This window comes from Nicotiana tabacum, chromosome 9 (assembly GCF_000715075.1).
Source record: "Nicotiana tabacum cultivar K326 chromosome 9, ASM71507v2, whole genome shotgun sequence".
NCBI classification, from domain to species: Eukaryota; Viridiplantae; Streptophyta; class Magnoliopsida; order Solanales; family Solanaceae; genus Nicotiana; species Nicotiana tabacum.
In genome coordinates, this window is record NC_134088.1 from 100,541,362 (window position 1) to 100,613,450 (window position 72,089).

Below are 72,089 nucleotides of genomic sequence, written 5' to 3' on the forward strand. Positions count from 1 at the left end.
GGCAGCTAGGTCTTGGCCTTCGCGAACGCGAGGCAGAGGTCGCGAACGCGGAGGGTTGCCTAAGGAAGCTTACGCAAATGCGACACAGGGGTCGCGAATGCAAAGAAGAAAAGCGGAGTGGGAGCCTGGAGTAGTTTGGCCTTCGCGAACACGGAGCTTCAACTGTTGTAACGACCCAACCGTTCGTTTTGACTTTTAGAACCTCGTTCCCCTAAATAAAACTCCCTGAATGTACTTTTAATGATTTATGACTTGCGAGGATGGTTGGTTCAGGATTTGGAAGTGTTCGGGTTAGAATCGGAACACTTAGTTCCTTAAGTTGGCTTTAAAAGGCCAAGTTTGAATTCGGTCAACATTTTGAGAAAACAACCCCGAAATTGGGATTTGACGGTTCTAATAGGTTTGTATGATGATTTCGGACTTGGGCGTATGTTCGTAACGTGTTTTGGATAACCCGGGAGCGCTTTAGCGCTTAATAGTGAAAATCAATTATTTAAAGGTCTAAAGTTCTTTAAAATTTGGTTTGGAGAAGGTTTTGGAGTAATTGAAGTCCGTTTGGAATTTCGAGTCTGAGAATAGTTCCGCATAGTGATTTAAGACTTGCACGCAAAATTTTGTCTCTTTTCGAATAGTTTAAGTACGTTTCGGCGCATTGGAAGTAAATTGAAGAACTTGAAGTTCTTAAGTTTGATTCAATTTGGTTTGGGGTATGATTCTTCGATTTGATGTTATTTTACACGTTCTGTGAGTTCTCGTTTATGATTTCAAACCTGTTGGTATATTCGGGCAGGCCCCCGGGGACCCCGAGTGCTAACCGGACGAGGCCCGGATCAATTTTGGAATTTTGAAGAAGAACTAAAGTTTTCAGCTTCTGTCAGAATAGCACCTGCGCATGGGCCAGCCGCAGGTGCGAGCCATACGTCGCAGGTGCGAAGGAGAGGAGCTGCCAGCAACCGCAGATGTGAAGGAATGTGCGCACCTGCGCTTACACAGAAGCGAGCAATTTGTCCGCAGGTGCGGTGCCAGACCAAAGGGGGAAATGCGCACCTGCGAGGAATTTCCGCAGGTGCGAAAAACTTGTTTGGCCAGAACCTTAAAACAGACGAAGCTCAGTCCATTTTTGTTCGTTTTTCTTCCATGTATTGGCGATTTCAGAGCTTCTTGAGAAGAGATTTCAACTAGCAATTTGGAGGTAAGTTAATTCTACACACCTTGAGTTAAATACATAGATTATGGGTAGATTATAATTAGTAAATCTTAGATATCAAATGTTTAGATGAAAAACCTAGATTTTTATAAAAATGAGATTTTAACCACGAAAATGGTTATGGAATTGGATAAAAATTATAAATTTGAGTTCTTGAGGCTATGGGTAACGTTTTTATCCAAAAATTTCTAGAATTCGGGCACGTGGGCCCGGGGTGAATTTTAGGAATTTTACTGTTTTGGTTAGGGTAATTTATTTAATAGCCTAAATTCGAATTATTGAACATGTATTAATTATTTTATATAACATTTTGGTAGTTTAGGATTTTTCGGCATCAAATTGAAGTTTTTACACGACATTTCAATCGAAAAGTGGACTTGGAGACAAGGTAAGTCTCTTGTCTAATCTTATGAGGGAGAAATTGCCTCATAGGTAATTAAATTAATAATTTTTGATAATTGTGGTGGGGGAGGGGGGAGGGGGGAGCTACGTACGCACGAGGTGACGAGAGTCCGTGCATAGCTACTATTAATGCTAAAGTTCGGCTAGTTTAGGACACGAAGCATGAATTACTTATGCAGATTGTATTCTTTGTTTAATTAATATTATTTGATATATATATTATGAATTGTTAGGTAAAAATATTAAAAGATAAAAATCCCATATGCTTAAATTTTCTGTTTAAATTAATTAATTATTAAAAGAAATTGTGCATCCTCTCGAATTGATCTTTTAATGAATATACTCTCCTTGCGGAGGTACATAAGAAAATGTCTTCCTTTTTTGTGGAGCGGGCCGAATGCCTCGGCATGATAGATGCATCTATGGATTGTGTCGCACGTCCATCGGCAGTGTACACGACACTCTGGATCGGGTCGTACGACCTCGGCAGAAATTGTGCCTGATAATAATAATTACACGATACTTGATACTTTGCTATTTTAATTACAGCTTATGAATTTAATTAATAGATTGAGAATTGTTGAATTTGAAGGAATTTAATTTTTAAATTGGAAATTATTGGAATTTTAAAGAATTAATTATATCTGCTTGTTAAGGAAATTATTGCTATTCTTGTAAATGAGGCTAATTGATAAATTAAAAATTTATTGGAATTGAAGAAGTTTAATTATTTCTGTCGGTTAAAGAAAATCATTGTAAATTCGATAAATCATGTCGATCTAGATATTGCTATTTTTCTTTTATCCATTATTATTGACTCTTAGTGAGTGTCAAAGTCGGCCATCTCGTCTCTACCTCTTCGAGATTAGGCTTGATACTTACTGGGTACACATTATTTTTCGTACGCATGCTACACTTGCTGCACATTTTATTATGCAGGTACATATATGTCTAGCGGCCTCGTGGGCACAGAGGTGTGGTTAAAATTGTGGGGACATAGGTGAGCTGCATTTTGTATTACGATCCGCAGCCAACAGAGTCTCTTTCAGAGTTATTATATTTTTCCTGTCTAATTTGTATTTCGGACAGATGTTGTATTTTATTTTAACTCCCTAGTAAATGCTCATACACTTGTGACACCAGGTTTGGGGAATGGTTATGAATTATTTAGAAATTTAGTTGCTAAAAATATTTATCATGTACTCTATGAGTTTTATCTTTATTATTATATTGAAGAAATATTTAATTTTAAAAATACTAAAATGGGTAATTAAGCTAAGTGTGTATTGTTGGCTTGCCTGAGAGTGGTGTCCGACGCCATCACGATCTTAAAGGATTTTGGGTCGTGACAACATTGTATTAGAGCACTAGGTTCACTTAGGTCTCACAAGTCATGAGCAAGTCTAGTTGAGTCTTGCGGATCGATACAGAGACGTATGTACTTATATTCGAGAGGCTAGAGGGCTGTTAGGAATACTTCCCTTTTTTGATTCCTCACCGTGTGATTCGATTCCTTTGAGGCTTATACCTTCATTTCTTTCATATTCAATCTTATGCGACGTGAAGCACTTGTTATAAATTGGGGATCGAGAAAACATTTAATGGTACTACATATGTAGTGCACGATGCTTCTCCCTGTGTAATTAATTGGGCTATTGTCGTCACCTTGCAGAAGGTCGCTCTGTCATTTCAACTTAAGTATTAGTACTACTTAATTTGGCATTGATCGTTATGACAATTTATGCGTTGTTATCGCACAGTATTTATGTAATGGTAAAATGCCCGTCTATATGTCAGGGCAGTAAACGACTTGAAAGAAGTTTTTTCTCAGTACATGATTCAAAGGTTCCATGTTTTAATTCTAGCGAAGAAAAGGCAATCGAACTATGAATTTTTAGGTTTGGGGTTGATGGAGTAACGAAGCTTAATATTTTCAAGCGTGGTAGAGTTCTCAATTATGATGTGATGTCATCGCCTTGTTAAATGCGTTAAGGTTCGCCGGTGTTATGGTCTTCTTCAACTCGCCTTCACGGCGGGGTGTTAGGAATTGGTGTAGGGGAAGCATTTGTTAGAGATCGCAGTGTGTAGTGGTTCAGGATCGAGGCAGTGTTCCTAGTATTGATAGCTCGAGAAGGATGATCCTCGAGAAGGATGATCCTCGAAAAGGTTTAAATTTGGTAATGATCTATTGGTTCAAGTGCTACAGAGGCGGGTTTTCAGTTAAGGCAACAACTGGGCAGCGAAGGATGAGGAAGGACATGTTGATGGTGTCTTGTGGTGGTTAGGTTCCGAGAAGGCCAAATGTAAGAAAACAAAAGTCGAGTAGTTGCTTAAAGGAGAGGGTTTGACCAAAGTGGGAGAGTGTCAAGGTAGCATATGGGTTGTGTGGTAGGATAACTACACGGCTTGAGAAAAGTTTGAAATTATTTGGGATTCATGGTGAACAGTGACTAGGTCTACGGGCTTAATTTGAAATATTGGTTCCTATATTGAGAAAGATTGGGTGTGACAGGAGGGAGTTGCTTGATATGAAAAAGGATACAACATAACTTTGGATTGGAATGTATTGTCGCACCTTTAGTTGACGTCGAACAGGAAGTGAACGAACTAGTACAGATGGTGAATGAGCACGAGCTCAGGTTGGTTTATTGGTTTCATGGTAATAATACTCGGTGCAGCATTGTTGGAGGATGTCAGTATGGAATCTTAACAGGTGGGATATATCCTGTGAGCAGGTTAGAAGTTGCGTGGTGTTGATGGAGCTTCTACGAAGAATTTTACTTGTTACCCGGTAAGAGGTCGAATAGGTGATTGTGGCTAATGGTTTGGAATGTTCGGGGAAATCTTAACAAAAGGATTTTTGAGAATTTGGTGGTTAACGGCGCAGGATCATGGTAAATGAGAAAGAGGAATATTTGTGGGCTCGATATTATGTGATGGTATCTTAAAGCTAAGTGGGAGAGCCCCACCGTCTACAATTAGATTACATGGTTGTCTATTTGTGAGGTTTCTGGTTATCGGTGTATTGGTGGGTCATTTCAACTAAGGAAAGAAAACATCAGTGGTAATTTGAGCAAAGGATTTGGGGGGATGTGTGTCGTATTTGGCCTTATCGATTCATGTTCAGGCTTTGGGAAGACTCCGAGTTTATGCTTCGTGTAGATGTAATGCACATGGAAAGTGAGATAGTCGAGTGTTTCCTTAAGAAAGTGTCCATGTGCTAGCAGGGCCTTGGAGTTGATCCTGTTTGGGAACAAGTCAGAGCAAGTGACTCTCAATAACGGTCTTAGTGGGTTCAAAAATTTAAAGTACGGTGCCCAGAGATCTCGAGTCTGTAGTATGGTTGAGTATCGAGCTTTTGCAGCAGATTATGAAATGGGGCTCGGAGTACTCTGCGTATTCTACGTTATCTTTAGGTTGTGATGTAGCATTAGAGAAATGGAAGAAAATAACTTCGGATTTATAAAAAAAGTATAAGAATGGGTGTACCAGTTGAAGATGTAAAAATGCGCACAAGGAAGGATATGAGATAATTCGTGGGTTTTGAAACAGTGTGGTCTTGTGAAATAAGGTCACTCGGGATGAGTGCGGATTTGAGTTCGTGATGTAATGAATGTAGCTATTATTATTTCTTAAGGCAAATGGAGAATAAATTGAGAAAAGATGGGATGACTAACAATGGTTGAATTGGCATGATGGTGGCAATGATCAGTTCCTTCAGCGCATTGAGTTATGCATGTGATTTTTGGCGGTACGTTCGAGGCTTGACGGCCGCCGTAATTGATTTTATTTGAAGGAATTCAAGTATTATGGCATGTTATGTGTAGAGGGATCTCGGAAGAGTTATGGTGGTTTAGACGACTACTTGAGGCCGGTATTTCTGCGGATATGGGAATTCAGTCATGTATTGTAATGATTCTCTTGAAATGAGTTAAGTAAAAGGTTTCTATATGATGAAGTGTTTACCCTATTAGTGGTTCGGGAGTTATGATGGAGTTCTTTTACTCCTGCGCATTTGCGTGATTTAGTGCATTAAGAAGCATGGGATTCGAAAGTTGAGGATTCAAGATTTCGGTTAGGTGTTGACAATGACGTCATGAGCTCGGATGAGCAGGAAAAGGATTTAGATGTTTAAAGTAATATGGTATTGTTTTCAACGTCACCTAAGGTCGATGTCAGGTGTAAGAGACCTTGTGTATCGATTTGTGGATTCTTGATATACTTTATAGCATTAGTGTAATCGGTAGTATGGATGTGCAGACTTGTTACCTGGTGCGGAAGGTCGTGGCAGCGTGTCCCACGGAAAGATTGTGTAAGAGTGGCATGTAGTCACTTGATTGAGTGAAGATTGTGGTAATATCGCTGATTCGAGAATTTATGCTTGGAGGGTGCTCGGTTCATTTAGTTGTGGACTATAGAAGTTTGTTCCAGTTATGATGGATGTTCTTGTGTGTTATGGGAAAAGGGGTTATTAGGGATCCTTGAAAGGTTATCAGCCTAGTACGGTGCGATCATAATCGGCTTGAGGTTTGTGGATGGATTTAAATATGAATATGGGCTCTATATCAGGCCGGGTGTGTTCATTTCAGCATAGCACTCCTTATGGAGGAGTATTCGGACGTTGGAAGTCGTTTCGTTGTTGGCTATTTTCTGTAATACTATATTATGTCGTGTGAGTTATGAAACAACTTGATAAATTTTTTATGTGTTGAGGTTTTCGCGTAGCGATGGTGTTATGAGAGCAGGATGGCTCTCGAGATTCAGATCATATATTGCATCTTAGTTGTGCTTGAGTTTTGTAGTGTATGGCGATGTCGGTCCTTCCAGTAATGGTATTATTCACTTAGCGTGCTTGTGTCCGATATTCGGATATTTTGTAAGTAATGAGCATTCTAGCTCGATAAGTATTTCCTTATAGATTCTTTTTGTGCGGATCGGGTGGCACGCCGCCACGGGTATGTTATTTGGATCGGGTTGCACGCCGCAACAATGTGATGTTGAGTACAGTCCCCTATATTCTATTTTGTGTGTTTTCTATCCCATTTTCTGAGGAAGGTTCATGACACATTTTCAGTTGTCTAATTAGTCACGTGGGTTGAGTAATCCTTTCCAGAGTTCGTTTTCCTTATTAGCTCATTGTGGCGTCATATTAGGTTTTTTGCCGTGTCTGAGGTGGCTTATTGCCTAAGTAGCTCATGCTGGGGGAGGCGAGATTATTAGATTCGGGATTAGCGTGATCGAAGTATAATAAAGAGAAAATACCATTATTTGGTCCATAACGATGCAATGGTTCTTGTCAAAAGGAGAAACTCAAATAGTTTGTTGACTCGACAGTTGGTTATGAATTTCTACATATTTCTTCCATCGTGGAAGCATTTCAATGGTTGGAACAAGACTTATATGTATCATGAGGTGTGTTGTGAACATCAGATTCATGGAATTTCGGCTATTGTTATCGGAGGATGTTATTTATGTCATGTGAATGGTGCGGTGCATGGTCTAAATTCAACAAAAGTATGCAATTCAGTATTGGGGCATCGTGTAGTGAATGATACAGTGTTCGTAGGTTGGAAACATGTATGGTGGAGAATTATGGATGTTAGAATTGGGCTCTAAGGCTTAATTGCATAAATAAGGGAGAGAATCGTTAAATTTGCTCGAACTAATGTGCTCAATTGGGTGTGGTAGCATGGGTAGGTGCTCGAAGTGTTAAACTGTGATTTTGGACAACTCCGGAACAGTCCTTAGCACGTTCGAGGACGAACGTATATTTAATTGGGAGAGAATGTAACGAGCCAACCGGTCGTTTTGACTTTTAGAACCCCGTTTTCCTAAATAAAACTCCCCGGATGTGCTTTTAATGATTTGTGACTTGCAGGGATGGTTGATTCGGGATTTGAAAGTGTTCGGGTTAGAATCGGAACACTTAGTTCCTTAAGTTGGCTTTAAAAGACCAAGTTTGACTTCAGTCAATATTTTGAGAAAACGACCCCGGAATCGGGATTTGATGGTCCAATAGGTTCGTATGATGATATCACACTTGGGCGTATGTTCGAATCGGGTTTTGGATAATCCTTGAATGTTTTGGCACTTAATAGTGAAAATCAACTATTTGAAGGTTTAAAGTTCTTTAAAATTTGGTTTGGAGTAGGTTTTGGAGTAATTGAAGTCCGTTTGGAATTCTGAGTCTGAGGATAGTTCCGCATAGTGATTTAAGACTTGCACGTAAAATTCCGTGTCTTTCCGGATAGTTTAAGTACGTTTCGGTGCATTGGAAGTAAATTGAAGAACTTGAAGTTCTTAAGTTTGATTCAATTTGGTTTGGGGGTATGATTCTTAGATTTGATGTTGTTTTACATGTTCTGTGAGTTCGAGCGAGTCTGTTTTATAATTTCAAACTTGTTGGTATGTTCGGGCGGGGCCCCGGGTCCCCGAATGTTAACCGGACGAGGCTCTGATCAATTTTGGAATTTTGAAGAAGAACTGAAGCTTCCAGCTTCTGTCAGAATCACACATGCGCATGGGCCAGCCGTAGGTGCGAGCTCGCAGGTGCGAGCCATACGCCGCATGTGCGAAGGAGAGGAGTTGCCAGCAACCGCAGATGCGAAGGAATGGGCGCACCTGCACTTGCGCAGAAGCGAGTAATTTGTCCGCAGGTGCAGTGCCAGACCAAAGGGCGAAATGCACACCTGCGAGGAATTTCCGCAGGTGCGAAAGACGCATGTGCGGTACTTCTCCGCATGTGCGAAAAAAATGTTTGGGCAGAACCTTAAAATGGATGAAGCTCAGTCCATTTTTGTTCGTTTTTCTTCCATGTATGGGCAATTTCAGAGCTTCTTGAGAGGAGATTTCAACTAGAAATTTGGAGGTAAGTTAATTCTACACACCTTGAGTTAAATACATAAATTATGGGTAGATTATAACTAGTAAATCTTAGAAATCAAAGGTTTAGATGAAAAACCTAGATTTTTATAAAAATGAGATTTTAACCACGAAAATGGTTATGGAATTGGATAAAAATTATATATTTGAGTTCTTGAGATTATGAGTAACGTTTTCATCCGAAAATTTTCAAAATCCGGGCACGTGGACCCGGGTTGAATTTTATGAATTTTACTGTTTTGGTTAGGGTAATTTATTTAATAGCCTAAATTTAAATTATTGAGCATGTATTAATTATTTTGTATAATATTTGGATAGTTTCAGATTTTTTGGCATTGAATTGATGTTTTTACACGATATTTTGATCGGAAAGTGGATTTTGAGACAAGGTAAGTCTCTTGTCTAATCTTGTGAGGGAAAATTACCCCATAGGTAATTAAATTAATATCTGCTACTAATTGTGGGGGCTACGTACGCACGAGGTGACGAGAGTCCTTGCGTAGCTACTATTAATGCTAAAGTCCGGGTAGTTTAGGACACAAAGCATGAATTACTTGTGCAAATTGTATTCTTTGTTTAATTAATATTATTTGATATATATATATATATATATATATATATATATATATATATATATTATGAATTGTTAGGTAAAAATATTAAAAGATAAAAATCCCATATGCTTAAATTTTCTGTTTAAATTAATTAATTGTTAAAAGAAATTGTTCATCCTCTCGAATTGATCTTTTAATGAATATACTTTCCTTCCGGAGGTAAATAAGAAAATGTCTTCCTTTCTTGTGGAGCGGACCGAATGCCTCGGCAGGATAGATGCATCTATGGATCGTGCCGCATATCTCTCGGCAGTGTACACGACACTCTGAATAGGGTCGTACGACCTCGGAAGAAATCGTGCCTAATAATAATAATAATTACTCGATACTTTGATATTTTAATTGTAGCTTGTGAATTTAATTAATATATTGAGAATTGCTGCATTTGAAGGAATTTAATTGATAAATTAGAAATTATTGGAATTTCAAAGAATTAATTATTTCTGCTTGTTAAGGAAATTATTGTTATTCCTTTAAATGAGGCTAATTGATAAATTGAAAATTTATTGGAATTGAAGAAGTTTAATTATTTATGCTGGTTAAATAAAATCATTGTAAATTCGACAAATCATGTCGATCTAGATATTGCTATTTTTATTTTATCCATTATTATTGACTCTTAGTGAGTGTCAAAGTCGGTCATCTCGTCTCTACCTCTTCGAGATGAGGCTTGATACTTACTGGGTACACGTAGTTTTTTGTACTCATGCTGCACATTTTATTGTGCAGGTATATATATGTCTAGCGGCCTCATGGGCGCAGAGGTGTGGTTAAAATTATGGGGACATAGGTGAGCTGCATTTTGTATTACGATCCGCAACAAATAGAGTCTCTTTCAGAGTTATTATATTTTTTCTGTCTAATTTGTATTCCGGACAAATGTTGTATTTTATTTTAACTCCCTAGTAAATGTTCATACACTTATGATACCGGTTTTGGGAATGGTTGTGAATTGTTTAGAAATTTAGTTACTAAAAATATTTATCATTTACTCTATGAGTTTTATCTTTATTATTTTATTGAAGAAATTTTTGATTTCAAAAATACTAAAATGGGTAATTAAGCTAAGTGTGTATTATTCGTTTGCGTGATAGTGGTGTCCGGCGCCATCACGACCTTAAAGGATTTTGGGTCGTGACAGCCGCGAACGCGAAGCAGTGGTTTCTGCAGCCTTCACGAACGCGAGGCTTTGATCGCGAACGCGAAGAGGGTCTGGCTTGGGCAAATTGTTTTAAAGACGAGATTTGGCCATTTTCCTCCATCTTTCATTTTGGTTAGGAGATTTTTGGAGAGGGGATTTCATCATCTATTATGAGGTAAGTAACTCCCACTTATTCTGAGTTAAATACATGGTTTATATTTGGATTTAAACATGAAAATTAGTAAAAATTTGGGATTTTGAAGAAAAACCTAGAAATTGGTATTCTTGGATTTTGATCACGAATTTGGGCATGAAATTGAGAATAAGTTATATATTTGAGTTCGTAGTGCTATGTGTAGTGTTTGTCTTCAAAAAATTTCGAAATCCGGACACGTGGGCCCGAAGGTGATTTTATCGACTTTTCAAGCGGAGTTGGAAATTGTGGTAAATAGGATTATAATAAGTATTTGAGTATATATTAATGGGTTTGCATAATTATTGACTAGTTTTGGAGCGTTGGGCATCGGTTTGAGTCGTCGGAAGGGCTTGGGAGCCGGTTATGGAATTTCGGAGCGAGGTAAGTCTCCTTTCTAACCTTGTAAGAGGGAATTAACCCCATAGGTGAATTAAATAAATGCTTGTACCTAATTGTGGGGGATACGTACGTACGAGGTGACGAGAGTCCGTACGTAGCTACTATTATACTATTGTCCGGGTAGTTTAGGACCTGTATCATGTTATATTTGGAATGTTTGTGCCCTTACTTGCTAATATAATCACTTAGTCATGATAGAAATTGACAACAGAATTATATAAGGTTAAATTCACTTACTTGAAGGTTTGTATGAGATACTTGACTGTAAATGAGAAACTTGTATTTTCTTGAAAATAATTATTATTTGTGGATCGGGCTGAACGCCTCAGTAGTAAATAGATGCATCTATGGTTCGCGCCATTCGACCCTCTGACAGTGCACAGTTTAAATATTTATTGGATCGGGTCGTACTACCTCGGCATGATTTGCGCATGACTTAATTGATCGTTTTGAAATTATTGATAATTGATATGGCCTCATTGGCCGGGGATTTAAATTGTTAAAAGATGAAAATAAATTTAAAAATCCCCTATTAACAAGAAAATTATTTACATGTCTCATGTTATTGTGTTTACCGTTGCCTCATAAAATTCATAATTAATCACATCATTGGTATATTAATTATAGCCCATAGTAAGTATCCGAGTCGACCCCTCATCACTACTTCTTCGAGGTTAGGCATGATACTTACTGGGTACGCGTTGATTTACGTACTTATGCTACACTTGATGTATATTTTTGTGCAGGTACATATATGTTTAGCAGCCTTGTGGGTGCAGAGGAGTGGTTATGGTGGGGACTTAGGTGAGCTGCATTCTATACGACGCTCCGTAGCCAACAGAGTCTCCTTCAGAGTATTTGTATTTTCTTTTCTGTCCAAATTTGTATTCCGCACAATTATTATATTTTATTTCATTCCCTAGTATAAGCTCATGCACTTGTGACATCGGATTTTGGGATGGTTATGGGATTATTCAGTATTGAAATTTGCAAAAAACATTATTATTTACTCTATGAAATTCATCATTTATTATTTAATTGAAGGAAATTTGCGATATCAGAAATATTAAAATGAGAGTTTACTAGTTATTGGTGTTGGCTTGCCTGATATTGGTGTCCGGCGCCATCACGACCTTATAAGGATTTTGGGTCGTGACAAAAATAGTAAAAGGACAGTGGCCCCAGGGTTTTTTCCTAAATTTTCAACCACTTCTATATTGAGTATTAGGGGCAAATTTGAAATAAAATAAAATTTTGTGATTTTTCTGTAAACTCACATTGACCAGAAGCTCCTCTCGATTCTCCTTTCTATAAAGTAGTAACTAGACGAAGGGATGGCCTAAAAAGGGATGGTACATGCTTAGCATGGGCCAACACTTAATTACAAAAATAATTTTCTTAATTGTATTACTCCAATAGTTTAGTAAAGTTTATTCATATAAATTTAAATAATATATTTAAAGATGAAAATTTCATATGCGCCTTTATTCAATAAAACTATTGCGTTTTCGAGTTAGCTATCAGATTTTAAATTATTTTATAGGAGTTAAACGTCAACGAAAAAGCAATAAAAATGTTATTAATATTTCATCAACTTATTTTTTCTTTGTGTGTTGTTTTTTTTCTCATATTCTAATTTGAAATTTACAATAGATTTTTTTTTAAAAAAAAACAATAAGCAAGCCATTGGTAGCACAAAAATTCAAAGGCAAACACATTTTGGTAATTTCTTAGAGCGTTAAATTTAAGAAAAAAAATCGCTAATTTATTTAAACCTCATCAACTTGTGAATAACCAAAGAGATTGAATTTTTCTTCGTTGAAAATATATTTGTTAATAGTATTAATAAGATGAGATGTCTTATTTTAATATAAGAAAAACCATATGTTATGTTGGAAGTGGACCTGAAAATATAGAAACAAATATTTCTAAAAGAGTACCAATTTTACTTTTTTTATGTAAATTTTTCTCATTAAGTACTTGAATTAAAGATAGTTGTTTGAGCAATTACACTTTAAAATTTACTTAACACACAAAATAATCATAAAGATTCAAATGGTAAAGTTGTTACAGTTTTAATAGTAATACTGTAAGTTCTAATTTGAGTCCACGTCATTTTTTAATCATATCATTCTTTTCTTTTTATATATACCAAAAATATAAATTTACTATTAATATTTTAAATTAAACCGGAGCAAGTTATTTTCTAAATGACAATAGCTTAATTAATAACTAATTAGATAGACTCTATTAAGACAAAAAAGTTACTCACTTTTAAGTATTAAAGTATAAGGAGAAAAATGGTTGCATACGTTAAACATTATATAATTAATATAATATTTAATTAGTGTAGGAATAACAAATGATAGTGCAAGGAACGTAAATATGTGCATAGGAATAACAAATTTAAGTGGGCCCCATGACATGATAGCCTTCATCCTTGCTGGTACGTGTAAATGGCAAATTAATGAGAGCCCACTGTTTCAGGACATTAAAATACCAAATATGCCCCAGGTGGACAAAGAGGACAGCAGAAGATAAAGTTTGAAAATTGAAATGAATTGGGTTTTTTTTGTCAATTCACTTTGACCAAGCTGCTCTCTTTCCCCCTTATTAATAGTAGTAAAATAATAATATAATAAATAGGTCTCTTTTGAACAAAAAATTGTAATCTTTAAGTTAACTTTAAAATAGAGACAATAATCATTGATTGATATATGTGACCTTTTGTTCCAGCGTACCTATAATATTTAAGCTTGCCTTTCGAAGCTAAGTTTTTTCGTAGCAGAAGTGTAAGAAGTCAGAACATAAGTAATGTTGTATATATTTGAATACAATTGTTCGAGTTTCTAAAGCAATTACAAAATTCATATATAGATTATAATAACTGTATACGGTAAAAACCGGTTAGTCTTTCGTACGAACTGGTTTAAATGGTAATGCATTCGATCGGAGAAGCGTCTTCATAGTATCAGGTTGAGATCCGAAGTCGGGTCACCAAGCTTCGAGCCCGAGAGACCGATCAATGTCAAGCTCGATAATGACGAATTCAAATCGAACTATGACGCAAAGTGAAGTTATCGAGTTTATGAGGCAGAGACCGACCAACACTGACCCCGAATCAATACAAGGATCCGAGTCAGAATCGAGCTCGAGTCAAGATCGAGAGCTCGAGTCAAGACCGAGAGCTCGAGTCAATATCGAGCTCATAGACAAGAGCCGTTGCAATCCCACTAGAGGAGAGAATCCTAGCAGGAATTATGAAAAAGCTAGTTTATCATGGGTCTCCCGCTATGTATTTTTAATTATATCTAAAGTAAGATCCCTCCACTATAAAGGGGATGGTTATTATTTCTGTAAAAGGGAGAGTTTGGGCACGCATTGTAATTGAGATATCATACACCCATATATTGAAGAGTTATCCTTTTTTAGCTTGATAAATTGATTCGTCTTGCCTAATCTGTAAATTATCTTCTTCCCAACTTTGCTTATTTTTCATTCTCTATAGTCAACACTTGATATTTTAATTCATTCTTACGATTTGTGTCAAGTTATACTACATACCCTTAGAACTATGTACAAATTTAACTCAATCCGTTTTTCGGGTAAACAGTTTAGCACCCACCGTGGAGCTAAGAATAACAGTGGCCATTTGATACGAATCTCTGAAATACTGGCCATTTCACGCTTATTTTGAGGCATCTCTGATTTTATACTAGCAACATCGAACTCCCGATCGATGGCCTTGCCTATCGACAACGAAGTTAGCCTTCAAGATGAGAACAATAACTTGGCGCCCGATGGTGAAAGGCCGTTCGTCAACACCGTTGGAGCTCGAGTCGAAGTACCATTGGACGTTAACTCACATGTGACCATCGAGGTAGGCCAACGTTCTGAACCTAAAAATAACATTCATGGTGGTACTCGATCTGCAGCTCGAGATACCCATAACGTTGAAGAAAACAGAGTCAGCCTGCGTATGATTTTTGAAATGTTGCAAGCTCAATAGGTAGCAATAGCTCAGTTGCAGAGTCAAACTCAGATACCGAGCAGGCCGGAGTCCAATCCGCCTCAGGAAGTCACTCACAAAAATAAAACCAGTTGTGGTAAGGTCAAATGAGCAAGAATCGGGGACTAATCCCGAAATTGTTAAGATGTTCGAGGAACTGACAAAACGAATAGGATAAGGAGAAAAGAGGATCGAAGAAAACAACAAAAACGTGGAAACATACAACTCCAGGGTTGATGAGATCCCCGAGGCACCCCCGATATTGAAAGGCTTAGATTCCAAATAATTCGTACAAAAGCCTTTCCCCCCGAGCGCGGCCCCTAAACCAATCCCAAAGAAGTTTCGCATGCCCGAAATTCCTAAGTATAATGGGACGACCGGCCCCAACGAATATGTCACCTCTTACACATCTACCATTAAAGGAAACAATCTAGAAGATGATGAGATCGAATCTGTATTATTGAAAAAGTTCGGTGAAACCCTATCGAAGGGGGCAATGATATGGTATCATAATTTACCATCTAACTCTATTGATTCTTTTGCTATGGTTGCAAATTGTTTCGTAAAAGCACATGCCGGAGCCATAAAAGTTGAGACCCGGAAGTTGGACCTATTCAAGGTAAGACAAAAGGATAACGAGATGCTAAGAGAATTTGTATCTCGTTTCCAAATGGAACGAATGGATCTACCACCAGTCACAGACGATTGGGTTGTTCAAGCTTTTACTCAAGGCCTGAACGAACTAAGCTCGATGGCTTCACATCGGCTGAAACATAACCTGATTGAATACCCAGCTATTACTTGGGCCGATGTGCACAATCGGTATAAATCTAAAATAAGGGTCGAAGACGACCAGTTGGGTTCCGGGTCCGGTTTTAAAAGAGATACCGATCGATAGCCTAGGTCAAGCAAGGATCGATACCGGCCGTACAACAGAGATTGTTGGGGTAGCGAATTTACACGTAACCCCGTATGAGGTGAAAAGAGAAATGATCGAAACCAAGGGTCTCGGGGATTGATGAACAAAAATGGGTTTGATAGGCATACCGGACCTAAAACAGCACTGCCGCTATCGGAGTATAACTTCAGCATCGATGCATCCGTCATCGTGTCGGCTATCGGACGCATCAAGGACACTAAATGGCCTCGACCCATGCAGATCAATCCTGCCCAGAGGAACCCCAATCAAATGTGTGAGTATCATGTCACTCATGGGCACAGAACGGAAGATTGCAGGAAACTAAGATAGGAAGTAGCCCGGTTATTCAATAAAGGGCACCTTTGAGAATGTTTAAGCGACAGAGCCAAAAACCATTTCAAAAACAGGGATTTCGGTAAACAAAACGAACAGGAAGAACCACAGCACGTCATCCACATGATCATAGGCGGAGTCGATACCCCTCATGAGCCGGTACTTAAACACACTAAGACATCAGTTATAAGAGAAAAGCGATCTCGAACTTGGGATTACACACCCATAGGAACCTTGTCCTTTAACGATGAAGATGCAGAAGTAGTCATGCAACCTCACAACGATGCACTGGTAATATCCGTACTTATGAATAAAACTAAAGTTAAGTGTGTATTAATTGATCCAGGTAGCTCGGCCAACATTATTAGATCGAAGGTTGTAGAACAGCTCGGTCTACAGGACTAGGTCGTACCCGCAACTCTGGTTCTAAACGGATTCAATATGGCATGTGAACCTACCAAAGGCAAGATAATTTTGCCGATAAACGTGGCCGGGACTATCCAGGAAACGAAGTTCCATGTAATAGAAGGCGATATGAGATACAACCTCCTTTTTGGAAGGCCGTGGATCCACAATATGAGAGTTGTACCTTCGACCTTCCACTAGGTTCTTGAATTCTCAACATCGGAGGGAATCAAAACAGTATACGGGGAACAACCGGCAGCAAGGAAAATGTTTGCCGTCGAAGAAGCAATTCCGTATCCTCGCCTTCATCGATAAAGGGTTCGGGCTCGAAGGGGGAACGTGGTGCCAAATAGCAATCACAGACTTCAGCTTCAAACCAACTAGAAGATCAGAAGATTGACGAAGATTATGAGCAAGGGATCCCAAGATCCTTCGTGGTCCCCGATGATTCCGACGCGACCCAATCAACGATCGAAGAACTAGAGCAAGTCGTACTAATCGAATATCTGCCCGAACGAAAGGTATACCTGGGAACGGGATTAACCCCCGAACTCAAGAAAAAACTTATTCAATTTCTTATTGATAATATAGATTTTTTTGCTTTGTCCCATTTAGACATAACAGGGATCCCACTGGATATAACGATGCATCGGCTAAGCCTAGACCCTAGATTCAAACCAGTGAAGCAAAAGAGAAGACCCCAGTCCGAGGTAAAACACGCATTCATAAAGAACGAGGTAACTAAACATCTCAAAATAGGGTCCATTCGGGAAGTGAAATATCCCGAATGGTTTAGCCAATGTGGTTGTAGTCCCTAAAAAAGGGAACAAACTTAGAATATGTGTATATTACAAGGATTTAAATAAGGCATGCCCCAAAATTCTTTTCCACTGCCTAACATCGATCGCATGATCGATGCCACGGCCAGCCACGAGATCCTTACTTTTCTCGATGCCTATTCCGGGTACAATCAAATCCAAATGAACTCGGAGGACCGAGAAAATACTTCGTTTATCACCAAGTATGGAACCTATTATTATAATGTAATGCCCTTCGGGCTAACAAACGCAGGAGCTACTTACCAACGCCTAGTAAATAAAATGTTTGAGGAACAAATATGTAAATCAATGGAAGTTTATATTGATGACCTACGCGCAGAGGACCATTTGACTCATTTGCAGGAAACATTCGAGATTTTAAAGAAATACAACATGAAGCTCATCCCTGAGAAATGTGCTTTCGGGGTTGGATCGGGCAAGTTTCTTGGCTTCATGGTATCGAATCGAGGGATCGAGATCAACCCCGATAAAATCAAGGCCATCGAAGACATCACCGTCGTGGATACTATAAAAGTCGTGCAAAGGCTAACGGGGCGGATTGATGCCCTAGGATGATTCATTTCGAGGTTGTCGGATCGAAGTCATAGATTTTTCTCTTTGCTCAGAAAGAAGAATGATTTCGCCAGGACCCCGAATGCCAACATGCATTAGAGGAACTGAAACGATACCGATCGAGCCCACCACTGTTGCACACTCCAAAGGTAGATGAGAAACCTTGCTTGTACTTGGCAGTATCAAAAATCACGATAAGCGGCGTCCTAGTTCGAGAAGAGCAAGGTACGCAATTTCCCGTTTATTATGTAAGTCGAACCTTAGGGGAAGCAAAAACTAGATATTCACACTTAGAAAAATTAACACTGGCGCTGATAAGTGCCTCTAGAAAGTTAAGACCATACTTTCAATGTCACCACATATGCGTATTAACCATTTACCCATTTCGTAATATTTTACACAAGCCCGAACTATCAGGTCGATTGGCCAAATAAGCCGTCGAACTCAGTAGGTACGATATATAATATCAACCCCGAACGGCCATCAAGTCTCAAATTTTAGCGGACTTCGTGGCCAATTTCACGCCAACCCTCGTACCCGAAGTCGAAAAAGAACTCTTGTTGAAATCGGGTATGTCATCGAGAGTATGGACCTTTTTCACGGATGAGGCTTCGAACCTAAAAGGGTCCGAGCTAGGCATCATTTTAAATCCCCATACGGGTAGCACCATTAGATAATCTATCAAAACTACTAGGTTGACTAACAACGAGGCTGAGTATGAGGCCATGATTCCAGGTCTCGAGTTAGCTAAAAGCTTGGGAGCAGTGGTCGTTGAAGCCAAATGTGACTCTTTACTAGTGGTAAATCAAGTAAACAAAACCTTCGAAGTTCGAGAGAATAGAATGCAAAGGTATTTGGACAAACTACATGTAACTTTGCACTGTTTCAAAGAATGGACCTTACATCATATACCTTGAGAACAAAATAGTGAGGCTGATGCACTTGCAAATTTGGGATCATCGGCCGAGGAAGATGAGATCATCTCGGGGACTGTCGTTCAACTCTCGAGATCCGTGATCGAAGAAGGTCACACCGAGATAAATTCTACAAGCCTAACCTCGGATTGGAGGAATAAATATATTGAATACGTGAAGAATGAAAAACTCCCATCGGACCCTAAATTTGAGGGCCCTGCGAACCAAAGCTGCTCGATTCACATTGAATACAGATGGAACATTATACCGAAGGACATTCGACGGACCATTGGCAGTATGTTTAGGTCCAAGAGACATTGACTACATCCTACGTGAGATTCACGAGGGTACTTGTGGAAATCATTCCGGTGCCGATTCATTAGTCCGAAAAATAATCAGAGCAGGATATTATTGAATTGATATGGACAAAGATGCAAAGGAGTTTGTTCGAAAATGTGACAAATGTCAAAAGTTTGCACCGATGATCAATCAGCCCGGAGAACAACTTCACTCAGTTCTATCTCCAAGGCAATTCATGAAATAGGGAATGGACATCGTTGACCCTCTTCCATCGGTTCCAGGTAAAGCTAAGTTCATTTTTTTTATGACTGGCTATTTCTCTAAATGGGTTGAAGCACAAGCATTCGAGAAGGTGAGGGAGAAAGAGGTTATAGACTTCATATGGGATCATATCGTATGTCGATTTGGGATACCCGCCGAAATAGTGTGTGACAATGGGAAATAATTTATCGGCAGCAAAGTGATAAAATTTCTCGAAGACCACAAAACAAAAAGGATATTATCAACGTCGTATCAACGGACAAGCCGAATCGACGAACAAGACTATTATTCAAAACCTAAAGAAAAGGTTGAACAACACTAAGGGAAAATGAAGAGAGATCCTTCCCAAAGTCCTTTGGGCATATCGAATAATATCAAAATCCAGCACAGGGGCAACCCCGTTCTCCTTAGTATATGGCTCTAAAGCCTTGATTCCAGTCGAAGTCGGGGAACCCAGTGCCAAATATCGATATACGACAGAAGAATCAAATTATGAGACTATGAATACTAGCCTCGAATTATTGGATGAAAAACGAGAAGCCGCTCTCGTCCAATTGGCCGCCCAAAAGCAGCGGATCAAAATATACTATAATCGAAGAGCCAATCTTCGCCATTTTAAAATCGGGGACTTAGTTCTAAGGAAAGTCACCCTCAGCACTCAAAATCCAAACAAAGGAAAACTGGGTCCGAACTGGGAAGGACCGTATCAAGTACTCGAAAACGTCGGTAAAGGATCCTACAAACTCGGTATTATAAACGGTGAACAACTACCAAGAAATTGGAATGTGTCACACCTCAAACGATATTATTGTTAAGATATGATTTTCTCCTTTCTTTCGTCTATATATATTCGATACTAACTCATAGCAGAAGTTCAACCAAAAACATCGAGACCTCAAGTTTTAAAGTACGTGTTGCACTCTTTTTCCCTTAGATCGATTTTTATCCCAATCGTGTTTTTTCGGCAACGTTTTTAACGAGACAACAACTATGTGCTACCTGAGGACAATTCAATAGTATCCAAGGCTTCTTTACAATAAACCTCGAATACTGGGGGGTTTTACCATCGAATAAATGGAGTTCGATATAAGAAAGTTATTTCGCACCAAGTCATATCAAAAAGGGTCTCGATAGGGAAAAGTGTAAGGGCCAAATGGTCAAAATGAACCATGCCCGCATAGTTTTTCTCGAGCCCTGGCACAAAATGTGAACACATGTATAATGACCTCTTTATCGATAACTCATATTTTGAAAATTTCCGTTCTGCTTCATGCTTCAAGTAGGCTTACGAGCCGACCACTACCGAAGGAGTTTTGAAAAACTTACACCATAAAGCCTACGGGCTGCAATGCTTCGAGTTCGAGCAATCACTCACTCAACTATTAAGCCTAATGGCTACATTACTTCGAGTACGAATCACTCACTCGACTAATAAGCCTATGGGCTACATCATCTCGAGTTTTGAGCAAACACTCACTCGACCGTTAAGCCTACGTGCTACATTACTTCGAGTTCGAATCATTCACTCGATCATTAAGCCTACGGGCTACATTATTTCGAGTTCAAATCACTCACTCGATCATAAAGCCTACGGGCTACATTACTTCGAGTTCGATATCACTCAGTCGATCATTAAGCCTAAGGGCTATCTTACTTCGAGTTCGAGCAATCACTCACTCGACCATTAAGCATATGGGCTACATTACTTCGAGTTCAAATCACTCATTTGACTCATAAGCCTACAAGCTACATCATCTCAAGTTTTGAGCAAACACTCACTCGACCGTTAAGCCTACGTGCTACATTACTTCAAGCTCGAATCATTCACTCGATCATTAAGCCTACGAGCTACATTATTTCGAGTTCGAATCACTCACTCGATCATTAAGCCTGCGGGCTATATTACTTCGAGATCGATACCACTCACTTGGTCATTAAGCCTAAGGGTTATCTTACTTCGAGTTCGAGCAATCACTCACTCGACCATTAAGCCTACGGGCTACATTACTTTGAGTTCGAATCACTCATTCGACTAATAAGCCTACAGGCTACATCATTTTGAGTTTTGTGCAAACACTCACTCGACCGTTAAGCCTACGGCCTACATTACTTTGAGTTCGAATCACTCGCTCGACTAATAAGCCTACGAGCTACATCATCTCGAGTTTTGAGCAAACATTCACTCGACCGTTAAGCATACGGGCTACATTACTTCGAGTTCGAATCAATCACTCGATCATTAAGCCTACATGCTACATTATTTCGAGTTCGAATCACTCACTCGATCATTAAGACTACATGTTACATTACTTTGAGTTCGATATCACTCACTCGATCATTAAACCTAAGGTCTATCTTACTTCGAGTTCGAGCAATCACTCACTTAACCGATAAGCCCACATGCTACATTACTTCGAGTTTGAATCACTCGCTCGAACATTAAGCCTACGAGCTACATTACTTCGAGTTCAAAATCACTCACTCGATCATTAAGCTTACGAGCTGTATTAATTCGAGTTCGAGCAAATACTCACTCGACCAATAAAGCCTATAGGCTACATTACTTCGAGTTTGAGCAAATACTCACTCGACCCATAAAGCCTACGAGCTACATTACTTCGAGTTCGGGAAATCACTCACTCTACTACTAAGCCTACGGGCTACCTTATTTCGAGTTCGAGAAAGCACTCCCTCAGTTATAAAGGCTACAAGCTCCAAATACGATCGAATTGCCTAAAACCTTATGAAAATCTACATAAGGCATGAATGAAACAAAATCTTCATGAGGCAGAGAATAAAACAGAGGAAAATCGGGAAAAGAAAAGATCTTTATATACAAGAATGTTTTACAGTGTCCGAACAGGACCCCACACAGAAAACCAAAATGAAAACTAAGGGCTAAGTTTCTTGGTTATCTACAGGGGCAGCCTCTTCTCCATCGGGATCCTCCCCGCTCTTGGACCCACTCTTGCTCCCATCATTGCCATCATCATCATCACCACCATCATCATCATCGGATGCCAAGGCTTCAACATCGGCTTCAAGCTCTTTTGCTATTTTTATCTATTCAGTAAGATCGAAGCCTCGAGCATGGATCTCTTCGAGGGTCTCCCTCCGAGATCGGTACTTAGCAAGTTCGGCAACCCAATGTGCTCGAGTATTGGCGGTCTCGGCTAGCTCTCTTTCTTGTACCTGAGCAGCTTCAGCATCCGCCCGATAGACGACCACTAATGCATCCACATAGGACTTTGCCTTTTCGACATCAGATTTGGCCTTGGCAAGTTCGGAGGCCAACCGAGCCTCGAGTTCCTTAATTCTTCTCGCTTGAACAGAGCTCTTCCCCTTCATGCCTTGAAGTTGGCTTACAGTCGATGACAATTGGGCATGAACAGTCTCCTTTTCTGCAGCAAGGCGGTCCATGCCATCTTTCCATCCCATGGGCTCCGCCTTTATTATATCAACTTCCTCACGAAGCTGCCCGGTCGTCTCGAGTTTTTGTTGCATTTGTGAGATCGAAATATTAGCCTCTGATCCTGAATCAAGCCCATGAGTTCTTAATATTATCATTACCTGCTCGGTTAGGTAGGTCTGGTCTTGATGAGCCTTGGCCAACTCAGCTCGAAGGCCTTTGATTTCTTCTTCTCTTTGACCGAAAAGGAGCCTGAGGGCGTTCCTCTCCTCCGTAGCTCGTCGAAGGTCGGCCTCGAATCGATGTAGCTCAGCTCGAGACCGAGAACATGCTTCTCGATGAACCGCCACGGCCTGCGAAGAAAAAAGAAAAGAAGTTAGAAAATAATAACAGCCATAAAAATAATATCAACGAAGAGAGTTAAAGCTTACCCAATTCAGAGCTTGCTGCACTTCGCAGAAAAGGCTCGACATATCACTAGGGCCAGCAACATCCTCGACCCTAGTAAACAAATCACTGAAGGGGTCCTCCCCTTCATGAGACCGGATCATCTCGAGGGCCCCTAAAGCTTGGGCTTCCCGAATATCCCCTTCGGAAAAGGTAGGGAGAATGGGCGAGTCTCCGATTACTATTGCCCCAAGTGACTCACTTGGGGCGTTCTCCTCAATTCGGAGAGCTTCAGGACCGGCCCCTTCCGATATACCCACCATTTGTTGACTTTGGTGGGAAGCATCCTCGATATCCAATGTTTTAGGGACTCTTCCCGAACCTTCCCCTGACATCTCCTCAATCTGAGGTGGAGCTTTATAAATCACCATCTATTCAGTTGCATTTGGGGCATCAATGGATTTCTTCATTCGGGCCACCAGCACGGACTCGTCATTTTCTTTTTCTTCTTCTTTTTCTTAGACGCAAAACTGATTCTACGATCAAAGGAATGGTATTCTTCCTCGGCTTTCGAGCCATCCTCATCTTCGGTTTTGGATCTTTGGGGGCGGAGGCCATTTTCCTCTTATTATCGTTCACCTGTATTGTATCAGAGGCCGAAGCCTCTTCCTCGATGGATGAGGGTCTCAAAACTGCATCTTTGCCCACACCTACATACAAGAAAATTGATTTAAATATATGGAAAGCATCTCGTTCGAACTACCAAAGATACGAGAAAGAGGCTCACCATGATTTTTGGCCTCCCATCGGCTCTTTGACAAATCACGCCACAAGCGCTCTGCGTATGTGGAGGTCGAAGCCAGATCCTGTATCCAGTTCTTGAGATCGGGGACTGCACCGGGCATCCAAGGAACCGGCTGTATCACAAAAAGGGGGATATCGATGAGAAAAGGAATAAAGGGGCAAAATAGTAGAAGATAACAACAGAATTACACTTACGCTTCATGTTCCACTCCTCGGGAAAAAGGCATTTTTTCAGTCGAAATCAGGTCCAAAGTCTTTACTCGAACGAACCTGCCCATCCAGCCTCGATCCCTGTCCTCATCTATACTCGAGAACAGAACCTTGGTAGCCCGACGCTGAAGTTTTATTAATCCGCCTTGAAAGAGGCAAAGGCAGTACAATCGGATGAGATGGTCGAGGGTGAAAGGCATCTCCTCGATTTTATTCACGAAGTAACAGATCAAAATAACGATTCGCCAAACAGAAGGATGGATCTGGCCTAGGGTTATTTGGTATTGACGGTAGAAGTCAATAATAACAGGGTCAAGGGGACCTAACGTGAAAGGGTAAGTATACACACTTAAAAACTCTTTCACGTAAGTGGTGATATCTTCTTGAGAAGACAAGATTACTATTTCTTTGTTCTCCCAATTGTAATCTTTCTTTAGCTGTTCGAGGTGCCTCTCGGTTATCGAACACATATACCTCGATACATGCTCACATCGGTTGGGAATCGATGAGCCTTTGTCGACCTTAAAATCAGACGTAAGAACACACGCCCTAGGAACGCATTCCTCAGGCCGTGGCTCCACCGGTGTTTTGTCGGCGGCAGGCTGTAAAGAAGAAACTTTTTCTTTCTGAGGAATGTTTTTTGATGTTTTCGCCATTTTTTGGATTTAAAGATCGAGAATATAAGGAGGTAACAAATATTTGGTGTTTTTGAAGAAAGGTTTTTTTGCAGAGAAGAATCTCGGATTTGCGAGTGAATTCAGAAAGTGTGAGAAAGAAGTTAGAAAATTTAAAGTTTGAAGATGTAAAAGTGATTAAAAGTGAAAAATGGGTTATTTATAGGTGTAACAATGGCGGTTCAATTTCGATAATGGCCGACCATCGTCTGACACACATTAAATGCCTTGAAAACTAAACCGATGGGACAGCTATCGCGTGCGTCATGATCGAGCCCAATATGAACGTCAGCTTATATTTGATCGAGCCGTTGTGAAATCATGTCGTTTCTCGCTACATCCTTCCCGAGAAACGAGGGGACTATCTGTATACGGTAAAACCGGTTAGTCCTTCGTACGAATTGGTTTAAATGGTAATGCACTGGATCGGAGAAGCGTCTTCATAGTATCAGGTTGAAGTCCGAAGTTGGGTCACCAAGCTTCGAGGCCGAGGGACCGATCAATGTCGAGCTCGATATCATTATCGAGCTCGAATCCAAATCGAACTATGACGCAAAGTGAAGTTATCGAGTTTATGAGGCAGAGACCGACCAACTCTTACCCCAAATCAATACAAGGATCCGAGTCAGAATCGAGCTCGAGTCAAGATCGAGAGCTCGAGTCAAGACAGAGAGCTCGAGTCAATATCGAGCTCATAGACAAGAGCCGTTGCAATCCCACTAGAGGAGAGAATCCTGGCAGGAATTATGGAAAAATTGATTTATCATGGGTTTTTTACTATGTATTTTTAATTATATCTAAAGTAAGATCCCTCCACTATAAAGGGGATGGTTGTTATTTCTGTAAAAAAGGGGAGTTTGGGCACGCATTGTAATTGAGATATCATACACTCATATATTGAAGAGTTATCCTTTTTTAGTTTGATAAATTGATTCATCTTGCCTAATCTGTAAATTATCTTCTTCCTAACTTTGCTTATTTTTCATTCTCTATAGTCAACACTTGATATTTCTATTTATTCTTACGATTTGTGTCAAGTTATACCACATACCCTTAGAACTACGTACAAATTTAACTCAATCCGTTTTTCGGGTAAACAATAAGGCTTCTAAAAACTTTAACAACAAATTTTTTTATTGAGTTAGCTAAATAGTAGTAATATTTATTATTTTAAGAATTTATACTATTTAAATTTTATTTTATAACTCAAACACATTATCTTAGATAATATTTATGTGATCTTTAAACTTAATAAAATGTCACACATCAGAATTATTCTATTTATTTTTGTTTCAAACATACATTTAAATATTCTTTATATTATTTTAAAGCTAATATCCTTACCAATGCTAGGTACACCTACATCTAGAAGTGTTCATAAAAATTCGAAAAATCAAACCAAACTGAAAACCAAATCAAACCGATCAAAAAAATCAATAGTTTTTTTGTTTGACTTGGCTTTGGTTTTGAATTTTAAAAGCGATCAAATTTGGTTTGATTTTGATTTTAATAAAAAAATAACCGAGAAAAATAACCAAAAAACCGAACCAAACCGAATATAGAAGTAGCTATTTAAATTTTATTATTATACCTATATATATGTATATTTTTATTCAAAGTTTCTATAATTTTATGTTATATTTTAATAGTTTGCACTTTTAGTCTAGTTCTTTGCTATTATAATAATCTAGTTCTTTGACTTTACATTCTAGTTTGATTAGTAGTTTTCTTTTGCTAATTACAAGAGTCTATTTCATGTTAAAATTAATTTTAGTTGAGTCCTTAAATTATTCATCATTATTCATTCAATCATCATTAATATATCTTGGCAAATGATAGATTTCTCAAACAACAATTAGTTTGATAGTGTACGTTGAAAATGTAATCGCCGAAATATGTATTTAATAGTGTATGCCTCATATTTAAAAATAAAAACCCAATAAATAACCAAAAAAAAATCGAAAAATTGGCAAAAACTTACATAAACCGAATCGATAAAAACTGATTTAATTGATTTAGTTTAGCTCTAATATTTAAAAATTAAACTTACTTGATTTGACTTTATTTTTTAAAATAAATCGAACCAAACCGAACTATGAACGATGCATCATACATACCTAAAAACTAGTTGCAAAGAAAAACATTTTGCCCTCTCAAGAAAGGAACTAAAAAGAAAAAACGAACAGGTACTTGAAAAATGATGATTTTTACAAAAAGCCCAACCTTTTTTTAATATTGCAAAATCCGCCCCTTCTAAATCAAACGTGGACTGCCTCCTAGCTGGGATTCAACGTGTCAAACGAACATTGGCTCATTACATGTGTAACGCAAACAGAAATTTAAAAACTTCCCCTACTAAAATACGCAGAAGCGTACATTCCCTTATCCTACACCCAGATCAAAACCTCCAAAAACCCTTAAAAAATAAAAAACTTTTGCTCAACATTTTCCTCCATTTTCACTGTCTCTAAACCCACGCGCTAATGGCGTTACGTGCAACAGTTAGCCGGTTTCCCGGTGACCAAGACGCACTGGAAGAAGCAGGACTACCGTGGGGGGTAACAGTTTCACCGTTCGCCAGCAAGGACGAAAACGGGAATCCACCTGTTTATGGATCGGACGGTCACTTATTACCCCGATGCGAGAATTGTTGGGCTTACTATAACACATACTGTGAACAAGAACAATGGGCTTGGACTTGTGCACTTTGTGGGACCCTTAATGGGCTTTCTTCTCAGGCCGTAACCCGTTATTCGCTCCCTGAATCTTGTCCGGAAAATTTATCTTCGTTTATTGACCTTGAATTGCCCAGTAAGTGTAGCACCCTTTAATGCAAATTTTGATATTTGAGGATTCCCTTTTGTGTAATTTTGGGAATTTAGATGCACTGTTTTGAATTTATTTGTTTTTGGATTGGTGTAGTGGATGAATCTGAAGAAATGCAGGCGCGACCCGTGTACGTGGCAGCTGTTGATCTTGCTTGTAAGTTATTATTATTAGAATTTAAGTTATATACAGTTACAATGTAATGATTTTTTTACTCCATCAGTGTAATTTAACTTACTCGTTACTTTAAGTTAAATAGAGTTACCTACCGTTACCTTTTAAATGACTTGATGCATATAACTTAAACTGTTATATTATTGCTTTAATTTGATTGTGGCAGTTAAATGATGTAGGGACTATGTCATTATTTAATTTTGGGTATTGAAGGGATTTTTCTGTCTTTGATTTGCTGAAATGTCTTAAATTTTTAAATGTGGTTTGTGGTAATCACTAATCTCTATGTAGTTTCCAAGTATAAATATTTTATTTTGAAGCGGAAAAGACAAGGTATCGATTGTCCCAAATCAACCCAAATTCAGTTGGTTGGTTTGTTGAGTTTTATGGGAATGGAAGTGTTGTGGTTGTTGGTGTTCATGAAGGTTGTGGCTTGTTGGGAGTTTGTAGGGGATGGATATCACATCTTAACATTAAAAAGATTGTAAAAAGTTTTAGTTTTGAGAGCTGTATTGTTATGCCTAGAGACAAGACGTTAGCTACAAGCACTCCTACACAGGTCTTACTTTGTAGATAATGGTGTTAAAGTACACAAAGGGTCACTAGCAACTAACCAAACAGGGATATTACAATAGATTATGCAGATGGAAAATGACAACTGAAATCTATCTTCTTGTCAAATTTCATGTCAGTTGGCCTTCTTTATTGACACATGTATGTGTGTACGGTATCATAGTTAAATTTTATTGACATTACTCTCACTTGGCAAGCTTTATTTCCATTGATCTTTGAGAATTATCTTAGATTTTACATTAAGAACTGATGCATTTTGTGGAAAGTAGATGTGGAGTATGTTGCTGTTATTGATTAATAGGTGTTAAGTTCTTATGCAGCATCGGAAGAGTTTTTGGAACTTGTTAAAAGTGCACTTTTAGCTGCTTTAGAAGGTTGGTTATTGATACATCTTTTGAACATTAAGTTTATATTCTTTACTAGACGGAAGTTTAATTTCTGTTTTCTTTTGTCTTTTGATCAAGCTCTTGGGCCTGGATCACTATTTGGGCTGGCTACATTCAGCCATAAAATAGGTTTGTATGATGTTCAAGGGCCAATTCCAGTGGTGAAGAATGTGTTCATTCCTCATGATTCTGATAGTGCCTTGTCAATGGAACTTCAGGATGTCATGCCCCTACTTTCGTTTTTAGCTCCAGTATGTTTGTTTGATTCCTTTCCCAGTGCTTTTCTTTTTCTATCTGGACTGTAAAGGTGTTTAATTTTTCAATGTCAAAAGGATGAACATGCAGTAGCCTTAAATCAGTGATTTGTTGTAGGTGGATACCTGTAAGGACCGCATCGCATCCGCACTTGAAACATTGAGGCCAACAACTTCATGGGAAAGGACATCAGGTGCAGGTCAAGGATTAGATGGAGTTTTTCTGGGTGGAAGAGGTTTTGGAGCTGCAATGGAAGCCCTTTTCAATTATCTTGGATCAGAATATGGAAATACATTTGCATTAGGTATGGCAATTTCACACTTCTTTCTTTGCGTCAGTGACAATTAATGATGCACCTCTTGTTGGGTTACTTTTTGTTACTGTAATTTATTAATTCAGGCATCCTTTTGTTCTTGCTGAATCAGCCTTTTTCCAGAATGGACAGCAATCTGAGAATCTTTCCACTGAATTAGTAGTTCCATAGTATCTTGCTTAAAGATATTACTCAGTGACTTTGTTTTTTTCCCCCAATTGAATCAAAATGCAGCTAGAGTTTTTGCTTTTCTTTCGGGCGCTCCTGATATTGGAGCCGGCCAACTAGATACAAGACGGTATGGTGAGCAGTACGCTAGTAAAGGAGAGGATGCAGATCGAGCTTTACTTCCTGAACAAACTCCATTCTATAAAGATCTGGTACTAGCATAGTTCGTGACTTATTGATTTTAGCTAATTTGCATTTGAACATTAAGCATTAAAATGTATTTCAATAGGCTGCTGTGGCTGTTCAATCAGGTGTTTGTGTAGACATATTTGCTGTGACAAATGAGTATACTGATTTAGCATCACTGAAGTTTCTGAGTATCGAGAGTGGAGGCTCCTTATTTTTGTATACAAGCAGTGATGACTCCACACTTCCTCAAGACATGTGAGTATAATACTTGCTATTGCTATGATTATGTAATGTATGTGAGCTTTTTAATCTAATTCATCATTAAGTTTGTTCTGAAGTTTAAGAATACACGCCCCCCCCCCCCCCCCGGGAAAAAAACCCACCTACGCAATACATCCCTCAAGTTTGTAGAACTGTACTCAAAACTCCCCTGATTAACTTTTCCATCTCTTTTGGCTTGTAATGAAAGTGTCCTGCCGGCCGAAAAAATCTAACTTATCGCTGAAAAAAGTACCGCTTTGGCTTCACTTCGGAACAAGCTTTTTCTTGGTTTCAAAATTTCACCAATATGCGTACTTAGATTTCCCCTCGCTAAGTCTTTGTTGCATCAATTAGGGATTCAAATTTGTAGGTTCAATCGAGCATCAACCATCTTTAACACCCAAATTAGGGCATGGAATCCTAAGCTCCTTGTTGATTACCCCACTTGGTGTTGGTGTTGGTCAGTTTACATAACACTAGAATGATATTCGTACAGGTACCGCATGTTAAGTCGACCATATGCTTTTAATTGTGTCCTAAGGCTGAGAACTTCGTCAGAATTTCAACCGAGTCATTCTGTAAGATCTCTGCTATCATTTTTATTCCACAGATTCTTATTCTACTATCTCGATTGGCTCATAATTCTTGCACTATTCTCTACAGTATGGGCATTTCTTCCCAGATCCGCAATATGAAAATGTCCAACACATAATTTGCTGTGATTCTTTTGCTACATATGCCTACGATTTTGAATTTGCAAATAATGTTGGATTTTCCAGGTAACATATCTTCTGCTTTTTGTACTCCTTTTCCAAAATAATTTTTTTGCTCATTGTTTCTTGTATGAACTGCTAATTATTACATGGAACTATGCTTGACTAAAAAATTGATGCTAAATTTATTTGCACTAGAAGAAACTTTTGATAAAAGCAGTGCTATTGGCCCCTTTAGTAAAGCTGCGTGCTGGTCTTAATGACATCAAATTAAATTTGTTTGTTTTCTGCTCGGGGGTCCAGACCTTGTGGGATTACACTGGGTTTGTTTATTGTTGTTGTTGTTGTTGTTGTTTTCTGCTCTGGGGCAATGCATTTATGGGTTCCTCTGCATCTTGCACACATTTAAGTTTTTGCCAGTTCCAGTGAAAATCCCTTGTTGAGCCAGATTTTTATTTTTGCTAATAATACAAGAATACTTATCTTCTGCAGGCATACTTCAGAATTGCCTATGGTGCAAATTGCTTTTCAGTATACTGTTGTTGTCCCACCAGATGAACTTGCAAATGCAGGATCAAGTTCTACAACAAGGTACGGTTATTCTTACTAGTGGCCTTTATGCTGAGTTGATCATCAACGATCAAAGCTTTAAATTTATTCATTTGTAAATATAATATTGGGTTTACTTATTAGAACTCAACAACAAGAACCATAAAGTATGCAATTATATTTTGCATCTGGACAAGTGGCTTGACAGTTCTGTTTTGGTTCTAGTTTAGCTTTTCCTGGTTGGGTGCTTTTTTTGTGATGAAGTAGTTTCATTGATGGCATCAAGAAGATGCACAGAGTACAAAAGATGGTAAGTAGAAAAGAGAGTTTGTTAGCTCCAGTTCATGAAGTTCTATGCTAAAGATAAGGAGCTAACAAAATCCATAAAGTCATCAGGGGTATTTACAGGGGATAGATTGCTCCAACCGAATAAACATAAAAGAGATCTAGCCTTAAGGGAGTGGTTTGCAATTGATATTTCATCAAAACATATGCAGTTCCTTCCTGTCCAGACACACCAAAAAATGCATGCAGGGATCATTTCCAGATTTTCCTGATGGACCTACCAACTTTCTGGAACTCCAGCATTCATAGGCATCCTTAATACTCTCAGGCATTACCCAACTGATCCCAAAAACTGTCAAGAGCATGCTCCAGATATCTGCAGCTACTGTACAGTGTAGGAGAAGGTGTCTGTTTGGTTTCTTTACTTTGGTGACACATCTAAGGTTGCAGTGGATGTTTGACAAGCCACATATTATATATGGTGTTTGTACCTCTCAGCCCCAAGTAAAAGTTGATTCAATTTAAAAGTACATAAGCGAACCAATTACTTAAGACAGCAAAGGAATGTTCTAGAAGTAGAGAATTCTGGAGCTAATGTCTGTCAGAATTGCAGCTTAATCCTACCATTTCTTCATTATATTGCATTCCTCTGGTTTCGTTTTACTTTTTTTTCTTTCTTTTTAATTCTAAAACTTTTTCTATAATTTAAAGTGCTCTAGCTTTGAGCAAGAAATAAGTTTCTCCTTTTGCTTTTCTTTTTCTGGTGGATACCCTTTTGGGATCATCTTCTATTAGATATGCTTTAAGCAGTGGATGTGTTTGTGCAGAACAAAGCATTCCCTCAAAAGGAGATTAAGGATTCGAACTTTGCAGTTTGGAGTAGCTCATAGCATAAATGAGATTTATGATGGTGTTGATTCTGAAGTGGTGCTTTCATTACTTGTCCACAAGGTATGTCTTACTTTCCTTCATACTTCACTTTAACCGAAATTCATCAGGGCCATTAACTGGAATCTCTTAGGATTGATCTCTTTCTATTTCGACGTGAACTTGCCAGGCATTTTTCGGTAAGTTAATTGATACAAGATGGTGTTATGTGCACAAAATTATTATAACACAAATATGCTTTTAGAATTGTGTTGTTAAAGGCTCGTTTGAAGTGCGCTTAATCCCTGAAGTTAAGCAGATTGGTGCTTTGCCTCACTTAGGCAGTGTATAGTGTTGGCACCAGGACGTATGGTTGCACCTAATAGCCCATGGATTTGTTCTTGAAGAGTGAATCACTAGACAATAAACATAGTTGAGGAAGTAATATATTATCAACTCTTGTCTATTTTATATGGCATTCTTTTCCCTTTTTGGTCGCTTGAAAAAAGATTGACTCTATTTCTATATTTCGAAACTCTTTAATTTTAATATTCCTATTTTACTCATCATACATATTTAGCTTATGTGTCAAGACTTTTTTTTGATCGGTGAAGTAAGTATTTTATTGATGTAAAGCAAAATTCCAGCATTAAGGAAATGTTGGTGCCAAGTACATCCAAAAGAGAACTTCACAACGAGTGTTAAGAGCTAAGAAAGTCAACTTATGTGTAACTCTTTCATTCATTCATTCTTAAACTTTGTGTTTTGTCAAAAACATTGTCATATAAAATGAAAAGGAGGGAGTATATGTTACTAAAAAGTTGTAAGTGAACATTTTAGTGATCGATAATTAGAACCTATAAATTTACTGTAGATAATTAGTCAAAAAATCTGGATTACAATATTAACACCACAATTTTGCATCCAAATAGAAAATTAAAATGATTTTTGAGCTTGATAGATACGATTTTACATTATATATTTCTTTAATTAAAGTTTTTAAAAGTTGCTTTTTGATAACCGAGAAATTCCTGGGAGCCAATAGGTCATGATTCGAAACTCGGTGGATAATGAGCCTGCCCCTCTACCCTTAAATACAAAGCTTTTTTCTGCTGCATGGTCCGAACTTGTGACATGTGCCTAACCCTGCTGCATTTTTACCACTAGACCAAAGTCCGGGGGGACTTGGTTTTTAAAACTTTTTTGCCAACATAACTGGTATTTGTGTTTATTATTTTTTTAAAGGCCAAATACATAGACAACCCCTTATCTCGGCCATATTTTTTTATCTAGACACTTTAACTAAACCTATAACCTAGTGAACACTTAATATGTATTCAAACTATACCTATTGAATACACTTTGATGACATGGCAAGTTGCGTGTTTGTCACCCAGCTTGAGTGCGTACTCAAAATATTTAATTCCAGTGGAATAATTTTAGACTTTGGCAGGAAAAATGCTCCGACAACTTCTAGCTTCTCAGTCTTCCATTTTCGTTCTCTCTTTCCCCTCAACTCGCACGAATCATTTTCTACCCAAAAGCCTTAGTTTTTGACTAGATCAGTAGATCTAAAGCCTTACTTCCACTAGAGATTCATCACCGGAGACCTCCATAGTTTCAATCCAGATCTGGGATCGAAACCGAGCCCTTCCTCATACTATTTCTCTGTCTTTTTATCCCTAAATCCTTTCCTAAATGCCTTTAGAAACTATTTCACTTTTCTCCATTAAACTTAAAGCTTTGATAACTTAAGACAGTAAAGAGAGCATAAGGTGGTGCTCGAAATTTGTATAGCGTGGAGGAAGTGGGTTTGCCGGTGATACCGTGATAGTTGTGTTTTTTTAGTTTTTCTTATTTAATGCCCTTGCCAGAAAAATGGCCTTATCAGAAAAAGTGAAGCTTAATTCGCTAGAATCCTTTTTCGGTCATCTCCCTTTTCTTTCTGATTTTGATTTTTTCCTTTTGCTGATGTGTCTTTGTATAATTGGTTTTACTTTCCATGTCACAGAGAGTGATATTCACGTGCCCCAAGTTATTTAGAATTGTAAAATATGTGTTCAATAGACACAGTCTGAGTATAGATCAAGGGTTTAATTGGTTATGAGCTTAGTTAAGTGTCTAGATGAAATATATGGCCAAGTTCAAGGGACTGTCTATGTATTTGGCCTTTTAAAAAGATATTTTAAACTTAATTTCCATGTTTTTGTAGCATACACAATAGATCTTAACGCTTTTCAGCGTTTTTCACCTTGGACAACTCTAGAATCCCCAAGATCTGGTCAACTATTGACATAACATGATAGTTCTTGTCTACACAAAAAAGTTTAAATAAAAGAATTTTGACTTTATGAGTTGAGCTCTCCACTACTTCAGAAGCTTATCTATTCCTCCTCCTCCATATTAGCTAAAAGATAAATAAAGGTTCTGTTTTTCTGATAGTGATCCTTCTTGCTTTAATTTTGTACATCTCCAGCTCGGTATTGTCTCAACTTGTGGATGTTTTGTTGTTGTCTTAAACAATCACAGTCCAATGTTTGGGGATCAATTTGTTATTTGATCGTTACCCAACACAGCTTCTCTTTTCGACCCTCACTATGCTACACTCACAAACAAATCAGTAAAAAATTAATAACACTAATAAAAGATAATCTTACAAAAATTAAACACTCAAAAAACCTTTTGGAACAAAACTTTAAACTTCAGATTCATCTACTCCTAAGTCCTAACATAAGAAATCTACTCTATAATATGGGTGAGCAAAACCAAAAGAATCAAGATGTCATTGATAGGAGAAAACTTGTATAGAAAACTTGTTCTCCTACCTTCTTTTTGATCTTGGAGAAATTTCCTGTGCGCTTCTGGCCCAACTTCGCTTGGCGCACAGATTTGTAACTGTGGGGAGTATGGGCTGCTGCTCTTCGCTCCTCCCAACTTAAATACCATACTTTGTCCATGTAATGGTTATTAGCCATGATACATCTAGTGCTAGATGCAAAGAAATCCTTTTCCAAAATGAAAATCACTTCTTTATCGCCATTAATGGTTCCTTTAATGGTTGTATACACTACCAAAATCCTCTTTCTTGCGGCAACTAAGTGAGACCTGCATGTACTGATTTGCAAACCTCACGAACCGTTCGATTGGTTGGAAACTAGACTTCAAAAGTTGCAATTATTTCCAACTTATTGACGAAAACTCATTCTGGATGATTCCTGTTGATGCTTTGATATCAAAACCTGGCAGATTGATAGCATAGTGCACGCTCATCGACAAAAATATGATAAAGTGAGAGTAACTCTTGAAATGCCTCAAAACTTATTAAGTCCTAAGCTAAAAGTATTTGGTAGAGTATTAGATTTTATCTTTATAAGATCAACACATCATGTCTGTTCTTGCTTGATCTATATACTACAGTAGGCCCATTAATATTAGAAGACAAAATCATGCTTTCTTAATGGAAGTTAAGTTTACTCTTTACTTATGCTAAATAATTTTCCTTTTTCTTAGGTTATTTTAGCCTCATTGGAGCAAGGCGTTCGAGAGGGCAGAATGTTACTTCATGATTGGCTTGTAATTCTTACGGCTCAGTACAATGATGCTTGCAAGCTTATTCAGTCTGGGCATGGAGGTTCAAGCATTGTTCACATTGATGTTGCATTCTCTCAATGTCCTCAACTGCAGCCTTTACCCCGCTTGGTCTTTGCTCTATTACGAAATCCTCTTCTTCGTTTACATGAAGAAGGCGTGCATCCTGACTACCGAATATATCTTCAGTGTCTTTTCAGGTATCAATATGTCCCAAGTGGGTTATTTTCTCATAGTATACAAGACTAGAGTTTCATGTACTTTTCATGAAAAAAAGACTAGAGTTTCATATCCTTCTTTCTCGCTCTTTTTTGGGATGGTGGGGAAGAGGGTGAGTAGGGGTGATATAGAAGGTGGGGTAGAGGTTATGTCATTGCAATAAACTAATTCAGCTACTGGTGATACTTGTTTTTGAGTTTCAACTGGAAGTTAGATATGCAGAATGCATTCTAGGTTAACTGTACTTCTGGAAACTAAGGGAAGGAAGAGAAAGGTAAAGTGCGAAGAAGGAAAAGAGGAGCAAAGAACTGATTCGTGATTTGAAAGGCTGCTAGCAGGAAGCAATTCGAGAAGGGAGCTTTTGTACAAATCTGATCCAGGACAATGGGATAAGATGGAACTACGGTTTTTAAAGTTGGGGGTTCAATATTTATGAAGGAACCATATCAGAAAGAGAATTCAAAGGCCTCAGAGAAAGAACGAGAGAGTGATCAGCAAACTTAGTCTAAGGAAAAGGGATCAGATAAGTAGCTGGGGACTGAAATACTCTTTTTGGAGATTCTGGACTTTTGAACCCTCATGATTTTAAGGGAGGAAAATTTGGTGGGCCTAAAACGAAGCTTATCTGTCTCTTTTTCTCTTTATACTTCTTCTCTTTCTTAAACCAAAAATCGGAACGGAAAAATCGAGTACTTTTCTCTTCCCTTCTCTGCTTAAAGAAGTCTTTGCAATACTTCAAATATCTAGATGAAGGGATCAAAGCTCTTTCAAGTAGTTTCTTCAGCCTTTTACCTATTTTAGTATGGACATGGCCTAGTGATACCCAAACCCTTTGTTCCCTTTATAAGGATGCAGCTTTCTTTATTAACTTGTGGCCTAATAAAAGATGATTTATCATTCTCTGGAATGAAACTTGTGTGGTATTTACATCTTACTCCAAAAGATTTGGTCAAATAGAGATGGTACCCTTTTTTTCCATGTGTTCTGCTTAAACATCTCTTCAACAGCTGATTGGGTTTCTTTTTTAATGGTGGTGCATTCGAGAACTTTATGTTGTCTCTGGAGTAGGGACAATTGTAGTTTTTGTAGCTACATTAAAAGAACAGACTGAGAAAGTATGATTTTTCTTCATCTGCTCCTTAGAAACATTAGCTTTAATTGCTGGGTGCGACTCTTTTTTGCTGACAATTTTTTGTGGGTGATGGCTGGTAAATCTAATTGTTAACTACTTTGGACTTTTGATGCAGCGGACTAGAACCTTCTTCTCTTAATCGTGCTATATATCCATTGTTAACCTCATATGCCTCGCCAGACAAACAAGCATATCCTCGACATTCCCTGAGCCGGGCTGCACTGATAACAAGTGGCAGTCCCATATTTTTTCTGGATGCATTCACAAATCTTATTGTGTTCTATGCTTCAACAGCAGACCCTTCACTTCCTTTTCCACCACCTCAGGACTGTAAGTAACGCGCATTTTTTCATTGTTACATTAGGTGTTACTTGATCCATAGTGTGGATGCATTTTGAGATGTGCAAACGTTGATTTTGATAACCAGGTTTACTGAGAACAACAATAAACAAGCTGAAGCAAGAGAGATGTATCACCCCTAAACTTACATTTATTAAGGGAGGACAGGATGATACGACATCATTTGAGAATTATCTGATAGAGGAACAGGATGTTGAAGGAAGTGGCTTCACAAGCGTCATGGGTTTCGTTTCATTCCTCGAGGAGATCAATCAAAGTACGCTGGAATACATGAAATAAGTTGCCTCCAACCTTCTGTAACACAGGTTATGACAAGAGGCGCGTTCCTCCAAACTTACTGTACAATTGGACCAGAAACAGTTACATCGTTGACGATCAAAGCACAAACAATTATATCTTAGCTTCATTCCAAGAAACTTTTGCAACGAAAGGTTACATGTAACATTACACCAAGCGATGATTACTTACTCAGAGCAGTTTTACTGATATCACCACCCACCACCACATCTTCATACATTTCTCTATTGTTCTACTGGTTCAGCTTCAGACTGTAGGTTTGCTCATCCAAATTTTGTACCAGAAGCTGGCTCAGACTGCCCCTTTTTTGGTGGATATTTTGAATATAGAAGAGAGAGAACTTTAAGTTCTGAACTTGGATATTGTTAAGTGTCTGCTTTTTCCTCTTCGCGTTGGTCATGTATTTTCCCCCCTTTGTTCTGTGAAATAAACTAATCTCTTTTGCAACGAATGTTCGTGAGAAGTTAAAAGTATTTTTTCTTTCAATTTTGGAACAAATGGTAAGTTTTATTGCACCAGTTAATAGCTCGAAAAATGAACTTACCACTTAGGATTATTAGGTTCTCAATTTTGGAGGAACTATAATCTTCCTATGTGACTGGCCTCTTATTCCAAGGGCTAGGACAGATTGCATTAGGCTCTTAGGAACTTGCTCGAGTTCCAAATCAACATATTTTAAATCATTTTGCAAGTGTATATCTTCAAAGAGATAAAGTTCATTAAATACAAAAAAGTGACATACAAATTAAAGTGGTGAATATGAAAATTTGACATGTAGAAATACTTTAAAACATAAAAATTTGAAATTAATTTTGGAAAAGAGACACTTCAAACTATTTGGAGTTGAGTTACTTGTTTCATTGTAAAACTTACCATTTTAACAATTCTCGAGGTGTGCACCTTCAAATTTTACCAATTCTCTTCATTATAACCAATTGTGAAAGTTTTCAAAACAACAGTTATCAAAAACTAATCACGTTGATTTTCAAATTTTGGGAATGATAAGATTCGGCCTAGCACTCACAACATAGGATCCACAGAAGAAGAGATTCAAGGCATTGGAGTGCTACAAAAGGTCAAGAATCAAGCTTGAAGCTACAATTTGTTATTAAGGCTCATTATGTAATTAAGATTCATTTGGCTATTTTTGTAGTAGTGTCAAATAACAACTATATATAGCCAAGTTTAGGGTTTAGTTAGGAAGTTAAATTTTGATGAATGAGACACTCCTTCGCTGAGTGTATAAGAATATTCCCTTTTATCTCTTAATCAACCTCATTTGGATATTCCTTGTTGTGGATTCAATTATAAGTTCATTTCCTTCTCCCTTGCATTGATTATTCATTCGTTCTTCCGATTTCTGTTCCTCCCTCTAATTTCTTGTGTTATCCTTTTACCCTATTTTGTTTTTTTACTTGTTTATTTTATTTGCTTGTGCGTATTTGATTTCGTATCATCTTGATATGATATCAGAGCTTGGATTAGTGATTATTCCTATACTCACTGTCTAGGATTTGATTTTATGAAATCCGGAAAAAAAGAAATTAAAAAAAAAAAAAGAGTTTTACTTGTTCATCAAGTTCCACAGTTTTACCCCTTGCTTGTGTTTGCTATTCTGAGTTTTGAGTATGCGTATGTAGTTTGAAAGCTAAATCAGAGCTGAGCCAATTATCTCTCAGCTGATCCGTTGAGTTGAAATCCAAACAATACTCATTTGGGGGGTTAAAAGTTGAAGAATAATATCCAACAAAAAAATCATTGTTGTGGATATATTATTGACTATTGTATTGAGTGAAACCATTGATATGGAGTGCTATTTGTTATTGAAAATTGTTAAATTGTTAATAGCGAAACTTTGGTGCAAGATTTTCGAAAATCGGCCATTACGTATAAGAGTTGCATTATAAAAAATAAAAAATAAAAAGAATTACTGATTACACTATTGGAATTGTGTGGAAGTTGTTGCATGGGCTTAGTACTATGGTTGGAACCTTTGAATAATTACTTGTTTGAATATAGTGGCTGGAAAATTTAGAAGAAAACTCCATTGAAGCTCTTTTGAAGCTTGGTTCGAAAATCAGATTTTGCAAAGGAGAGTTTTGTTTCAATTAGGTTTTACTTGGGTCTGTTTGTATTGATGTTGTAAGGTTGTGTTTTAAATTTGAGAGTATTTGGAGCTGATTTGGATTAAAATTTTGCTTTCTTTTTCACCCATCCTCGCGGCTGAAATTTTAGCATGATATAGAGTGCGAAAGTTGAGTTTTGGAGCTTATTTTGTGCGAATATTTGCCCCACCTTTGGATTTGAGTTATTTGATTCATGGGTTACTATATTAGGTTCCAATTTTGGGATTTAATAATGATTTAGGGGTCAATTTTGAGTTCCAAAATTGAGCTATTTTGTTAGTGCGAATTTTTCATGAAAAATTGGACTTTTGAGTTGATTCCTTGCTTCAAAATTTATGCTCCATATCAATTGGTATCTGATCTATTATGGAAAAATAATTTTCTATTTCATATTTCTTATGTATTCTTGTCTTCTAGGCTAAATTACTTCAAGTATTAGTCCATACTTAGTTGTTATCTAGGTCTTTTGTGCAAATTTGTGTCGTGGTATTACTATTGTGTTTTTTTTCCTCTAGCTTCGTTGTGATATTCTTGATTCTTCTTTGTGGGTTGCTCTATTGATAAGCACTCTCCACTTTCAACCAAGAGGTTGTGAGTTCGAGTCACCCCAAGAGCAAGGTGGAGAGTTCTTGGATGGAGGGAGCCGAGAGTCTATCGGAAACAGCCTTTCTACCCAGGGTAGGGGTAAGGTCTGCGTACACCTACTCTCCCCAGACCCCACTAGTGGAATTATACTGAGTTGTTGTTATTGTTATTGTTGTTCTTTGTTTAGTTTTTGTACTTATTTGTTTTGCCATAAACTCCACTCCGAATCGATAATAAGAATATACTTGGTGACATTTGAATTGTTGATTCTTAACGAGATTGAAGGAAATTCCTTGAGTTGTAAAGTGCAAGAGTTGGAAAAATAGCCTTAGAGCCAAGTGCACAAGAGTAAAACACAATTGAAACTTGAGTGCCATCTCTTGAGAGATACACTTAGGGAGTGCATTGGAGAAGCCCGTTTTTCCCCATTAACATCTTAAATATGTAGAAAGATTTTAAGAGTTTTAAGAGTTTAGAAATATTTTAAATTTTTTACTGTTAAAGATTTCCGATTCTCTCTAACGCCATAGTTACTTTCATGCTTTAGGAATTATGTTAATTTTATTCCTAGGTAGCCAATTAATAACCGTTGAACCACTATGATAAGGCTTGCGATGAATCCATATGTCAACATATTAGAAAAAATAAAACTATGAAATGGTTTTAAAATATTTTTTAAAAATTTGTTTAAAGTATACAATACTATTTTAGCAGGTAAACTCCTATTTCTTCCTTTGCCAAATTTCTTCTCATCCCGAGTTAGAAGAAACATGATTGAAATTTAATGACAAATAACATTGTAGAGACTTAAATTCTTAATTAATTTGGCAAGTTTTCATATGATTTAGAAATAAAGGGTAAGGAAGATGGGTTATGCGAGATTAATTTATAATTGATAGGGGTAAGAATGAGCATCAACAGTCATTTTAATTATTTTTATAAAAAAAAAAAAAAAAAAAAATCTGACTGTCTATCTAGTTTTACTTTATTGGTCATTTTTTGTCAGAGAAAAGAGATTAATTATTTAGCCACATCACATGTTTTTCTGCTAATCTAAACGAATAAAGACTAATTAATATGGTAGACCTTTAGTTAATAAGGATAAATATATGCTACATTTGTGAAGGCAAAGACGCAAACGACTCTACTGATTAATGAAATGCAAATTTAGACTATTTCAGAAGGGGTTTTGGCCTGGTATGACAACTTACCAATATAATTAGCAGAAAAAAGTCTTACTTATAAATATTGGCATCAGATAACCAATAAATATATATCACAACAAAAACTTGTATATCACAACTTAACTTTTACTTCTTTGTGTATATCAAAATGTATATTAAAATTTTATTTTCATTCTTTGTTTATCTAAAATATAAAATTATAATTGTTTAAAATTTATTGTTTATCAATGTATATCACAATAAAAATATTTGTACTATTTATATATTGCAATATAACACATCGAATATGTGTATGCCAAAATAAATATCACAAGTTTATTTTCCTTCTTTGTGTATATCAAAAATTTATTTTCATTCTTTATATATTAAAATGTATATCAAAAATTTATTTACTCCCACAACTTGCTCTAAACATGTTATCAAAAATTTATTTTCCTTCTTTGATCAAGAACAAAATGAAGTAAGTTTATTCAGAATGAATTTCGCCCTCTTAAAATCAAATTGGACGATTTGATTTCGATTTAATCTTATAGTGCCAAATCTAATAATGTATATCACGATATAATAGAATATACATGAATGTATACATGGTGATATACGCATCTCAAAATCATACATTTTTTCACAATTAAAAAAAATGGAAATTGCCTCTTGAAAAAAAAGGATAAGAAGAGGGAATGTCTCGGAGTAGAGCCTATTTTCATCTGTAATTCATGTCATAATAGCAGTATTAAGGTCATTGACTGAAAAACCATAATCAAGTTGTCTTGTAGTATTTTTTGAACTTGAGGCTAAAGAAATTCTCTTCCCTGCAGGTTGTGTATTTCATCATTTAAGGATCTGATGGTATATTCAACAAACTTTTCAATGGAATATATTTTTATAATTTGAATTACTGGGTGATTTTTTTGAGAGAGATCAGTTGATTGATGGTTTTTTTTGCGTCTACTAGTGTTGTTTTTCATTTTACTTGATCCAGATTATAATGGTTTTGTACAACTTTAAGAAGATTACGGGGAGAGAAAAGAAGAAAAGATTGAAGAAGAAATATGGGGAGAGAGAAGAAGAGATACGTAGAAAGAGAATAATAAGTAACTAGGTTTTTTTAGGATTTGACTATATAATATCAATTTTTTTGGGTTGTCTTTGCCAAACGTAAAAGAAGGCTAAAAAATTGTCAATTCTCTGCATGCGTTGTCATACCATGCCATTACATGGACAAATTTGAACATTTTCCTCTCTAAACAATTGAACCTCTTAAAGGCCTTGTCTAGGCCCAAGAAAATGTTGGGCTGGTCCACTGAACAACGGCCCGCATACTGCCCTTTCCGAAAACGTAAAACCCCCAAAACGCAGCAAAGTATCACTCTCTTTCTCTCTCTAGGTTCTCTCTCCGACCTGAATAAACAAGGTGAGACCACTGTTCATCTCTCTCTCTATATATATATATGCCGCTATGCGCTTGTGTACGTGAAGTGGCTGTACCTTGTTGTATTGTTAGGGTTTACTAGGTTTTTAAATTTTTGACAATCGTGAGCTCTTTCTATGCCGTATGAAGATTTCATTTCTGTATATTCTTCAGATGTTGCATTAGTTTTTTTCTGTTTATATGCTCATTCATTTCTTCCTGATTGTTATATACATACTATGTTACTATATAGGTGCATAAAACAGTAAATATTGGAATTTTTAAGTGCAAGGATAATAGAATACTAGGTTTTTGTCTGTTTAAAATGATTTTGGGTTTTTATCATAACAATAATTATTGCTAGTTCGATTACAACTGCAATTTCCTTTGCACATTCGACCATATGAAATTAGTTATATGTCAAATAGGCGATGGATAGGATGACTGTTTGTGTGATTAGATCATCCAAATAGATTTTTCAAAGCAGAATTTTCCACTAGCTGTTGTTGTGGGAATGGGTATCTGACATTGTATTTTGGTTCGAACAAGGCTAGTGGAAAGTACACACAGTTCCCTAGTGATAGAACCACATCATCTAGATCAGTCTGCTTTTGATGTCATTGAATCATTGATTATCTGTAGATAGATTGGGAATTAGCATCATCTCAGTTCTTTGGCAGCACCGTTTACCTTGTGGCTTAGCTATCCTGTAAAAACCGATTTTGTTTATGGGCAAGAAACTGATTGAAAGTTGCAGAAGTTTATTGTTGAGTATAATAGTAGAGCTCTCATACCAGTAAAATTTGAGATTTGCCTTTTTTCGTTTTTAGCCAACACCATCAACCCCATTTTTCACTTGGTCAAAGCCAAAATTTTGATGCTCTGTTTTTGGATTAGGGAGAAATTTACTGACAGTAGTATTTGAAAGAAGAAAATACTTTGCTTTTCAAAATTTACTCTTCAGAAGTTTTCATGACACAGTCGAAATTACGAAATTTATCCATTCACCTTTTATAGTGTCTTCTTTGCCCCGATCTCTTTTTCTTCATTAAAAGGTTTTACAGGCCATAAACATATAGCCAGGAGTAATGTGAAAAAGCCCTCTTACTTCACATTGTTATGATGAAAGCTTAAATGAGTTCTCATATGAAAGAATCTCGTTGACTCAGAAAAGATTGGTTGTATTTTGTTATTTCGCTTTTGGTGTAAAGAACGGCCTCTCTACCTTCTCAAGGTAGGGGTAAGGTTTGCGTACACACTACCCTCCCCAGACCCTACCTTTGTGTTTACACTGGGTTTGTTGTTGTACTTTTAGTGTAAAGAGAAGTATGCAGATGAAGCTGAATCTCTCATAGAAGTCATAGAATCTCTGTAGGCCGAGCAGTATATAGTTTTTCTAAATTTTGCTATCTTTGGTAACTTGTAAATATGGTTTCCAGCACTTTGTGCTGCTGATTAATTTGTTGTTACCTATTCCAAATAAAAGAAGGTTTGTTGTATCACATGAATTAGTTCGGAAGGGAAATTGTATTGCTACTGAATTGTAGGTCTATTTCCAGGGAAAATGAAGAAAGGAATTCACCCTCAAATGCAATGGATATCCTATGTGACACAAAGTGGACGATTGATGCATGTTATGATGACCAAAATACACCAAACAGGCAAGGTTTATCACATTAGAGCAAGGCGTCAAATGGCTCAAAGTATTGGTCAGATTGCAAAGTTTAAGCGCCGGTATGGTGAGAAGGAGGAGGAGGAGGTGGAGAAAGCAGAGAAATGAAGGTTTAAGTTGGAGAAAGAGTGAATTACCAGTCTTGGGCTCTCTGATGATTTTGTGGATGAATTCATCCTTACTTCTTCCTTTTCATTTCATCTTAACTTTTCTGTATAAGGAATAAATACTAGTCTTCTTGTATGCTTCACCCCTTTGAATGTTTGTTAAACAATAGTGAAGAATCATTCTACGTTCTGTGCACACAAATTCAGTGATGCTTCCTGCGGCAATTATTATGGCTCAATCCTACTGTCAGTGTCTCCTTATTTGGAAGTATTTTATGAGGTTAAAGAAACTTTAGCGTCTCTATTTTTTTATTTGGAAATGTTGATGCTTCCTGTTCACCCGTGTTAGATGACCAAGTTCTCATAGTTTTGGTGTACTTTTTTCTACTTTTGTCGTAGTAAATTCTTGACCAACTTTTAAGAAAATGAGAAATTAAACTGTAGGAATTAGGTAGCATGCTTGTGTATCTCCCTCTGTTGTTGCCTGTCTTCAGTAAGTTGAAGGACAAAGCTGTTATAGTGTTTTAGTTAGTCACATTGTTTTATTGTTAAAAAGGTGTACACAATAATATGATTGTTGCTCAAAATTGAACACCATTCTCGTTTACCTGTTGGGAACAGTTTTATGAGATCTTCCTTTCAATTGTTATGAGGGACTTAAAAGTGGAATATAGGTCCCAGGGAGTCGTTTAACAACATATTTAGATGCAAAGGGTGGGGGAAAGGGATATAGCTTTGAGCTCTTAAGAACTTTCTATTTGCTTCCACCCTTAGCTAGTTAGTCAGCTACATTGGTTAGCTTCTCTGTATGTGTGCTTCAGAGTCGGATTACCAGCCTGAGGAGGAGTAACATGCAGTTATCAATGAGGTGAGAAAAATGAACATTTCCTATTTGAAGTGCAGTAACTACTGCATTTTGAGCCTGTGTTGATTTCAAGTGGTTGTAGTTTCTTTTGAATTACTATCTCTAGTCGCATCTGCAGAGCTGTTTGTTCTGCAAATATGCTAGTAATTTTGACAGGAAGTATCACATAGTAGCCTAAACTCTAGTCACCTTAGTGATTCAGTACCTAATCACAAGAAATTCTTTACCCTCCCCCCTGTGAATTAGAGAATAAAATTATACTCCTTAAATTATAATTAATTCACAAATACATCCAATAACTACTTGCAATCACGCCTTTAATTACTAAGGTAGTCATGCCAGTTATGTTAAGAAAATGAGTTGTATGCCCTTTTAAGTTTGTTGTTGATTCGTTCCTTAATATTGAAAGTCCTTTTTGGCTTTTGAATGTAGCATTGGGAAGCAGTGAAAATAACACGGGCTAGCCAGTTTTTGGACTGGTAATTGAAATATAGCCAGTGTTTACAAAGTTATTGAAAAATCGCCACTATTTTGCTGAAACACGAAAAGTTCCAGCATAATATGTTGGATTATGGAGCTCCTGCGTATAAACTTCTAGCATATTATGTTGAACTCTAGCACATTATGAAATTCCAGCACATTATGTTGGAATCTCATATGTAAAAAATTCGAACTCCAGCATATTATGTTGAAATATTTCCGGATTTTTAAGGGTGTTTTTGTTTAGATTTTATCTTTACCTGAAGAAAAAGTAGCTAAATTTCGATTACTTTTGAAACTCCGACTATTTTTCAATTATAAGTTGTAAATCTTGCTATTTCTAATTTTTTTTTCCCGGGAAGCCAAGGACTTTCCTAGTTTATAAATAGCTTTGATTCAACTCTAAATCTAAGTATTTTATTAAATATAGAGATAAATAAACTCACTCTTATACCACGTTACTTATCACTTTTGCAAGTTGTAGTTGCCTTACTGTATCTCCAACATGAAAACAAAATATTACAGATGAAAAACACAATCAGCAATCACTTGTCTATAAAATACGAGATTAATGAGCATTGGATCAGAACAGGAAATCGATGGTGGCATCGAGGCAACGAGGAGATAGTATCTCAAATACAATATAAGATGTATTTTTGTTAGCTTTTTGTAATCTTCACAAACTACCAGAATGAACTATGGGCTTAAACGTGCCACTTTAGCAAAGCTCAATATTACCTATATGAAAATCTTTTCCGTGTTTGAACACATTGACGAACTCATGTGGGCATTCCTTAACCAGAGGACAAATGGACAATATCTCAAATAAAAATGTAATAAAAAAAAAAAGAAATGCGCGAAATTACAGAAAGAAACACACTGAACATGAGGATGGACGAAAGGACAATAAATTCCCAAATATCTTCATTTTGCTCGGTAACATAACTCTATTAACTGTTTGTTCATTTTGCATCCAAGATTACAGAGTTTGAGGGATAACAAGGCATGAGTAAGATGTCTAATAGATAGGACAACCTCCTACTCGTATTCCTAGCAGAGAATGCAAGTGCAATAATCTCCTTATTCATCAGCACTATCCTCGCCTTCAACTTGTCCATCTTCATTTTCATTATCAGAGGGTTGCTCGGCAGCTTGCCCCTCTTCATTTTCATTATCAGAGGGTTGCTCGCCAGCTTGTCCATCTTCATTTTCAGTGTCAGAGGGTTGCTCTTTCATCTTGCCCTTCCCATTTTCCACAGGTTCTTTCAGCTTCGCTTTTTTGTTAGATTCTGTGGACTTCGATGATCCTGACTTCCTTTTAGAGTTCCTTTGTCTGAATACTGCAAAAAGAAAGAAAACATAAAGGCAAAGATAGCTGTAAGTTCATTCACAATAAACATTCTTTGATATCATAGTGCCTCACATGTAATCAGATAACTAAGCGCAGATAAAACAATAATCTATCACTTATCACACATATATCGAGACTGCACAGAGTTCCCTGAATTTTACCATTTAAGGATGTTAAATGCATGACAAGCAAATGATACTTTTCTGACTCTCTGAAGCTTATCACAAGAGGTATCTCGAACTAGGACACCAATTAGAATCAAAGATGATCCCAGACAAGGTAGAATTACAAATATTGATGGTTCATTATAGTTTAAAGTGGAGATTCAATGAGGTGATGATTATATATTCCATTAAAAAGGGAGTAAAAGAGGTTTGATTGTGTGAAATATCAGATAAATTGCATAACTGATGAGAAGAATATCTACATACATATCTGCATACATGTACAAAAAATGGAAAATAGTTTTTTCCTTCTAATTCATATGAAAAAATATTCAAATACTTGAGTATAATAAGTCGGGACATATTGGTTCTAATACTCACTGCATGTCCTGGATAGGTGAGACAAAAATACAAGTTGTTAATTTGTATATTTGCATATACTTGGTATTAAGACCGATAACAAGATCAGCGACAGCGATCAATAAGCAACATTATGCTCAACTTGTACAAGGTAAAGAGAGCTAGTGTGTCTGTCAACTCTCAAAATTATCCCCGACCTAAAATATGTTCCGATAGAAACAACTATGAGCATTTATTGTCTAATTTCAGCTCTTTTTGTTGTTTTGACCCTTAATAGAGTACCTCTGAACAAGCTTAATGTGAAACCTTGTTTCACATTTCTGTTCCTCAATAATTAGCCATCGTCGGAAGACAAAAACAGTCATCATTAGCAACCTTTTGTATTGGCTTTAGACCTGTGTATTGATACACATCTAGTCATCTACTCCTCTGATATGGCTCTAACAATATCTGGCCATACTCCTCACCAACTATTCATTACCTTCAAATCTCTTTGCCCTAACACAACAGAATTGGCATAGCTGATCATTTCCGACCTTTATTTCTCATTTTAACCAAATATATGTAAAAATTAAACGATTCTTTGCAGTGTGAGTAGCAACGAGGAAGTGCATAGATATTAATACTCCGGTCTTTCTTTCTACCTTCTTTATTTGGGTGGGAGAGAGGTTTCAGATAAAGCCAGAACGCCAACTTCCCATAGTAATGCAAGGTGATCTAATCTATTTGAACTAATGTACGTGGTACCCTAGCTTCTCCATGTTACTAAAATAAAATTGAAGAGTTTCAAACACAGAACATCCCATCTTATTCAGGAAGACCTCAACAAGTGCCATCCTCCAACTTGATGAGGCTGTAGCGCAGCTTTGGTTTTAGGAAAACAAAGGACAAAGAATTTTCTAGTCACTAGTATAAATATGCTTAACTGTTGACCTAAACAAGCTATCCGGTAATCATACACCTAGGGGTGGGCATAGTTGGGGCAAATCCAAACCAAAATCTGAATTTTTTGGATTTTTGGTTTGGATTTTCGGGTTAAGATATGGATTTTGGATTTAATTTTTAAAATTTTTGGATTTCGGATTGGGATATTGGATTTGGTACTTTGAATTTTTGGATATCCGAAAATCCGAAATTCTTATACTTTATATTTAGTCCATTATCCATGTCAATAGTACAAGTTCAATACCCTACCCATTAGATAGTATCTCATATATTCAATATTAATTACTAAGTAGTCTAAGTTACTATGAGAATACTTTCTATTTGAACATGATTTTACTATTTCTACTTCTTATCGGCCGTATTAATGTCTCTATTGTATTCTTTGGATAATAATTTCATTACTTGAATATTTCATTTGGATGATTAAGGTGAGAATGAGGAACTTTTCAGGCATTTAACATGAGTACTTTATTTGGATATTCATTTTTGTAAAAAGAAAAAACATCTCAATTTATAAACTCAAAACCGAAAATCCAAAATATCCAAACCGATTAATCCAAGACCGAACTTAAAAATCCGATCTAATCCGAACTTATTTGGATTGGATTTGGATTGTCATTTCTTCAATCCGAAAACCGAAAATCCAAATCGAAATTTTCATATGCAATCCGAACTGCCCGAACGCCCACCCCTACATACACCTGATCATGCTACATAACCTGCCAAAGGTGTCATTCTTTTGGCCTTTTGGGAACACACTAAAAGGGAAAGTGTGGCACATAAAATGGGATAGAGGGAGTAATATTTAACTCGACAGCTGTATTTGCATGGCAAAGTGAAGAAGCCAATCATCTTTCATTAGCCCGCCTCTGGCAAATTTAGTTCAGTGATATAACTTAGTTTTAGTAGAAAGATATTGCTAATGCTTTCAAGCAATAAGAAGAATAAGAGAAATCAGATTAACTGTTATCAACACTTTGGTTTGCCAAGTGATATACTATTCATTACTGTAGCACGTGTTCTCTTAATGCTGAAAGAAATATATAAGAAGTAAATACACACAACAATCCAGAAATCTGACCACAAAGATGACATGTGATTGTAAGAATTTGTGAATAAAAGGATTTGTAGGCCTAAGATGGAAACGTACTCAACATCATGAGAAAAAATACATAATCATTAAAGAATTTTAGAACAGTGAAAAGAAACTGACCCTCGAGAGAAGCTCTGAGAGGCTCAATGAACTCGGGAAACTCAATCTCTTCAAGAGCCTTGAACACATCCTCCGCATTTATCGTCTGCCTCTTAGACTCCTTGCATATGTCATTAGCACTGCAATTGAGCATCTCAAATGAGCTCACTCATTGAACTGGAATATTATAAAAGAGAGAAAGAAAACATTTTTTCCATCTTCTTTCAACATCCACCGACAATAATCCAATTTGTTCTCCATTTTCTCAGCTGCCAACACAAAGCATGCCTTTTTATGTTCCACTTCAACCAATCCATTAATTATTGTTTGCTCAGATCCACAACCGATCACTTTATATTCATTGATTTCCAATTTTTAGGGTCTCCCTACTACATCACACAAAATTTAACTATCAACCAGTAAAAGAATAGCCAATACACAGAACCACATTAAATCCTAGATCACAAAATTTCAGAAAAAAACTAAAGTCCCAAAACAAGCCAACTTCAAGTCAATTAACAATCCTAAATTTCAACTTTAAAAAAAAAAAAATGAACCTCAATAACATCACAATCAATCAGAAAAAAAGGATTAATTTTGTAAAGACTCTATAAAATTCTGGATCAAAAGAGCTCAAAAACACCTAATTTCACATCAAATCAATCAGTACTCTTTTCATAATTTCCGGGGAATTTGTGGAATTTTATTTTAGAAAAAGGAATAAATTGAAGTTAATATGCAAAACCCAGGAAGAGCTTACGTGGCGGAGAGGTAATGGATGAAAATGCGGGCGCTTTCGGAGAAGGCAAGGAGAGAGTCGCGGAGAAGAGAGATATCAGTATCGGTGGATAATTGGGAAAGCTTATCCTTCACAAGCCTGCGTACGATAGTCTTGGGCAGACCCTCTTGCTCGATTTGTACTGCTGCTGCTGCTGGTGGTACTTTCTCCTTGTCCTTGTCTTTCTGCTTCTCTATTTCCGCCATTGAAACAACTCTGTGTTTGGCGAAAACTGAAAAGATGATTTGGGGATTTTAGGTTTCTTTTCCCGCCATACTTGGGAGAGAGTATTTTATAGTGGGGAAAGGAGAGGGGAAGTAATTCGGTCCCACTGCAGAATTTTGGTAAGAATTAGGTATATGAAAATTTACGGTATAAAAATTGAGTTATGTTATAAAATATAGCTCAAAGTAACAATATATAACAAGAAAAAATAAGATAAGAGATATAGAGTGAAAGAGATGAGAGATTCTCATTTCTTCAAAGAGAAGAGAGATTCTTATTTCTTCTTCAATTGTGTGTTTTTTCCTATCTAATACAAGGCCTTTATATATGCATGAAAAGTGAAGAAAAATATGTCATTTAATATGTACTTAAGTATAGAAATATATATGTCATCGATTATGTCATTAAGCATTTGAGAAGATCATGGAGAAAGAGTAGACATACACCATAATTTGATTTTTCTTATAACACTCCCCCTTGGATGTCCATAGATAATGTGTCTCGTTAAAACCTTATTAGAAAAAAAAATTATGGAAAAAAAAATTCTAGTGAAGGAAAACGAGTACACATGTTTAGAAATACGCCATTTGGTTGCCTCGTTAAAAACCTTCAAGGAAAACCCAGTGGGACAAAACCTTGTAAGAGAAAAAGAGTACAACGCGTATTAACTCCCCCTGATGAGAGTATCAATTCACATCCTGAGTCTTCGCATCCCAATCTTGTACACTAGTTTATTGAAGATTGATGTCGGTAGAGATTTGGTGAACAAATCAGCCATATTATCACTTGAACGAATCTGTTGCACATTGATATCACCATTCTTTTGAAGATCATGTGTGAAAAATAACTTTGGTGAAATGTGCTTTGTCCAATCTCCTTTTATGAATCCTCCCTTCAATTGGGCTATCCATATTGTATTGTCTGCATACAAAATTGTGGGTAGTTTGTCACACCTCAAACCATATTTGTCTCTAATAAGATGTATTATAGACCTCAATCATACACATTCTCGACTTGCTTCATGAATAGCAATTATCCTAGCATGATTAGATGAAGTAGCCACAATTAATTGCTTAGTCGATCGCTAAGATATGACAGTGCCTCCACATGTAAACATATAGCTTTTTTGAGATAGAGCCTTGTGTGGGCCAGATAAATACCCAACATCGGCATAACCAACAAGATTGGGATTGCAATCATTGCCATAAAATAAGCCCATATCGGTAGTCCCTTTTAGATACTGCAATATGTGTTTGATTCCATTCCAATGTCTCCTTGTAGAAGCAGAGTTATATCTTGTTAAGACATTAACTGAAAAAAGTTATGTCATGCCTTGTAATGTTAGCAAGATATATTAGTGCACCAATTGCACTAAGATATGGTATTTCGGGACCAAGAAGCTCTTCATTATTTTCATGAGGTCGGAATAGATCTTTATTTATATCGAGTGATCTCACAACCATCGAGGTACTCAATAGATGTGTTTTATCCATATATAATCGCTTTAAAATCTTTTTAGTGTATGCTAATTGATGGACAAAAATCTCATATTTTATATACTCAATTTGTAGACAAAGACAAAATTTTATCTTTCCAAGATCTTTCATTTCAAATTCTTTCTTTAAACAGTCTACTGCTTTAGGAAGCTCCCCAGGATTTTCAATAATATTTAAATTATCAACATACACGACGATTATAATAAATTCAGATCCATATCTTTTTATAAAGACACAAGGACAAATTGAATCATTCTTGTACCCTTCTTTTAATAAGTACTCACTCAGGCGATTATACCACATGTGCCCTAATTATTTCAATCCGTATAAGAATTTTTGAAACTTTATTTAATAAATTTCTTGGAAACATTAATATGTTTCAGAACAATTTAAATCCTTCAATGATTTTCATTATACGCATATCAAGTTTTTTATGTATTGCCAGATTAAAACCTGAAATGACTACATCCACCACAGGAGAACATGTCTCTATATAATCAATGCCAGGATATTTACAAATCTTCTTGTGACACAAGTCGTCTTTATGTCTATCGACTTGACCTTTTTTTTCGCACAAGAACACATTTATACTTCCACTGGCTTTATACTTTCGGGTGTTGGGACTATCCATCCACCTTCATATTTTTCAGGTGAAATCAATTTTTATTGCGTATTTTTCATTTGGCCAATCATTTATCTGTCCAAATTTCATGACAGATTTGTGCTCAAGATCCTCGTCAGTATTAATAATATTGAGCGCTACATTATATTAACAATATCGTCGACGATTATTTTATATCGATTCTATTATTACCCAATAAAGACATAAGTTATTGAGATCTCTTTATCTCATTATTTTCAAGTACCCGAGCCTCTCCCATGAGGTCTTGTGAAGTGTTATGTCGTGGTGCTCTTCTAGAGCACTTGCCTCCTTATTATGACCATCTTGAACATTTGCTCCTCTTTTTCTTCAAGGAGTTTTATGTTTGGAACCAATTAGTCTATTATGCTTCATGCATGCCATAGACTCTATTCATTATAAACTTTATTTTATTTGGAGCATTAGCAGCTGGATATGACATTTAGCTTTGGGTCAGCAAATACGTCTGGCAATATTTTACAAATGAATTATCACTTGAACTGCAAGTTCACATTTTCTTGAACGAGGATCTAGATGCACTCATAGTAATTCATTACATACATTACTTTTTCAGTTGCTTATTTTCTCCCCTTATTGTTGGGATCACCAACACGTATCCCTAGCCTTATTTGGGGATCCATCTTTGTGCATTGTGGTGGAACAATTAAATCATATAACACATTCATATTTTTAGATGAAAATTATTTGATTCCTGACCCTGAACCGATTGTGATAGGGAGAGCTTATCATAACTTGGCTAGATGCGTACACATGCTGTTGCATATTAAATAATACATCACATACCAAATTTTATTTTGGCAGTTTTGTTCTCATAACCAATGGTTTAGCTATAATTGGAGGCATACAATTTCTGCTAAACCAAGTTGGATTTAAACCAGTATTATCACGATAAATCATCATAATTTATATTTTGGAACTGTTCTCTAATAATTTGAGCAATCAATCTTACAAAAGCCAAACTCCAAGTTGATAACAAATGCACATGTGACCATATAATAGATGCATCTATTAAAATCACATAATAGTAAACGGTCCACATGGCAGGTGACTGAGCACATATATTTATCACCTTTTATTCGTTCCGTAAATTAAGGGATCCAATTTCAACCTTAACTGGTATATCATGAGAATAAGCAACATAAGAGAATTCTTGAAGAATCTTATATTTCTTCAATATATGCCAGTGTAATTCTCAATTAATTTTTCGCATCATAATTGAACCGAGATGGTCAACCAGTCATGCCAACTAATATTTATTTCAGTAAACCTCTAGTTTACTTGTGACATATGATTCCATCATCATGCTTATATTTGTGTAGTACAAATAGAAAAAAAATAGGTAATCTTTCATATTTACCCGTTATGATTATAGAAATATGAAGATATTCAATATTCCTTTCATTTATAATCTCAATATGCCAATCACTTTGACTTGTACATTTAAAACTCAAAAAGTTTCTTTTGAGACTTTACAATATCAATGTCATGAATAATTTTATTCATCCGGGTAGTAACAACTTAATTTTTTCGGAGCTCTTAACAACTTTTATACTACAAGATCTTTTGTCACACCATTAATATGGTAAATGTCTCCTTCACGGAGAAAATTATATCATAATAAATTATCATGGTCAAAATCATCATAAGCAATATTATTTCTTGCTTTAATTTTGCCTTTAATAACCTTTTATAAGACGCAATAATTTTTTTTTTGGCATATCACATGTACGCGACAAATGACATATATATGTAACCACACAATAATATTTATTCTCTTTATTTCACTCAAACCTCCTGTAGATGTGAGTTGTGTGGTATTCATCTAATCATGCATTGCATGTCTTTATTCATTACTTTTATCACATATTGCCACATTCACCTTTAGGAATGAGTCTGCATTCTCAATGCTTATCACAAGTCACATTCTCTTCAAGGAATGGATCATAATCAACGGCGTGATTTATTATTTTTCATATCAATTTGATGGTAAACATTGCCTTCACATTTTGAAGGACTATTTTGAGAACACTTATTGTTCTCCTTTCATAATCATAGTGATGATTATTATTATTTTGATCTTTGGAATGCCCACGTTTATTATTCAACCACTTGTCTCAATTTAGACTTATTATGCACCGCTACCACATTCACTTCAAGAATGGAGCAAATCAAGTGGGACAATATTCATGGCTTTTCATGAAAAATATATTATTTTTCTTTAGTCATCATTATATCATCAATATGGTATAGTGGGACTCAAACCCAATATTTTACCAATATAAAGGCATGTTAGACCATAATGAATTGAGACTCAAACCCAATATTTTATCAATATAAAGGCATGTTAGGCCATAATGAATTAGGACTCAAACCCAACTATTATCATCATGGAACATCAATACTTAATCCTGATATCTTATCCTCATGGTGCATTGCGACTTGAACTAATTGAAGTTGATATCATTAATAGCAAAGGACAAAAATAATTTCAAATACGAAGGAAATTCTTACCTCTTGAGTTAAACTCTTCATAATGTCATTTTGGATATAATTCTCAACAATAGACTTTCGTTTACTCAAATCATCTAAGTAATTAATGTCAAACAGATATATGAAAATACAAAACAATATTAAAAATTCATGTGTGGTCTTTGCTGCAATAAGCTTACTTCAAGATGAAAGTGATATGACCAGAACATTAAAGAAAAATAATGTATCAAATAAAATAATATAGTACTACTAGTTACCATACACTTTTGTGGAAACTAAGTATTATGCTCTCTAGAAAAACAAAGAGATATAGCAGAACCTTTAGGTTAATCAGGGAATCAAAAAAAAAAATAGGGGACAAGTCTCTGTCTACTATCTACTACTATATGCTTTTCATATGGAAATGATTCAACATGTTAATTTGATAAGAACTATCATCAATGAAAATTTTGCTGTAGTACATACTTCTTATACTAATATTTTATCTTATTAAAATAAAATAGTTACGAGTATTATTATTATTATTATATATATTTGATAGTAAACTAATGTATAATCCTTATACTAGGCATACTAAAATCGTATTACAAGGTAAAACCATAAGCATACATAATAAAGGAACTTTGGAACCCCAGAATAGTAAGTTTCAGCCCAGAAAGCAGTAATCGACAACTCATTCATGGAGAGATAAGGTTCTATGCTTGTCACTTGAGCTTTAAATTTACAGCTATTTATGAGCTGGACACAGTTAGAGATAGACAAGAATTATGGGCTGAACTGAAGGCAATTCATAGTAGGGAGTAAGTACCTTGGGTTGCGATGGGAGACTATAATGCCGTATTAAACATCGACGACAGAATATATGGAAATCCTGTACAAAAAACTGAAGTGAAGGATTTTAGGGAGTTACTAGATGATACTAGTATGGCTGAATTGAAGATTGTGGGTCGGCAATTTACATGGACCAATAGCCATATCTATAGCAGGATAGATAGGGCATTGGTAAATGCTGAGTGGCTACTGAAATTTCCCCAGCTGGATATACAGATTATGGATCCTCATTTCTCAGACCATTCCCCTCTATGCTTGAATGTAGAAGTGAAGTCCAAAACGAAGCCTATATCTTTTAGGTTCTTCAACTATGTGGCAGAACATGAAGAGTTCTTAACAGTGGTGAAGGTTAGATGGGCAAAGCGTGTTCAAGGCAATCAAATGGAAAGAATCTTGGCAAAGCTGAAGGAAGTAAAGTAGGAGTTAAAGAAACTATGCCCCCATAATGCAAATAGTATTGAAAAAAAAGTAAAGACATCGAGGCAACAATTGAAGGAGACCCAAGAAATGATGAGGAGCACCAATCAACAACAAGGATTAATTGACAAGGAAAAAGAGCTGAAGCTAGAGCTGGAAAAGTAGTCTTTGAAAGAGGAAAGCATAATGAAACAAAAATCTAGAAACCAATGGTTGAATATGGGGGATTCAAACATATCCTACTTCTATGCTTCAGTAAACAATAGAGTGGCACAAAACAACAGCAGAAGTCTAATTACTGAGACAGGAGTGTTAGCTCAAACAGAAGAAGAGATCACTACTGAAGTCACTAACTTTTATAAAAAGTTATTGGGAAATGCAGCCAAACAATTGCATGTAGAATCATGAATGAAGGACAAAAGTTGAACAGGGAGCAACAACTGCAATTGATAGAATCTGTCACTGAGCAAGAAGTATATGATGCATTGGCAAATTTAAATGATCTCAAAGCCCCTGGATGTGATGGTTTAAATGCTATTTCTACATGAAAGCTTGGCCTGTGATTGGTAGGGAGGTAACTGAGGCTATCCTAAACTTTTTCAAAACAAATCAGATGTGTAAGGCTATAAATTGCACCTTAGTCACCCTCATACCCAAAGTACCTAACCCATCTACTGTCAAACAATTCAAACCCATCTCTTGTTGCACAGTCATATACAAAATCATAGCCAAAATCATGACCAAAAGGCTGCAGAATGTTATGAACCCGTTAATTGATAAGAGTCAATCTGTTTTTGTGCCCGGGAGAGTTATTATTGATAATATTTTGCTTAGTCATGAACTTGTGAAGGGATATGGAAGGAAAGGAATATCACCTAGGCGTATAATAAAGGTGGATATGCAAAAGGCCTATGACTATGTTGAGTGGCCTTTCTTAGAACAAGTGCTAATAAGTTAAAATATTCCTGCTAATTTTATGGACTAGATGATACAGTGTGTGAGGAATTTGTCATACTCTATTAATATCAATGGAATACCTAGCACACATTTTCCAGCAATGAAAGGGCTCAGACAAGGAGACCCCCTCTCCCTATACCTGTTTGTTCTAGCAATGGAATATCTAAATCGATTGTTGAAGACCTTGAAGTATAATCCAGATTTCAATTTTCACCCTAAATGTGATAAAATGGGAATTGTCCAACTGGGTTTTGCAGATAATCTATTGTTGTTCTGTAGAGGAGATGTGGTATCTGTTCAACTATTGTATCAATGCTTCAAAGAGTTTCCAAAGGCTTCTAGACTGGTGGCTAATAATGACAAAAGTTCCATCTATTTCGGTGGGGTAGCGAATGATATACAACAGGAAATCATAGAGACATTGGGATTTATGAAAGGAGTACTGCGAATAAGTACCTAGGGGTTTCCTTAAGTACAAAAGGCGAACAATTGCACAATATTACCCCCTATTGGAGAAGATGATTGGTAGCATCACCAGCTGGACATCAAGATTCTTGTCATATGCTGGTCGACTTCAACTGATCAAAACTGTCATGTTCTCTATCCAAACATTCTGGTCTCAGATCTTTCTGTTGCCTAAGAAGATTGTAAGTCTGATCGCAGCTGCTTGTAGGAAGTTCTTGTGGAATGGAGGCATTACTCTCACCAAGAAGGCCTTGCTTGCATGGAATATAGTGTGCTACCCAAAATCAGCAGGAGGATTCAATGTGTTGGATATTCATGTATGGAACAAAGCTGCAATTACAAGCTCTTGTGGAACCTATGCAAAAAGAAAGGTAAACTATGGGTCCAATGGGTTCACATATACTATGGGAAAGGATGTAACATATGGGAAATAGAGCCAAAATATGCTACATGGATGGTTAAGAAGATACTAAAATCCAAGAAGAGCATTGAGGAAATAGGAATACAAGTTAGTGAGCTATGTAATATGGCAACATTTTCTATCAAATGGATGTATCAGAAGATGAGAGGTAAATATACTAAAGTGCCATGGAGGAGACTAGTATGCAATAATCATAGCCCTCCTAAATGGCTATTCATTCTTAATTTGACAATTGAGGAAAGACTGAGTACTTTAGACAGGTTGGCCCAATAGGGCATAGTAGACATCCAGGTATATTATTTGTGCAAAGTGCAACCTGAAACCCATGCACATCTATTCTATGGTTGCAAATTTTCTATAGAAGTTTGGAGAAGACTGTTGCAATGGCTGAAGATTAGCAGGCCACTACTGGCATGGCACGAAGAAATCCAGTGGGTAAGCACAAACATGAGAGGCAAATCAAGTGGAGCAGAGATATATAAAATGGCCCTAGCTGGGAGTGTCTACCTGATATGGCAAGAAAGGAATCTAAGACACTTTCAAGGCAAGCACAAATCAGTAGAGACTATAACTAAGATGCTGGTTCAGGAGATATTTTGTAGAATCCATAGGGTTGGAAAGCTAAATAGAAGTGTAGAAGCTTTAAACTGTTATCCATAGATTTATTATACGGAAAGGGTGAGATACTTGTATATTGAGGGAAGTAGGAGTTGTCAACTGACAGTTTGGAACGAAAAGCTCAAACTGTTGGAGTTTCTTATTTTGTAGCTTCTGTACATAACTTCAAAGGTAATGGAAAATTCAGTTACCAAAAAAAAAGTATAATTTTAATTTTGTAGATTATTTAGTATAAAGCATGCCACCTACTATTTAGTTCATGAAAATTTAACAAGGTGACATCCTTAACATCTACATAAATACTAATTTTCTATAACCAGACCATTGCTTATTCCAAATATTGGTATAAACTTATCTGGTTTAAAGCTCAGACTTGCTGCTGTAGCAGAAAGACGTGCCTGTAACACAGAAGTGGAATTCAACCTTGAGGTTAGAGACTTCGTGCTGATAACGTGTTATGAAATATAGCCTAAAGTAATAATATAGAATAAAGAAAAACAAGCTAAGAGATATAAAGAGAAGGAGATGAGAGATTCTTATTTCTTCTTCAATTGTGTATTTTTCCTATCTATTACAAGACATTTATATAGGCATAAAAAGTGAAGAAAAATATGTCATTGGATATGTCATTAAACTTAGAAATATATATGTCATTGAATATGTCATTAAGCATTTGAGAAGATCATGGAGGAAGAGTAGACATTCACCATAATTTGATTTTTCTTATAACAAGGTACAATATGTAAAGATTTTATGACTTGTTTTTAATTACTAGTTTTAGTCTTTTTTCGTTTTATGGCCAATTAAATATTCTTACATAAGGATCAATGGAATAATAAATTGTTATGTATGAATGTTTGATTCATAATTTGTGAAAAATGCTTAGAGGCTCTATTACATTGATTCTATTTTTTTTGGAGTAATATTGACGATCTGTCTCATTCCGAATTCGGAGTAAAACTGACACGTTTTCATCCGAGTTGGAGCAACCATGAGCAGGTAAGGCATTTTTGGGCTATTTGACTAACTAAGGAATTTGTTTTTGAAAAATGTATATTTTTTGTCGCTTACATAAATAATGTCGATAAAATGGATATTTGTTTTTATATATGTGCGTTATATACAATTTTTTTTTTGTACATTTTTCACCTAGCAAATAATTAGTTTCAGATCCATGAATTTTATATTTTATCCTTTATTTTGGGCATAATTAAATGAAATTGGAGGACAAGATTATCCCATTTCAAATAGTTCAAAAGCAAGATTGTTCCCCTTCAAATTATTAAAAAAATTTAAAAATATATACTTAAGAGAAATATGTTTTTGACCCTTGTTCAAAAAACACAAACAAACTTGGAGTATCTTCATTCTTTTCTAACCTGAAATTGTAGAAATTACTACTGCTATACTTGGCTCGCTTGCCCCCCGACGCCCTGCTTCTCTTTGGCTTCTGCATCCGACCTGTTGAAGTCCTCTATCAGTAACAATTATCAATTCAGTAAGTAATATTTCTTCATTTCTCCTTATTGTGAAGTTTTCTCATGGCTGTAGCTTAAAATATATGTGTATGCACAGGCTTAGGCAGAAAGCGAAGAAATATGTCTAATTGGTCTGATAAATAAAAAAGAGAAAATATATCATGGGTATGAAGTAAAAATAAACATCTTAGCTTAGAAAGTTTTAATCTTTGATAATGCATTTGGATTCTAATTGATACATGCATGTTAGATGTTCGACAAAATGTTTGCCTCAGAAAGGTTTTGGCCTTTCTACTGTAGAAAGTTTTATCTATTTTTAGGATGATTTGGTGATGCCTCTGAACTGGGATGAGACACATAACAGAAATGGAGTTTCGGGATCTCTTCCTTATTTTATGTGTGAGCTTGCTCACATTGCCGGTCTCAAGCCCGGATAAATAAGGAGGGTTGCGGTAGACTGGTAGCCAACATAAAACTAGCCAAATATTGGCCCGAGATGAGTTTATATGGAGTAACATGATCAGTGGGACCCAACTTATTTAGGATTGAGGCATACTTGTTTGAGTTTTGTTTATTCTTGTGGTTAGTGAGGCTTTCAGCATTTTTAGTTTACTCAAAACTCATGGATAACCAATAGCATATTTAGCTGCTCTTATGTTATATACAAATTGAACTCTATGCTTGTGCTTTAAACTTTTTGTGTTTCTAGGGTGGCCCTATCTCCAATTGATGTTTGAGTACTAGAAACATTACTTGCTTTTCAGGACGCTATAGCTCAATTCGTAACACATTTGAATGATGGGTATGTCAGTCCTTAGTAAGATTAAGAAAAGTAAGAGTTTGTTGAACCACAATCATTTCCAGTAACAACAAAAGGTTGACAATTGAGGTTATTCTAGCATAGCTAATCCCTACCAGATTAGGATTGAGGCATAGTTGTTGTTGTTGAAAGTGGCTCTCATATCACCTTCAAAAGATTGACTGAGAAGATAATACTCCTAACTTTTTGTGTATCGATGTTCTTATCACCCTCCTTTCTAAAAGTAGGATCCTAATATTTTTGTGTATCGATATCCTTGCCACCCTCTTTATAAGAGTAACTAAATTTGAGGGGTTCATTTATAAACTCAACTCGCACTAGCTGGACAAAGAAAAACAATGAGGTAAGTGTAACTTTTCACTTTTTGAATTAAGTAAAGGAACAATTGAGTGAAAGAACTGGAGGAAGCAATAATTATAATTAGCTCTTGTTTTTCCCATTTCCTTGTACACATCCGTCATGCTTTCCTAAGTTTGTACAGGTCCACATTGAGTCCTCTGCCTTACAATTCCATAAGAACTATTTCATCGCTCCTCCATTTTGCAGGAACTCACTTATCTCTGTATCATATATGAATGTAAAAGATATGCAGATGCATACATGAATGTTGTTAACAAGAGAATTTCATAGGTATGAAGTCCGGACTGTCATCTTGGAAAAGTTTTGGCTTTGATGAATATGCAGAGCAAAAATCAAATTCCCTACGCAAGAAGTGTTTCAGAGAGGAAGATTGTGCTCCTCTTCTGTAGGAAGATTTATCTTGCGTTTGGGAAACTTATCTCTTCAATGATACTTTGAGCTGGGGCCTTTTTGAGCAAGTCCTTCTCCTAGACGAGCTAAAGTAGTAAGCAGTAACCAAATTACTGGTGCTCTGGAGAAATCAAATTTTGGGTGCTGATTTTCTTGATACTTCTAACGTTTTAGGTTACTCAAGCATGAATTGTACAACTTAGTCTAGATGTTCTCTGTTTGTATGTGGGTGTTTGACTTCATCTTTACTGATCATTGTCGTTTTTTATTATTCGTTTAGTCTCTTTTCATTGTTGCACTCATGGTGTATTTTTGTTGTCTCCAGTTCACGGGGTGGTCTTGTTTGCATACTGCTAGCACAATGCTTGTTTACTTTCTGGAGTGCCACTGGACAACACTTTCAGATAATGAAGTGGCTACCGAGGCTATCAGTAAGTAGAGAAATAAGAGCTTGTTGTCTCAAGAAAGATGAGATTGCTTTCGCATCACTTCAGCTCCAAGGATCTCTTGCATATGGTCATGTGCTCTTCTACTTGGCTGTCAAAGGTCCAGCCACTGTCTGCCTGGTGCAATTTTAAATGCCATTATCGTACACAACAGCCAGAGCAAGGTAGAAAACAAAGTCAAGCAGGTGAAGAACAAAAACAGAACAAGAAACAGGGACCTTCTATTGGCTCTCCAGCTCGTATCCAGAAGCTTATTGCTTCCCAATCAGATCCACTCCTTGCTAAAGAAATATTTGATTTAGCCTCTCGAGAACCCGATTTTCAGCACTCATACGCCACTTTCCACACTCTCATCCTCAAGCTTGGCCGTTCCCACCAGTTCTCTCTCATGCAGTCTGTCCTCTCTTCCCTTAAGTCACATCAATATTCCGTCTCCCCATCTCTTTTTTCACACATCATCCAAATCTATGGTGATGCTGGCTTACCTGACAAAGCCCTTAAAACTTTCTATACTATCCTGGAATTCAATATGAAGCCCCTTCCTAAACATCTCAACCTCATTCTTGAAATACTCGTTTCTCACCGAAACTTTCTTCGTCCTGCATTTGATCTCTTCAAATCTGCACACAAATATGGAGTTTTGGCCAACACCACGTCTTACAACATTCTAATGCGGGCGTTCTGTTTGAATGATGATTTAAGTATTGCCTACTCACTGTTTAACCAAATGTTTAAGAGGGACATTGCTCCCAATGTAGAGTCATATAGAATTCTGATGCAGGGTTTGTGCCGAAAAAGTCAAGTGAATAAAGCTGTTGACTTGCTGGAGGACATGCTGAATAAAGGGTTTGTTCCTGATGCTTTAAGTTATAGCACTCTATTGAACAGCTTGTGTCGGAAGAAGAAACTTAAGGAGGCTTACAAGATTCTTTGCAGAATGAAAGTAAAGGGTTGCAATCCAGACATTGTACATTACAATACAGTTATTCTGGGGTTCTGTCGAGAAGGTCGAGCTGCTGATGCCTGTAAGGTCCTCGAGGACATGCCATCAAATGGGTGTCTTCCGAATTTAGTCTCTTATCAGACATTAGTTGGGGGTCTAAGCGATCAGGGAATGTATGATGAGGCTAAGAATTACATGGTGGAAATGATGTCAAAAGGCTTCTCTCCACATTTTTCTGTGGTTCATGCAGCGGTGAAAGGTTTCTGTAACGTAGGTATGCTTGAGGAAGCTTGTGAAGTAGTGGAGGATATTTTGAGCCATGGCGAAGCCTTACATACAGATACATGGGGAGAAATTATATCCAGGATCTCCGAATGGGATGATGCTGAAAAACTAGGGAATCTCTTGGAGGAAATTATTAGAGCTGAGATAAAACCTGAAACAAGAATAGTGGAGGTTGGTGCTAGGTTGGGTGAATACTTGATGAACAGGATAAAAAGTAAATCAAGGAAGGGTTGATCATTTCACAGAACAAGAATTGATCCTCAATAGCTGCTCAAACCTGCTATATACATGTAAAGGAGGTTTACCTTGGAAGATTAGCAAATTCACATGAAACCTGGTAGTGGTTAATACAACTGCCCAAAGGAATCGGGTCAAAAAGAAATTTTGAATTATCTTGCTAACTCTTCTGGTCTGTTTATTGACACAATGAGTTACTAGCACTGTGCATGGGTGGCTTAAAATGACATGCTATATGGCCTGTGGTTTCTCTATCCAATTCTGGTTATAAGGAAAGCTTTGAACCGATTGTAAGTTCATTGTTAGAGGTACAGAGAACGAGATGCACCTGGGGAGATCGTTGCGATTTGCAATGACAAAAACATCTGGCAAGTCCACGACTATACTATATTTGTTGCTCTTTTAGTACTTGTAATCACCTTTTAGCTGTTTCGGAATTTATATAATAGTTAAGATTTGAACGTGTGACCTAAAACAATTTAGAAACCCCTTTATCATTGTACTAAAATCTCTCTTTACATCGGGGGAATCAATAGTTTATACATATATTATCAAGGAAAAATTATTTTTGCCTTATTTACACTACAATTATTTTACTACAAGGGATTCAATTGAACCTTCTCTCCACCTAGACCCGCCACTGGTTGTTTCTCTAGTTCGTTAAGAAGGTCCCTTGGGATGGTCAAAATTCCAGTGTGTTGTTGCAGGAGGCTACAAAAACTTTTACTCCTAGTTAGTTGAACATCTTGTGTTAATAATAAGATAGAATTTGCCGTTTAAAGAAAAAGATATTCAAAAGGTTTGACATTTTTCTATTTTTATACAACCTTTAGAAAACTATTCAATCGCCATTTCAATATTTTCTTCTGATATCATTAACACAATACATTAATTAAATTTACACGTTAAATTTTTTACTCAATCAAATACCAGCCTATAATATATATTTTTCTAATATATTTTTTTTCCTCAAATACGAGTCACGATTTTATTGCAACTGTGTACAAAAAGCAATTGCCAAGGGGGGCTTGCCTTACCTTCATGTACATTTGGGAGCCTAGTCTAGCAGGTCTAGAATGTAACCCAAAAAAAGTGGCAATAAAGCTGATGATTCAAGGTGGTTCATAGGTAAGCATACTTGGTTTCTCTTCTTGACTCGAACCGAGGGAAGCTGCCATATCTATCCGTGTTCAACATCCCAAAAGTTTGTACAAATGTACAGGTTCTCCTGACTATTGCTTAGAGAAGCCAATTTGTCCGCAACTTGATTAGCCTCTCTGAAACAGTGGTTGGTGAAAAGTCCTTGCCTATTATTAATGAGCTTCCTAATTTTTTGGACATCTTCTTTGATTCTCCATGGAACCGATCAACTGCCAGAGATACAATTTTGCAGCAATAGGGAATCGGTTTCCCCAATGATCAAGTTATACCCCCTTTCGATATAATAAAGTGTTGATAATGATGTTGCATCAGGGATAAGCTCTCGACCTGTTTTATTTGCCTTGACGATGGATGCAGGGGCGGATGCACCTTAGTCCAAGAGGTGTCATCATGACACCGCTTCGCCAGAAAATTTTACTAAATACAAATAAACTTGTGCAATATATATATATATATATATATATATATATATATATCAAATAATACTGCTGAACAAATGATAGTATCTGGTCTGTGTATAAGGTGAAATATGATATGACACGTGGTCATCTAAAGGAAAGACACGTGGAAACCTAGACGGGGATGACTGAACATATGACACAACTGAACAAATGATAGTATCTGGTCTGTGTATAAGGTGAAATATGATATGACACGTGGTCATCTAAAGGAAAGACACGTGGAAACCTAGACGGGGATGACTGAACGCAGCCATTCCGCTTGTCACCGGAAAGGATAACGTTCATAAAGGTGTATTAAATGCTCTGTGCCTGGTAGCATTTAATAAGGAATATCATTAAGAGCGACGACCCATTACACAAAATTTGGCATTTATATTCACTGTTACATTTTCATCAATGACCCTCATATTTGACACTAAAGGAGGGCACGATCCTAGGACCTCCTTCCCTAGACACAACTATAAATAGTGAGCCCAGTTATCATTGTAAAGGACACGAATTTTCTGGCTAAACTTACACTCATTCTATATAAAGCTTAATACAATCTTACTTTCTTGCTTTTTGATCTCATCATTGTTGTGTCCAGAAATCTTGTTTCCGGAACCGTCACTTCTGTTGTTTCATCTATATTTTAAGGCTAAGTATTGTACATTTCTACAATTATTGCATTATTTCACGATCAAATTAGTTCACTTGTTTAGAAATCACGTATAAATTCAACTGTACCGTTTTATGGATAAATAATTTGGCGCCCACTGTTGGGCCTAGACAGCTGTGCAATTAAATTGATCCTTGCTTTTTTTACTAACGTGATTTGATTATTTTGTCTTAGAAAAAATCACAAAAAATGGCAGATAACATTGTTAAAAACACACACAACCCTGAAATTCGAGGGGATCAACCTCATTTCGAGGATTCAATCAGTGACACCCGCAATGAGGAGAATGGCGCCACGCCGGTGCATGACAGGCAGAACCCTCGACAGGTTCGGGAGGCAACTCCTGATGATGCTGACGGGGAGCATGTCGTGGATGCGGTGAGGGTCCTGCAAGAGCAACAAACGATCATTAGTGGCTATCTCACGCAACAAGATAAGGGTATGACGGAGCTGAAGTGGGCTCTATCGAGGGCTTCAAATAATGCAAACAGACGAGATCCAATTCCCCCCGGTGTTCCCGAAAATCAAACAACGCAGAGAGTCGACAACAATACTCCTAGGGGTGAAGTTGGCTACGACGGGGCTAGGGGAGCGGATCCGGTCTCAACAACGAGAACGACCCGTTCAAGAATGAACTTTTACGGTTTATGAGGGAAGTAAACGCTCGCATGGACCAAATCCCGGGTGCGCCACCAATATTGAAAGGCATGAACTCGAAGAAGTATACTCAATTGCCGTACAAGTCGAGTGCGGCACCAGAACTAATCCCAAAGCGGTTCAAAATACCTGAAGTGCCAAAGTATAACGGGACTTCAGACCCACATGAGCATATTACCACCTACACTACAGCGGTAAAATGGAATTATTTAACTCCTCACGAAAATGAATATGTGTTGCTAAAGAAATTTGGAGAAACTCTCACGGGGGGAGCTCTAACGTGATATTCATTATTACCCGAGCATTCCATAGATTCCTTTGAGATGCTCGCAGATTCTTTCATCAAGGTTTATGCTGGGGCTAGAAAAGTACAAGCCCGGATGGCCGACATATTCAGGGTCGCACAGGGAGAATCTGAATTATTACGAGAGTTCATTACCCGATTCCAGAAAGAAAGAATGTTACTCCCAGCTGTCCCGAATGAATGGGCAGCTGAAGCATTCACCAAAGGACTGAATCCGAGAAGCTCAGATGCTTCCCGGAAGCTGAAGGAGAGCCTGCTTGAGTTTCAAGCAACAACTTGGGCAAATGTCCACAACCGATATGAGTTAAAGATAAGGATCGAAGATGACCAGGTCAGTTCTACATCATCGGCCAAAGGGCGGGAGAAGATTAGAGAAAAATCAAAGGATGACTACAACGCGGACAGACGAACTTCGAGGGGCCGATTTTTGCCTTACGAGCGGACCGAAGGCCGTGGTAGAAACTTCCAGGCAGCAAACAAGCTCACCGTTGATAGAGGGACCGATCGCGGTCGAAATAATAGATCACTTCAGGATAAAGAGACATCGGGGTGTCAGGATCCTTCTTACCCTAAGTTATCGGAATATGACTTCAACGTTAGTATAGTGGAGTTGGTGTCAGCCATGAGAAATATTAAAGAGGCATGATTCCCGAGACATATGAGATCCGATTCCAGCCAGAGGGATCCCAACTTATGGTGTGAATATCATGGGACGAACGGCCACCGAACAAGGGACTGCCGACACATCCGGGAAGAGGTGGCAACACTATTGAAGAATGGTCACCTTAGAGAATTCTTGAGTGACCGAGCTAAGAACATATATGGTCGTAACAGAGACAACGTGGAAACTACAAAAGCAGGAGAAGAACCCCCACGCCAAATAATAAATATGATCTTCGGAGGGAATGAGATTAACGGGGTCACCTTTTCAGCAGCAAAGAAGACGAAAATATCAATAACTCATAGTAAAAGACTCCGGGAAGACGATATCACTTTCACGGAGGAGGACGCAGATGGATTGCTGTTACCACACAATGATGCACTGGTAATTTCTTTAAATGTGTTAGATTTTAAGATTAAACGTGTTCTAGTGGATCCAGGAAGTTTGGCTAATATCATACAATGGAGAGTGTTGGAGCAAGCTAAACTCACCGGAAGCATTATTCCGGCAACAAAGCTCCTTGCTATATTCAACCTTGCGAGCGCGACGAACTATGGAGAGATTTTGCTGCTCACGAACACTGAATGAGTAATGAAAACAACTCTCTTCGAAGTAGTAGATGGTGACATGGGATACAATATCATCCTGGGAAGGTCATGGTTACACGAGATGAAAGTTGTACCCTCAACATATCACCAAATGCTGAAGTGTCCAACACCCAAAGGAATCAAACAGGTAAGAGGTGATCAACCGGCAGTAAGGGAGATGAATGCAATTTCGATTTCCAGTAGCAAAGGGAAGGAGCACACGTCATAACAACTACAGGAACCGACACCTACTCCTGAGCTAGAAGAAGTTAGCCCGGGAGAAGAGTCGTCAGAACATTATTAGGTGCCGAGATATTTCCAAGTTTTAGGAAAATCCGGATGCAGCGAAGTCCACGGCAGAGGAACTGGAGAAAGTTGCATTGTTCGAAGAATTCCTAGAAAGAAAATTCCATTTGGGGACAGGACTGCACCCGGAGCTCAGGTCTGGTTTTATTGAATTCCTTTAATTTAATGCCGATTGTTTTGCATGGTCGCACGAGGATATGACAGGTATACCGATGGAAGTAGATGTGCACAAGCTGAGTTTAGATCCCAACGTACCTCCGATAAGATAAAACAAATGCCCTATTGCCGAGGCCAGGAATAAATTCGTCATAAATGAGGTAACCTGCTTGCTTAATATCGGTTCGATCCGAGAGGTAAGATATCCGGACTGACTAGATAATGTAGTAGTAGTTCCTAAGAAGAACAATAAATTTCACATGTGTGTAGACTATAAAGACCTTAATAAGGCGTGCCCGAAAGACTCGTTCCCACTGCCAAATATCGATCAAATGATTGATGCCACGGCCGAGCACGAGTTAATGAGTTTCCTCAATGCTTATTCCGGGTACAACCAAAGCAAGACGAACCCGGAAGATCAGGAAAATACTTCGTTTATAACAAATTTCGGTACATATTGTTACAATGTGATGCCCTTCGAGTTGAAAAATGCCGGAGCCACTTATCAACGACTCGTAAATAAGATATTTGAAAAGCAAATCGGAAAGACTATGGAAGTTTATATAGACGATATGCTCGTTAAGTCTTTGAATGCAGGTGACCAACTTAAGTATTTACAAGAAACATTCAACATCCTGAGGAAGCACAACATGAAACTTAATCCCGAGAAGTGCGCGTTCGGGGTCAGTTCTGGTAAGTTTCTAGGATCTCTGGTCTCACAAAGTGGAATTGAGGTAAAGCCCGACAAAATCAAGGCCATAGAGGATATCCCGGATCAATTGTCGAACGTAAAGGAAATCCAAAGGCTCACAGGAAGATTAGTAGCTTTGAGCAGGTTCATTTCCCGATCGTCGGAAAAATGTCATTGCTTCTTTAAATTGCTCAAAAAGAAAAATAATTTTGAATGGACACCGGAGTGCCAGCAGGCTATGAAGGACCTGAAGAAATACTTATCAAGCCCTCAATTTCTCTCAAAACCAAAAGAAGGTGAAACAATGCTAGTCTACCTCACGGTTTTAGAAGTTGCGGTAAGTACGATTTTAGTCCGGGAGGACGAAGGTACGCAATTTACCATTTATTACGTTAGCAAAATTTTAACGGGAGCAGAAACTCGCTTCCCACATTGGAAAAACTTGCCTTAACTCTCGTATTCGCTGCTCGGAAGCCGAGGCCCTACTTCCAATGCCACCCGATAGCTGTGGTGACTACTTTCCCTTTGCGGAACATCACTCTATAAACCCGAGCTCTCGGGAAGATTGGCCAAATGGGCCGTCGAAATGAGTGAGTTAGACATAGAATATTAACCATGGACTGCAATTAAGTCACAAGTCTTGGCTGACTTCGTGGCCGATTTCAGTCTGGCACTACTGCCTCTGGAAATCAAGGAGGCAGTAATGGTGTCGGAATCAACATCGGGGGTTTGGACCTTATTTACGGATGAAGCTTCCAACGTAAAATGGTCCGGACTCAGAATAGTCTTAACCACGCCTTCGAGGAAAACCTTAAGGCAAGCCATCAGAACGATCCCTTTAACTAACAATGAAGTAGAGTACGAGGCTTTGATTACAGGGCTCGAATTAGCTCGAGCACTTGATTTCGAGGTTATCAAAATCAAATGTGACTCGAAGCTGGTGGTAAATAAGATCTACGGGATCTTTGATACCAAAGAAGAACGTATGCAACAATACGTGGTAAAGGTCGTGGCTCTTTTGGCACGATTCCGGGAATGGTCAACTACTCATATCCTGAGGGAGGATAATGCAGAAGCGGATGCATTAGCAAACTTAGGATCATCGACAGAATTAAAGGGATCGGAGTCTTATGGTAAGCTATAATCCCGTATTTTAGTCGCTTATTGCACTCTAATTCACTGCACTTTACTAATGTTGAGCTTTAATTAGGCGTGTTTTGCACTTATTGTGTGTTTTATGCCCTGTAGGAGTGATTCCGAGCTATGTAGATGTCGTGGCATGAATTCATGATATTTTGGAGCTTTGAAGTCTGAGTAAAAGACCAAGGATTAAGTTGGGATAGTGTTAGGGGATCAACGGATGATAGTGCACTTTAAGAACTAAACGAAGAATCGAGCAGGCATACTGCGCATTGGCCAGTAAAATGCACATAACATTTTACTCAAAAATCCGTTTGGGCTCCACAATATATCATTAGAAATATATTTAAAATATCTATAACTTATAATGTTTTACAGTTTCCCAAATTCCCAACTAATACCACCCAAGTGCGCGACCAAGTGCGCGATCGCGCACTAGGTGCTCACTTGGGGCAGAACAATGTGCAAAATGCGCGACCAAGTGCGCGAGCAGGTCCCCAGGTGCGCAACCGTGCATGTACTGTACGGGAAGCGTCCT

The 72,089-nt window shown here is 37.3% G+C and overlaps 4 protein-coding genes across 6 annotated transcripts; 3 read left to right on the plus strand and 1 right to left on the minus strand.

Annotated features, from left to right (window-relative positions):
- Positions 1-27,239: 27,239 nt before the first annotated feature.
- On the plus strand, positions 27,240-38,459 carry LOC107808424 (protein transport protein SEC23 D). The gene is made up of 14 exons (XM_075221942.1): positions 27,240-27,668; positions 27,780-27,839; positions 28,751-28,804; positions 28,895-29,067; positions 29,189-29,375; positions 29,619-29,764; positions 29,842-29,996; positions 30,499-30,580; positions 30,666-30,781; positions 31,208-31,306; positions 32,377-32,500; positions 35,927-36,204; positions 37,471-37,685; positions 37,783-38,459. The coding sequence occupies exons 1-14, from the start codon at positions 27,341-27,343 to the stop codon at positions 37,992-37,994; spliced, it is 2,229 nt and encodes a 742-aa protein (XP_075078043.1). The 5' UTR covers positions 27,240-27,340; the 3' UTR covers positions 37,995-38,459.
- An 8,872-nt stretch (positions 38,460-47,331) lies between these two features.
- LOC107808429 (uncharacterized) lies at positions 47,332-51,557 on the minus strand. Its single transcript, XM_016632954.2, has 3 exons — positions 51,212-51,557; positions 50,473-50,591; positions 47,332-47,779 (listed from the first exon to the last, which is right to left on the minus strand). Exons 1-3 carry the CDS (start codon positions 51,433-51,435, stop codon positions 47,520-47,522), a joined length of 603 nt encoding a protein of 200 aa, XP_016488440.1. The 5' UTR covers positions 51,436-51,557; the 3' UTR covers positions 47,332-47,519.
- A 6,903-nt stretch (positions 51,558-58,460) lies between these two features.
- LOC142164057 (uncharacterized) lies at positions 58,461-59,205 on the plus strand. Its single transcript, XM_075221223.1, has 2 exons — positions 58,461-58,745; positions 58,930-59,205. Exons 1-2 carry the CDS (start codon positions 58,461-58,463, stop codon positions 59,203-59,205), a joined length of 561 nt encoding a protein of 186 aa, XP_075077324.1.
- Positions 59,206-60,669: 1,464 nt separating this feature from the next.
- LOC107808425 (uncharacterized) lies at positions 60,670-65,331 on the plus strand. Of its 3 annotated transcripts, XM_075221944.1 has the most exons (4): positions 60,670-60,809; positions 61,202-61,308; positions 62,655-62,738; positions 63,184-65,331. In XM_075221944.1, the coding sequence occupies exon 4, from the start codon at positions 63,327-63,329 to the stop codon at positions 64,764-64,766; it is 1,440 nt and encodes a 479-aa protein (XP_075078045.1). In that variant the 5' UTR covers positions 60,670-60,809; positions 61,202-61,308; positions 62,655-62,738; positions 63,184-63,326; the 3' UTR covers positions 64,767-65,331. The 3 variants fall into 3 exon arrangements, with proteins under 3 accessions (XP_075078045.1, XP_016488432.1, XP_016488433.1); XM_016632946.2 differs by lacking the exon at positions 62,655-62,738; XM_016632947.2 differs by lacking the exon at positions 60,670-60,809 and having other exon boundaries at positions 60,892-61,308.
- Positions 65,332-72,089: the final 6,758 nt, after the last annotated feature.

Bases quoted from the DNA above. Each gene is read 5' to 3' on its own strand.
- LOC107808424 (XM_075221942.1), top strand. From the start codon at position 27,341: ATGGCGTTACGTGCAACAGTTAGCCGGTTTCCCGGTGACCAAGACGCA. The intron at 27,669-27,779 runs GTAAGTGTAGCA...GGATTGGTGTAG, and splicing joins TATTGACCTTGAATTGCCCA to TGGATGAATCTGAAGAAATG. The intron at 28,805-28,894 runs GTTGGTTATTGA...CTTTTGATCAAG, and splicing joins ACTTTTAGCTGCTTTAGAAG to CTCTTGGGCCTGGATCACTA.
- LOC142164057 (XM_075221223.1), top strand. From the start codon at position 58,461: ATGGAATATCTAAATCGATTGTTGAAGACCTTGAAGTATAATCCAGAT. The intron at 58,746-58,929 runs GTACTGCGAATA...TTCTGGTCTCAG, and splicing joins CATTGGGATTTATGAAAGGA to ATCTTTCTGTTGCCTAAGAA.
- LOC107808429 (XM_016632954.2), bottom strand. From the start codon at position 51,435: ATGGCGGAAATAGAGAAGCAGAAAGACAAGGACAAGGAGAAAGTACCA. The intron at 50,592-51,211 runs GTAAGCTCTTCC...GCTCAATTGCAG, and splicing joins ATCCATTACCTCTCCGCCAC to TGCTAATGACATATGCAAGG. The intron at 47,780-50,472 runs GTCAGTTTCTTT...TTCTTTTTGCAG, and splicing joins TCTCAGAGCTTCTCTCGAGG to TATTCAGACAAAGGAACTCT.
- LOC107808425 (XM_075221944.1), top strand. From the start codon at position 63,327: ATGAGATTGCTTTCGCATCACTTCAGCTCCAAGGATCTCTTGCATATG.